This window comes from Marmota marmota, unplaced genomic scaffold, assembly GCF_001458135.2.
Source record: "Marmota marmota marmota unplaced genomic scaffold, marMar, whole genome shotgun sequence".
Lineage (NCBI taxonomy): Eukaryota > Metazoa > Chordata > Mammalia > Rodentia > Sciuridae > Marmota > Marmota marmota.
In genome coordinates, this window is record NW_026000136.1 from 813,073 (window position 1) to 884,860 (window position 71,788).

The 71,788-nt window shown below is 40.3% G+C and overlaps 3 protein-coding genes across 17 annotated transcripts in view; 1 reads left to right on the forward strand and 2 right to left on the reverse strand.

The window, feature by feature from the left end:
• Nucleotides 1–941: 941 nt before the first annotated feature.
• On the reverse strand, nucleotides 942–29,197 carry Zkscan5 (zinc finger with KRAB and SCAN domains 5). Of its 11 annotated transcripts, none has more exons than XM_015501942.2 (7): nucleotides 29,095–29,197; nucleotides 27,374–27,876; nucleotides 23,643–23,781; nucleotides 20,250–20,332; nucleotides 19,826–19,961; nucleotides 13,988–14,596; nucleotides 10,444–12,143 (listed from the first exon to the last, which is right to left on the reverse strand). In XM_015501942.2, the coding sequence occupies exons 2-7, from the start codon at nucleotides 27,785–27,787 to the stop codon at nucleotides 11,020–11,022; spliced, it is 2,505 nt and encodes an 834-aa protein (XP_015357428.1). In that variant the 5' UTR covers nucleotides 27,788–27,876; nucleotides 29,095–29,197; the 3' UTR covers nucleotides 10,444–11,019. The 11 variants fall into 11 exon arrangements, with proteins under 11 accessions (XP_048641156.1, XP_015357428.1, XP_015357429.1 ...); XM_015501943.2 differs by having other exon boundaries at nucleotides 27,374–27,873; nucleotides 29,095–29,185; XM_048785197.1 differs by lacking the exon at nucleotides 29,095–29,197 and adding an exon at nucleotides 28,790–28,808.
• Nucleotides 29,198–32,316: 3,119 nt separating this feature from the next.
• Nucleotides 32,317–54,284, forward strand: Znf394 (zinc finger protein 394). 2 transcript variants are annotated; one of them, XM_048785205.1, is made up of 4 exons: nucleotides 32,317–32,969; nucleotides 37,321–37,447; nucleotides 42,297–43,337; nucleotides 43,451–45,004. In XM_048785205.1, exons 1-4 carry the CDS (start codon nucleotides 32,469–32,471, stop codon nucleotides 43,636–43,638), a joined length of 1,857 nt encoding a protein of 618 aa, XP_048641162.1. In that variant the 5' UTR covers nucleotides 32,317–32,468; the 3' UTR covers nucleotides 43,639–45,004. The 2 variants fall into 2 exon arrangements, with proteins under 2 accessions (XP_048641162.1, XP_015357444.2); XM_015501958.2 differs by lacking the exon at nucleotides 43,451–45,004 and adding an exon at nucleotides 53,511–54,284 and having other exon boundaries at nucleotides 32,318–32,969.
• Nucleotides 54,285–64,214: 9,930 nt separating this feature from the next.
• LOC107155940 (zinc finger protein 501-like) overlaps nucleotides 64,215–71,788 on the reverse strand; it is a 16,335-nt gene continuing 8,761 nt past the window's right edge. For 3 of the 4 annotated variants that reach the window (XM_048785206.1, XM_015501959.2, XM_048785208.1), the window contains one exon: nucleotides 67,900–69,275. In XM_048785206.1, coding sequence (XP_048641163.1) covers nucleotides 68,062–69,275 — 1,214 coding nt within the window. In that variant the 3' untranslated portion in view covers nucleotides 67,900–68,061. Of the gene's footprint in view, nucleotides 64,336–67,899; nucleotides 69,276–71,788 lie in introns of those variants that run through there. The other variant, XM_048785207.1, reaches the window with a different exon arrangement.

A 71,788-nucleotide genomic window follows, 5' to 3' on the forward strand; every position in this document is an offset into this window, starting at 1 on the left:
ATCGGACACACCTGAGAATGGCAGAGTGATCAACAAGTGGCCAGGCATGGTGTACACACTGGAGTCCCAACTGAGAGGCTGAGGCAGGATGACTGCTTGAGCCCAATAGTTTGAGGCTGAGTTGGGCAACAGAGAGACCCTGCATCATTTCTTTTTTTGTACTGGGGATTGAACCCAGGGGTGCTTAACCACTATGCAACATTCCAGTCCTTGTTATTATTATTTTTTTTTTTCATAAAGGGTCTAACCAGGGGCTGGGGTTGTAGCTCAGTGGTAGAGCGCTCACCTCGCACGTTAGAGACACTGGGTTCGATCCTCAGCACCATATAAAAATAAATAAACAAAATAAAGATATTGTGTCCATGTATAACTAAAAAAAAAAAAAAAGAAAAAAAAGAAAAAGAAAGGGTCTAACCAAGTTGCTTAGGGCCTCACTAAGTTGCTGAAGCTGGCCCCAAACTTGCGATTGCTCCTGCCTCAGCCTCCTGAGTTGCTAGAATTACAGGCATATGCCACCATGTTCGGCTTTCAAGTTTTTAAAATAAAGCTGGGCATGATGGTGCATGCCTGTAATCCCAGCACTCAGGAGGCTGAAGCAGGAAGATCACAGGTTCAAAGCCAGTCTCAGCAATTTAGCAAGGCTGTTAGCAACTAATGAGACCCTGTCTCAAAACATGAAAAGGGCTGGGATGTGGCTCAGTGATTAAGTGCTCCTGGTTCAATCCCTCAAACCAATTTTATACCAATTTTACACTAATTTTTATATAGTTAAAGCAAATAGTTTGTGGACACTTTGGTGGAAGGAAAGTGCTAGAGGTTGGTGATGGTCTGGAAATTGTGTGGGTGGGCTCTGTGAAACAGAATCCAACTTGACCAAGATAGGAACAAAAGAAAGCAAGTAAAAGCCTTACATTTTAAAAAATATTTTTTAGTTAGACATAATACCTTTATTGCATTTATTTATATGTAGTGCTGAGGTTGGAACCCAGGGCCTCACACGTGCTAGGCGAATGCTCTTCCGCTGAGCCACAACCCCAGCCCCTAAAAGCCTTATCTTGATGGACTTGTCAGTTGATCTCTCTTTTTTCCTCTACAAATTTAAGATTTGTCTGTCTTGCTGGTTGATGATGGCCTTTGATCAAGTTCTTGGATAAATCTGCACAAGCACCACCCCTAAGGATCATAGCAGTGTTGTAGATCTTCTCAATTGAACTCCTGCCCTTTCTGGGTCAAATACTTGCCTGCCTTCACGTTTTCTCACCATAACATAACAAGTATGTGTCTCAGTAGCAGTTTTGCCAGGGATATACTGGGATGGCAATGGGCACTTTGGGGGAAAACTTTACATAGATGAGATTGTTTTTGAAAAGTGCTTTAAACAAAAGGAGAAGAAACCAAAATATTACCCTTTTGTCTATCTGAAAGAGATCATTTTGCTTAATATAGGAGACATGATCTCCTTGGTTTCTAGACTTCAGGATTTAATGAGTTCTGACTTCTTAATTGTATGGCTATTAAACCAAAGCTGGTTCTGAGGAGTTTTTTGTTGTTGTGTTTTTTGTTTTGTTTGGTTTGGTTTGGTTTGGTACTGGGAATAGGATCCAGGGGTACTTTAGAGATAGGGTCTCACTAGAAGCTTAAGGTCTTGCTAAGTGCTGAGGCTAGCTTTGAACTTGTGATCTTCCTGCCTCAACCATCTGATTTGCTGGGAATACAGGTGTGCACCAGTGTGCCCAGCTTAGTTATTTAGTCCCAGCTCTGATAATAGATGTAATAATCTCAGATTAGTTCTTTTGCTTTTATGGCCCTATTTTATAATTCCTGCTCCATCTTAGAGTGGGAAACTAAGAATTGTGAGATGTAAAGGCCTGTGTGTATGTGTGTAGTACGAGGGATTGAACCCAGGGTCTTATTCATGCTAGGCAAGCACCGTACCACTGAATTACATTCCCAACCCCTTAAAGCATTTTACAGTAAAACAAATACTCGTAATGCATAACACAGAACTTCCCTGATGAGTTACAAGAACACACAGAAGAACTGATGTCAAAGTTAGCTCACCACCTGCTAACTTCTTATCACTGCTACTTAGGTTTTGGGAATATAAAAACCAGGAAAATAGCCCTTCAGAGCTATTAAATCCCCTAATTAGAAGATTAATTCTCAAGATCAAAGATGATAAAGAGAAGTTGTTCCATGATTCTAGAGGCTTTGAACAATGCATCGATATCCCACTTTTTACAGCTATTCCTGCCCTGGGTTGCTCCAGGTGTTTGAAATGATTCTGGGGAGCTATCATAAATTTTATGAGAACATGCCCAGGCTTCCCATCCCTGGACTAGGAAGAACCAGCTAGGGTCCCAGAATAGAAGATAGTCTTTTGAGATCTCTCTCTCTCTCTCTCTCAGTGGGGGGCGTGGCAGTTCTGGGGATTGAACCCAGGGAGGCTTTACCACTGAGCTAGATACCCAGCCCTTTTTATTTTAAAAAAATATATTTCTAGGGCTGGGGTTGTGGTCAACAATAGAATGCTTGCCTAGCATGTGCAAGGCCTGGGTTCGATCCTTAGCACCACATAAAAATAAATAAATAAAGGTATTGTAAACAGGAGGGTGGACCAATGGTACAGAATAGAGGACACAGAGACTAATCCACAAAGCTACAACTATCTTATATTTGATAAAGGAGCTAAAAGCATGCAATGGAGGGAGGATAGCATCTTCAACAAATGGTGCTGGGAAAACTGGAAATCCATACGCAACAAAATGAAACTGAATCCCCTCCTCTCGCCATGCACAAAAGTTAACTCAAAGTGGATCAAGGANCTTAAAAGAGCGTACTACAGGGATACTGCTACATCGATGTTCATAGCAGCACAATTCACAATTGCTAGACTGTGGAACCAACCCAGATGCCCTTCAATAGATGAATGGATAAAAAAAATGTGGCATTTATACACCATGGAGTATTACGCAGCACTAAAAAATGACAAAATCATAGAATTTGCAGGGAAATGGATGGCACTAGAGCAGATTATGCTTAGTGAAGCTAGCCAATCCCTAAAAAACAAATACCAAATGTCTTCTTTGATATAATGAGAGCAACTAAGAACAGAGCAGGGAGGAAGAGCAGGAAGAAAAGATTAACATTAAACAGATACATGAGGTGGGATGGAAAAGGAGGGAGAAGGGGAGTTGCATGGTAATGGAGGGAGACCCTCATTGTTATACAAAATTACATATAAGAGGTTGTGAGGGGAATGGGAAAATAAACAAGGAGAGATATGAATTACAGTGGATGGGGTAGAGAGAGAAGATGGGAGGGGAGGGAGGGGGGATGGTAGAGGATAGGAAAGGTAGCAGAATACAACAGTTACTAATAGGGCATTATGTAAAAATGTGGATGTGTAACCGATGTGATTCTGCAATCTGTATTTGGGGTAAAATTGGGAGTTCATAACCAACTTGAATCTAATGTATGAAATATGATATGTCAAGAGCTTTATAATGTTTTGAACAACCAATAAAAAAATAAAAAAAAAAGGTATTGTGTCCAACTATAATTAAAATATAAATATTTTAAATAAATAAAATTTAAAAAATATTTCTAACTGTAGATGAACACAATACCTTTTATTTATTTAATTTGATGTGGTGCTGAGGATTAAATGAAGTGCTTCACATATGCTAGGCAAGTGCTCTACCACCATGTTACAACCCCATCCCTTTTTATTTTTTATTTAGAAGCAGGGTCTTGCTATGTTACTGAGACTGACTTTGAACTTACAATCTTCCTGCCTCAGCCTCCCTAGCCACTAGGGTTACAGGTGTGCACCACTACACCCAGCTCATCTCACTCTTAAAGGAAGAGTGATGGAAATATTCTCCATTTTGAGATGAAAACTTTTGCCAACTTAAAGGCTCCTGGGGAGGCTGAGAATGTGTAAAGAAATGACCCCAAGTCTCCACATTCCTCTCACCCTCCTCATCCAGATGTTGGAATGGGGAGGTGAGCTCTAGTATTTCGCTGCCAGAATGAAAGAACTAGAAAGCTGTAAAAACGTCAGCTGCATAGTGTAGAGCATTATCTAGGTTAGGATTTAGGAAACCTGAGGTTTGGGGCTTCATTTAGAAAATAACTAGTTATGATCGTCATATCTTTGTGCTTCCATTTCTTCATCTGTGAGACTGAGATAACGACTTAGGATAAAGAGAGATATACAATTAATCTTACCCCCTAGCTACTGAAATGCAGAAAGCACTTTACAAACCTTGAGCTTGAGCGACAAGCTCTCAGACCATGCCCTTGTGAAATGAGGGAAATACACAATCAACAGAAAAACTGGTGAAAAATTGTGTAGCTCTGCCCCACCTCCACTTCTTGTCCAGCCCTTAGCACTGGCCCTCTATAAATATTAACACCCCACACCAGAAGGTTGCTCTCTCTCCCCCTGGAGATGATCTGCCTTGCACCCATTCTCCCTTGAATGCGTATCTTCCTTCGTAAGTAAGCCTCCCTTTATGCCTTTAACTGGCATGTGCTGAAATTGTTTTCAATCACATTTATCAAGAACCCTGTTGGTCCTGAGTCCAGTTCCCCCTTCTCTCTGGGAGCTCTGCAGACCCTTCTCTGAGACATCTCTTCTTCTGCAACAAGATGGGTACTATACCTCCTGCTTTCCCAGCATAGCTTCTGAAGATCATAAGACAATGCTTCAGAAATGTAAAGCACTATATGAACATAGTGTATAAATTCTCGTATATTAGAGAAAAGATATTACATATGCTGCAGAGAAAGAAAGAATTCAGGCTTCAGAGATGAGCATCTCAGAGTTTCAATCCTAATTCCAACTCTTTTAACAAGGGCCACTCCTTTGAGAACTGACTTTGGCAATTACTTTTTCTTCTCTTCTTTGCCCAGCATTCTAAATCCTAAAGAAAAGCCACACCTAAATGCCGGGTTTCTGTTCTCTCAACTAAAAGACTCAGGGGTTGTGGTGAGCCGTTCTAATTAGACCGTGGCCGCCATTAGAAGATGGCGCCGGCTTCCACTGTGGCCTGTGATAAACAACTCCTAATATGGAGAATTGGCACGCAATCCCTTACCACCCTATGAGAAAGCTCCACGTGGCAGCTTTGCATTGGGGCTTGAGATGCTTTATTAAGGCTGGGAGGGGCATCCGGGAAAAAGAAGAACTATCAAGGGCCTGAATAAACTGCTGAAAGAAGATTCCTGAGTTGCGTCTTCCTTGCGGGCAAGGGGTCGCAACAAGGGGTTACTCCAGATGAACTGGGCTGACTGGACTGCGCAAAATAACCATACAAGGGACACAAATACCTTTTTCTTTGGGGTCGCTGTGACGGCTCCTCTGACCTTAAGGGTCCGCAGAAAGTGAGCGAGAGCACGCCCTGAGGAGAAGCTATTCAAATGAGGCAAGGGGTCAGGTTTCAGGGGGCTGAGTCTATCTTCATGATGTCCACTGTCAGCAGGTTGACGGACACCTGGGTAGGCCACACCCAAGGGCACAGTAAGAGAAGGGGACACACAAAGGCACTTCCATGGAAGATTCTATCCTAAACAGGGCAAGGGGTTATATTAAAAAGGAACAGGTGAGCGTAGCTTCACCCATGGGGCTGTAGCAAGACACACCCAGGCACAAGACACCAACCCTCGAACCCAAGAAGGGTGAGGAAAGCTCTGCCACATTTCTGTGACTGAGCGCCTCAGCACCCAGCCAGGGAGTGTGACCCAGTCACCTGCAAGGTTGGTCTCTCACACCTAAATGCTTGATATTAACTTCTAAATGATCCTTTAGATTTACAAGACCCAGATCATCTTGTGACATTCAGGTAACATCAGAATGTGTAATGCCCCTCTTTATTCTTTAAATCCGTGTATCAGTTGACACAAAGCATGAAATATGTAACTTGCAGAAAAGTAGAATACTTGTAAGTAGGGACTGATGAAGAATTTACCCTGAGTGAAAGGTACAGGTAACCAAATTTGAGAACTAGCACATGACATCTATTTCTAATTGTTTCCTCTGCAAGAAAAGGGCCCCAACCTCATTCTCCAGTCTGATCATATGCAGATGGCCCCAGTATCTTTGGAAAAACTTCAACAGAAAAATTTAGCAGAATTAGCTGGGTATAGTGGCTAGGGGTCATTTCCTAACACACATTCTCAGCCACTCTGAAGACTTTAAATTGCTAAAAAATTTCAACTCAAAACGGAGACTATTCCCGTCTCTTTCCTTAAAAGAGTAAGATGTCAAAAGACTGCCTTGTGGGACCCTGGCTGGTCCTAGTCAAGAATTTAGCAGAATTATCTGGGTCTAGTGGCAGCTACTCAGGAGATTGTGACAGGATGGTTGCCAAGTTCTAGGCCAGTCCGGGCAACAAGGGTCCTGTCAAAAACATAACATACACACACAACTTGCCACCTCTTTCTCATTGGGGTTTAATTCAAAGGATAGCACTGTTATAATGACCAGTGTGATATTCTACAGAATGTTCAGACAATTCAGGGCCCTTAGGACAATAATTAACATAACCTTGAGGTATGGAGGTAAATATATACTATCATCGATCTCACAGAAATGTCACTATTTCTGATCAGTTTTTCCTTGTGGATATTAAAAAATGCATTCACCAGATCAATAACCACATACTACATATCTGAAGGTGTTAATCAGTCCTAAGGACACCTCTCACATGGGACAACAGCTGTAATTGGGGTTAATACCTGGTCAAGTTTGTTGTAGTCTACTGTCATCTGCATGATCCATGAGCTTGGTTTTATAGGGACATGACTGGAAAATCAAATGGAAACACAAAAGGGACCACTTACTCCCTTCCATCTATTAAATATGTAAAGATAGCACTAGTCTGCCATTCCCAAGATGAAATACAATTTTTGCTTAACTAATTTGACTTGGTTGGGGTAGTTTCAAGGGCTTCTGCCACATCCCACCATATTCCTAGCCTTTTTCTTGTGAAGACTTTCAAGCATAAAGATGCTAACCAAGGGATTACTTTTCTACTACAATAGCTCTTAATCTACAGGTGTAGGTACCAAGATGAAGGCTCTACAATGTAAGCTTGTCCATTCTACTCACATACCAAGAAACCTAGAAAAACACCATCAAGTGTGCACCCAGGGGATCTAATGGGATATAAACCTGGGGTAGGACTCCATTTATTATCTGACCCTCTAAGAAAACAAAGGGGGAAACAGAAAGGGGAAATGATGGAGCTTCGGGTATTCTCCTAATTCCTCATGTTCAGTAAATGACCATGGGCCTTTTTAGGAGAAATAGGGAAATCACTCTGTACTTATTGCCATCATGTTGCAGGATCTTTCCTCAAGGCAACTAGATTCACCTCTTTTTTAGTGTGGAGGGTACTGGGTATTGAACCCAAGAGTGCTTTGCTACTGAATCACATTCCCAGTTCTTTTTATTTTATTGGTGAGAAATAATATTTAAAGCCATTGCGATTTTGCAGATTGTCAATCTTGACTTAACTAATTAATAATAAGGGTAGGGAAAAACCCAAAATTCTCATCAGATTTGACTTATAATAAATTAATTCAATATCTTGATGTTTTTCCTTCATTAATTAAAGACATTGAGCTGACATAAAAACATGCCCATTGATCAACGACCTTGCCCTGTATTCAAAGGTGATGTTATTGAATCACTGTTGGAAGAACATTTTTTAAGTTAATTTGTCCTTTTTGAGACAGGACTTGCTAAATTGCTAAGGATGGCCTCGAACTTGTGTTCCTCTTGCTTTAGCCTCTTGAATCACTGGGATTGCAGATATGCGCCACCATGCTCGGCAGGAATTAGACTCACTTTTAATCCGTGGGTTCTGCGAATTGGTTTAAACCTACAAACTGAGCCAGTTTTCAATGGAGTGGTTGGCTCCAGACTTCTGTTCATCCTTATCTCTTCTAACCATGTTAAGCAACATTCTTGTTTCATTAGCCATCTCCATGTAGCCCTAAAGTCAGCTTCCCATCTGTCCTTTCAGGCCTTGCTGCCCATTATAGTAATTACACCCACTCGGTTTCTAACAGTTACATACTGCCACCTGGCTTCTGCTATTCCAGGATCCATCATCCCCTTTGCTACTAAGGAGCTCAGCACTGTTAAGAGCATTTCTTACTATCAGGCCCAGCAAATGAGGACAACCACTACTAGGCTTCACTGACTGCCCTACCATGACTGTGGTCTTTATTACCTGTGTACAAGGAGTGCTCCCCAGACCCTCCCAAGAAACGTAGCTGATGGTGGTAGTCCCATCCTAGATCATCTATGAACTTTTAATCCTCTGTTCAGGGGTTATGGCACCTTTATTTCATTTAATGTGGGCCATTAGCCTTCGTAAGCTTTCAAGAATCATCTCAGCAGCGCATTAGACTCTTCTCCCTCTTGTCATATTGCTAAGTTCTGTCACACAGGGAGTATCTTCATGTTGTCAGGTGTTACCATTCCAACTTTGACCTCTCTGGTCAGCACTCTCGGGATCCTCTCTCTGGCATGGTCTCCTGGTCCTGCCAGCACATGCTAACCAGGACTTGCAGCTCCTTCGGTGTGGAATCTCTGTGCTCCTTTAGCAGGCCCAGCAATTAATGTCGGATTGTGGTGAGACTTATCTTCCTAACCTGTCTGGGAGACCAATAGGGAGGTTGGAGCGGATTGTGAAGGTCAGCATTGTCTTGTAGATCACCCACCTCATTTGCGGCATCTTGGTTTATCAAGCAGAGGGAAAGTTCTATATTAGTGAGCCACTTTTGCAGGGCGAATTCAAGGGACTCTACGGATTTAAATAAGTACAGCTACCCACAGAGTCCCATCTTTTCCACCCCCTCCCCACCAGAGCCCTGTCTTTGGTTAGACCTATCTCAGTTGTGAATTCAGGCTTTGTTGATGTCCTGTCATTCTTAATTAAGCCTTTTACCGGAACTTCTGTGATTATGTTTGCAGATGAGGATCTTTTTAAATCCAAGGAGGCCTCCAGTCACTCACACTTTGTAGTTTTTGCTTTTTGCAGTGCTAGGGATCAAACCCAGAGCCTCATGCATGCCTGGCAAAGGCTCTACCAAGGAGCCACATCCCCAGCCCCCATACACTTTGAATTGGTGGCTATTTAACCAACTGTCTTTTCTCTCAAGGAATCAGTGGCTTTCAGCAGAACCACCCAATTCTATAATCCTTTTTCCCCCCGTTCTTCCCAAACTTTATACAAGTTAGTTCATCCCTTTCCACCCAGTTCACAAGTGAACATCTCAGAGACTGAAGAGGTACCACATGCCAAGGACTAGCAACACTCCACCCTCTATCAGTAATAGCTCCACAAACCACTCCTCTTATTTGGTGGTGCTTGAGATCAAATACCCGCAGCCCTCTATAGGCCATTCTTAGCTTCTTCAGGTCCACTCATGGCCCCAAATGTCTTAGATCAAGTTCAAGTTCTCTACAGTACAGCCTGAGACAGGGCTTCAGAGTCAGTAACTAATGGAGGGCATGCTCCTCAAGAAAAGCCCTTGAAGGAGGAAAAGAGAAGACAGGAAAGGAAAAGAGCCAAGTATGGATGTGGCTTAAAGTTGACTCGGTCTGATCCTCAAAGAAGGTTATGGAGCATAAAGTACACCATTAAGTTTCCCCATTCAGACAAGGGAATCCACCTTTTGTACCCCAAATCAATCAATCAGTAGCTAGGGGTGTGGAGGGGAGAACTCCTGACTGAAGCAGCTCCCATCTTCTGAGGACAAATCCCCAGTATCTGGAGCAGATCTGTGAGCACTTAGCAGCTAAAAAACAGAGCAGCTGAGTGGTAGGTGACAGTGTAGCCAAGGGGTCTAGACAGGACACCACCATGTGCCACACATCCAATTAACAATACTTAGTGGGCACTTATTGTGCACCAGGCAAAATCAGCAGAAGCACTCTTGCCCTTTCTGGCAAACAGGTTCAAGTCAATGTTCTTATCCATGTCATAACAAGACATTCCCACACTGCAGAGCTAACCAACCACATTCCTTTCTGTTCCTTGTTACTATTTTTCAATTCCAGCTGCAATGTAAACTCATTCTACGTGCCATCACCCTATCTATAGGGGAGATCTATTCCCAGGGTAGCTGGGATTGACACACACATTGCTTGGGCCAAGGTTTTTAATTCAACTTGGATTTAGCTGTCCTTTTCTTGTGAGTAATATAATATAAACCAGTCTATAGTTCTGTCTTCTCAATCACCCAAAGGTTTCTCTCCCATACCATAATATGTTCTTGGCTAGCACTATCTCTCATAAACTTAAAATTTAACTCCTCTAGCTAATCTTTTTGTCAGTAGAATCAAAACTAATGTTAGTGTTTCATGGAGAAGTTGTAATAAGGTAGTAGGAACACATCCCATCCAGCCTCAGAACCCTAATCTGCCAAAACAGAGATACCTTTAATCAATATCTTTTCAAAGGGTTTAATACTCAAGATGAGAACAATGGAGTATTCTAGTGGTAGAATAATAATTTCTAGAAAAGGTTCATTGCTGAGGTACCAAACGGATATCATGCTAGAGAGTTCTTTCTTTCACTGCACTCTTCCCTGAATAACTATATGGTCAAACAAGGCCAAAACTACAAATAAAGCTTATTTCTACTGCATTCATGAGGCTTTTCCCAGTGTCAATATTCTGAGTCTCAAATAGACTGTCATCTAAAGGCTTATCCTTCATTGGGTGTCTTCAGAGATTCTTTTTGTCTACTTTCAAGCATGAGGATGCTAATCAAAGTGCTTCTCAATGGGAAGAACAAACAGGGATTTCTTTATTGTGATGCTCCCGGTTCCTAAAGCCAAGTTCTAACTGAAGGATTTAACACACCCATAGGTTTGATGGTTACGCTGGAAAAATGCTTGACATCATTACCACACTCATTATAGTAGTTAAGGTTTCTCTTCAGGAAGGCTGTTGGGCTAAACAGCAAAAGTTGGGCTGTTTTTCAACAGAAACACCTACACACTTAAGTTGTTTATGGAATCTGTCCTCTCATGGCTCCTCAGATGTTTAAAGAGGCTGCAACTCCAACTGAAACTCATTCCACATTCTTTACACTGAAAGGGTTTTTCACCAGTATGGATTCTCTGATGTTGATTAAGATGTGACTTCAAAGTGAAGACTCTTCCACATTCATTACACTGGTGGGATTTTGTGCTGGAGTAGATTTTTTGATGTTGTTTTGTGTGAGAACACTGGCCAACATTTTCTCTACATATATCACATTTATGGGTTTTCTCTGCAGTATGAATTCTGTAATGCTGAATAAGGTCTGAACTGTAATTAAAAGCTCTTCCACATATATCACACTTATAAGGCTGCTCTTGTAACTCAATCTTCTTATCTTCAATCACTGTCAAGTTCCAACTATATGCTTCCTCACAAATGCCATTTTTTTCATTTTTCTGACCCATGTGGAGAACTTGATGTTCAATTAGGCTAACATACTGGAAAAAGATCTCCCCACACTCATGACACTGATGAGATTTCTCCCTTGAGTGAAGTCGTAGATGTCCAGCAAGGTGTGACCGTCTCCCAAAGCCTTTCCCACATTCATTACACTTGAAGGGCCTCTCCCCGCTGTGCACACTCTGATGCTGAACAAGATGGGACCTCACTCTAAACGCTTTCCCACATAAATGACAAGTATAGGGTTTTTCACCAGTGTGAACTCGCTGATGTTGAGTAAGGTGCACACGCTGATTGTAACTTTTTCCACATTCGTCACACCTAAATGGTTTCTCCCCAGTGTGTATTCGTTGATGTTGAATGAGATGTGCACTCTGAATAAAGCTCTTCCCACATTCATTACATTTATGTGGTCTTTCTCCTGTAGAGGATTTTTTGTGGACATAGGAGATGTCACTACAATTCATCCTCTTTGAAGACGGTTGTCCTAAAATTTCTTTCATGGGAATTCCCTGCTTTCTATCTGCCTTGCCTTGGTGTTCATAGCCTTCTCCAAAACCTTGAACTTGAGAGGCATTCCTCTGGATTTTTCCTGATAGTTCTATATCTGCTTCTGAAAGTTCTATTTTCTTCTTAACATTCAATTTTGTATTCTTATTTCTTTTGTCATTACCTTAAAAAAAAAACGGAAACGTCATCAATTCTTTTACAAAACAAAAAATAACAGGAAAAAAGAGGATAATAAGATGAAATTATGATGTAATAGGTGTAACAAAGAGGGGTACATGTAGATACTTAATGCCAATAGGAATAAAAATAGAAAACTGCTCAATGTTGCGGTACATGCCTATAATCCCAGCAACTCAGGAGGCTGAAGCAGGGGTGTTGCAAGTTCAAGGCTAAACTGGGCAACTCAGTGAGACACTGTCTCAAAGGAAAAAATAAAAGGGCTCGGAATACAGCTCAGTGGTAGAGGATCCACTGGATTCAATGCCCAGTACCACACAGACAAAAAAAGAAAAGAAAAAGGAAAAAAAAAAAAACTCTTCTGCTTATTCATCTTGTTAAAAAAAATTTTAAGGCTGGGAATGGTGGCACATGCCTATAATCCCAGCAACCTGGGAGGTTAAGACAGTAGGATGACAAGTTAGAGGCCAGACCAGGCAACTTAGAGAGACCCTGTCTCAAAATTAAACAGGGGATACAGCTCAGTTATGGCATTCCTGGATTCAATCCCCAAACAAAAACAAACAAATAGGGCTGGGATTGTAGCTCAGCAGTAGAGCGCTCTCCTAGCACAGGCAGGACCCAGGTTCGAACCTCAGCACCACACAAAAATAAAGGAATTGTGTTGTGTCCATCTACACCTAAAAAATATATTTAAAAAAAAAAAAAAAAAGAAGCAATTTGGGGCCGGGCACTATGGCATACACCTATAATCCCAGAGGCTCAGGAGACTGAGACAGGAGGATTGTGAGTTCAACGCTAGGCTCAGCAAAAGTGAGGCAATAAGCAACTCAGTGAGACCCTGTCTCTAAATAAAATACAAAAAATAGGGCTGGGGATGTGGCTCAGTCATAGAGTGCTTGCTTAGCATGTATAAGGACCAAGATTCTCTCCCAGTACTGCTTAGGGGAAAAAAAAAAAGGAAGAAGCAATTTGGTGATATGTATACAAGGCAAGCGCTCTACCACTAAGCTACAACCCCAGCCTCCCAAATCAAGAGCCATAGAAATATATTTTGTCTTTTCATTACTAATTCTACGTCTATGATCTATAATAAGGAAATAATCCTAAATACAGGAAAATTCACAGATATAACACAGGACAAAGAAGAAGATATTAGAAGTTTAACTATTAAGGAACAGTTAGGTAAATTATAACATCAACAACAATGGCAGGTTGTCAAAAATAAACAGGAGGGCTAAGCAACACTGGAAACTGTATATGTCTAATAATTGTATCCTGTGAGTATACAACTATGTAAAATAGACTCATGAAAAATAGAGAAGGAAACACACTAAATAATAACAGTTCTCTTGATTAGGATGGTGGGATTATGCGGGTAATTTTTTTTCTACCTCCTACTTTCCTCCAAACTTCCTACACAACTGTTATTTTATCATTTTAAAATAAAATGAGTGAAATGACTAAACTGCAAGAAGGGGAAACCAACAAAGAATCATGTAAGAGAACCAAAATCCTCATTTACTACAATATAAAGTCCACAGATAATGTCTGTTCATGAGTCAAGCGATAGCGGTATTAGTATGCAAAATGGAATTATCAAAGAAACAGGTAAGACCTGGAGCAGATAAATGTAGGGAAAGGTGAGTTATTCAGTAGTGGGTTTTGCCTGTCAACTTGACAATTTAAGTTTAAATAAGAATAAAAAACTATTCATCTTTGCCCCTTCCTACTGCTCCCAGTATCACAACCTATCTGCCCTGTGGTACCAAGTTCATAAAACAATTTTTGCCTCCATTTATTCCCCAAGTACAAAATCCTCACACATACATCTTTGGGATTTCTCTCTGAAGTGGCGTTTCAGGTGTTCGATCAGGTGTGAATGGCGGCCGAAGTTCTTCCCGCATTCGTTACACCCATAGGGCCTCTCTCCACTGTGGACGCTGTGGTGCTGCACAAGATGGGAGCTCACCCGGAAAGCCTTGCCGCACACCTGACACTTATAGGGTTTCTCACCAGTGTGGACCCTCTGGTGCTGCGTGAGATGCACGCGCTGATTATAGCTTTTCCCACATTCACCACACTTAAATGGTTTTTCTCCAGTGTGGATTCGTCGATGCTGAATAAAGTTTGAAGCTTGAAGAAAAAATTTCCCACAATCGGTACATCTGTGGCCCCTCTCACCATTTGTGTTCTGCTTACGGTTAATGGCTGTGCTGACACCAAGATCTCTTTTCTGAGAAGGATTCTGTCTGGATTTCCCCACAGTGGGGTTTACCTGCCACCTCTGTACCATGCCTTTAAGGTCACTAACTTCGGCAAACTCTTGACTCTGGGGTGCATTCCTTTCAGGGCTTCCTGGTGCCATCCAATGGGTGTCTGCTTCATCAGAAATCTGCTTTACTATGAGCTCCATATCATTGTCCCTGGACTCATAATCTGAAATAAGACAAGGAAAATGGGGGAGATTAGCTATTCCTTGCATTAGAAGAAATGACTGAGGGATACTGGATAATTAAGTGAAACCCATACATCTAGAAATGCATGACTTTGTAAAATGACCTGCCAATACAAGGACGGAATAAAGAATAGCCAAGCAGAAAACTGAGACAGGGGAATAAACCGAAGAGTTGGCAAGAATGGTTCAAAGATGAGACTGGAGAGCAGTCGTTCTAGTCATTAATGAAGAGGAGAGCTTCTTGGTGTGATACACAGAGGAACTATTTGTGAACACCTGTGCACTACTAAGTAAAATAGTCTTAATAAAGATTTGACATTGGGTTATGCAGCTAACCCAGTCTTTACTTTCCTCTTCCTTTGAATTCACAGCTTGAAGAAGAAAGGTGAACTTTCTAGCTTTTCCAATTTCCAAAGGATTTCAGTGTGGTAGGAATTAGTCTAAAGAAAAAATGAAATTCTTTCTATAATTAAGTACCTACTGCTTTTAAGAGCTAGGTTAACATACAGTAGTCACTGATAAATATATCATGTTTAAATGACTACAGCCCGTTCCCTTGTGACATTGTATCAGCAACTGATATTTTACTCAAAAGACTGAAGATTAATATAGTTGGCAAAGACAAATCTTTAGTAAATAACAAAAATCAGGCAATATTATTTTTTAAATGCTAGGGAGATCATGGCCTATTGAGAATTTTCTAATAAAATTTCTTGTGAAAAGAGTTTTCAATATTACATAATTTAATGGTAATAAGAGGTAACATTTAGCTAGACACAGAGGCACACACGGTTTTGCAGCGACTTGAGAGGCTGAGGCAGGAGTTTCAAGCCAGCCTCAGCAACTCAGCAAGGCCTAATCAACTAGGCAAGACCCTGTCTTAAAAAATTTTTTAAAGGGCTGGAGATATAATTCAGTGATAAGGCACCCCTGGGTTCAATCCCCAGTACCCCCCCCAAAAAAGCTAACATTTAACTTATTGAGTGCTTGCTGTGAGCCAGGCACTATCCTGAGTGTTTTACAATTTATGGCATAGTTAATCCTCATAATGATATTTTGAGGTAGACACTATTACTATTTTTTTGATATAGTCAGGAGGTATAACTCTTGTACTATGAAGACATTTTAATTTACCATAGAGCTATTTTTATTTAATTTCTCTTCCTAAGGATATTTTAGCAGTGAAAACAAATATATAAACAAAAAACACTCTCATAAAACCAGACTTTTTGGGGGGGCAGTACTAGAGATTGAATTCAGGGTTCTTGCACATGCTAGGCAAGTGATCTACCAATGAACTATGTCCCAAGGCCCAAACTAGACTTTTCACATGTTTTTCTCTCCCCCGTTTAACTAATGAGATGATCCCAGGTACCATAATATTTTTTCTCTTTTATTCATATTACATATTTGTTTGGGGTTTTTTCTTTTTTTGGTTCCAAGGAATGAACCCAGGGGTGCTTAGCCATTGAGCCACATCCCCAGCCCATTTTATTTTTTGAGACACAGTCTCACTAAATTGCTCAGGGCCTCACTAAATTGCTGAGGCTGGTTTTGAACTTGCAATCTTTCAGCCTCAGCCTCCTGAGTTGCTGGGATTACAGGTGTGCACCACCACACCTGGCTCACATATTTTATTCTTATTAGAATTCTCATGTTCCAAAAATCAAATATATACATGGCTTTCTTTTTACAGGACTGAATTTGAAAAAAAAAAAAAAATCCACAGTGCATGTACCTCCTTGGGGCTATTAACAACGGTCCCTTTCCAGGGACAGGGTTGACACAGGTTGCTACACCACCTGGCTTATACACCAGCTTCTTGCCTCTTCCCCAGCCTCTTCTTAGTGTGCAGGACAAGCTTTCTGATGATTTCCCTGGCTTATCTGCATATGAAACATAGAACTTTCCTTGTTCAGTGCAATCCCAGGCTACTGAGTAATGCAGTTGGGGGCTGGAGGTATATGAACACATCCGATCAGACAGACCTGGTACTTTAAGAAATCATCATCTTCAACCCCACAGTGTCCTGTTTGGCATGTTGTTTTCTAAGGCTGGCTTCTCTCCTCACTCATTGTTCTTAGCAGCTATATCAAAACATTCCATCATAAACTTCCAGTTATATCACTGTGGTAAAAAAAAGGAAGCTGGGCCAGGTGCAGTGTGGCGCATGCCTATAATCCCAGTAGCTCGGGATTAAAGGGTGAGGCAGAAGGATTGCAAGTTCAAAGTCAGTTTGAGCGACTTAGTGAAAGTGTGTCTCAAAACAAATTATAAAACAGGTTGGGGATGTGGCTCAGCGGTCAAGCACCGCTAGGTTCAAAAAAGAGTAAACAATGAAAGCTGGGCATGGTGACATGTGCCTAGAATCCCAGTAACTCAGGAGAGGCTAAAATAGGACATGAGTTTGAAGTCAACCTGGGCAGCACTGTGAAACCCCATCTCAAACACACACACAAAAAACAAAACACGAATAGTGCACATGAGCCTACATACATATAGAATATGTCCAGATCTGGTAATAGTTTTGCCTCTGAAAGGAAAACTATTTTTCACTTTATATCCATTTTACTATTTGAATTTTTTACTATGGTGCAGTATGACCTTTTAAAATAAAAATCAACGTTCTCTACTGCATTGAAACCACTACTCTACCATCTACTTACAGCCTATGCTGTCATCTCTGAACAGGGATTTTTTCTCCTATTTCAGGGAAAGTCAAAGCTACCCAGCCAAGAACTCCTTTAAATGTCCTTTACCCACATCTCTGAACTTACTGGTAGTCTCTTCTTTCCTCCTCCCTCGTCTCATAATAGAGAGATCTCTCTCTCCCTAGCCAAAGCCACCCCGTGCTCCTTCCTATACCCCGGACTTCATGCCTTCTTAAGTCCTCCCTACAGCACATTTCTGCTCTCGCCCCTGTATTAAACAATGAGTTCTTTCTCAGGAGCATTGAAATATGCTTAAAACTTCTCCATACAAAATATCCATCCACTCAACCCATGTACTCTTTTAGTGATTAGGTCTTTTTCTCTTCCTCTTTAGAGACATTGTTCTTGAAGTATATATCGTAATAGCTCTTTCAAATCCTTCTCCGTTGCAGTCTTCACAGACACTGTCTTATATTCCCCAATCTACACCATGAAAACTACTGTTTCCAAGATACATTCATTTATTTTTAAAAATCTCATTTCCAAACACAATAAACATCTTTTAAAATTTGACTTTCTATGATGCTGTTAGAAAGCCACAGGCATGAAAATAACCAAATGTGGTCTTCTAAGAAAAGTTAAGGGGTTGGGGTTGTGACTCAGTGGTACAGTGCTCACCTAGCATGTGCGAGAGGCCCTGGGTTCGATCCTCAGCACCACATAAAAATAAAATAAAGTATTATGTCCAACTACAACTAAAAACTAAATTTTAAAAAATTTTAAAAAAGAAAGAAAAGTTAAGAAGACGGAAACTACTGAATCTATTTTTAATGTGGAGAAGAATACTGAAGCTGTAAATATGCTGTAATGAAGCCAATGACAAAAAGCAGATGGTAAGAAGTGAGAACTGCTTGGAGAATGATACAGGAAAGAAATACACTAAGCACCTCAAACTCTGGAACCCATGAAGTACTGATACAATAACTGAAAAACATAAAGCAATATGAATAGACTCAAATTAGAAAATTAGACAAGTGAGCTATCAGAAATTAAAAGAGAATTTAAAAAGGCATTAAATACAACATTTTTATTATATAAATTCATTGACATAAAAGACTACTACTAAGATCCCAACAGATTAATGAACAAAGGACACATAAAAATAAATCAAACAAAAAGAAATACAAACAAATATTAACAGCAATCAAAAAACTGTTAAAAAGAGGAGTCATTTTTATACCTTTTTGGTAAAAGCATGTGACTGAACTAAAAATCCTTAGACAATGTACACTGACATAATGTTTCTCAAAAGAAATCTGGCCTTGTATGTGTTTGATCTGAAGTTCACCAGCGTGCCTGATATAGAGTGGTTCTTCTAGAAGTATGAATTTAAAAAAAGTAAAAAAATCACAATCTCTAAAATGTTTGCAATAGTGTTTAGCTACAGTTTATCACTGCCCCAGACAGCTAACTGAATGTTAGCTTTCAGGATCAAAACCTAGTTACAAATAGGACCTTAGAAACCAATAAGAGATATGATAAAATGCAGCTCCCAAGGTAAATATCACAGAATAGGGGTTGGTGGTCTGAGGATGGTCATGGGGTGAACAACTAACCATCCACATATGAAAGGGAAGGAAACAGTGTTACTAAAGAATCATAATAACCATTATAAGTTAATCAACAAAGTATGAGAAATTTTCATAAATCAGAAATATTCTGTTAAGAACTACCCAATTTATCAAAGAATAAAACTACCAAAAATTTACTTAAATTTAAACCTATTAGTTTAAACTTTATCTTGTGTGTGTGTGTGTGTGTGTGTGTGTGTAGTGTACTGGGGATACAACCTAGGTAACTCCACTACTAAGCTACACCCCCAACCCTTTTTTAAAAAATTATTTTTGATTTTTTAAAACAAGAACTCATGAAGTTGCCAAGGCTGGCCTCAAACTTGCAGATTCTCGGGTCTCAGCCTCCATAGTCAGTATGGTTACAGAATGACAGGTGTGCACCAACATGCCCAGTAAGCTCTTTTTTATTTTAAAAAAGCAAAAAGGATTTGCTGGATGGTAAACACTATTCCCCTAAGTACTATCAGTTTCAATTGTACCCTTATGAAGGCAGAAATAACCAGAATAAACTGGATAAGAAAAAAGGAGGTTTACTCTCCGGGAGAAAGAAAAAGAAAACCAACAGCAACTAAAACATACAAACATACATATTTCTTTTTTTAATTGTTGTTGTTACTGGGGGTAGAACCCAAGGTCTCATGCATGCTAGGAAAGTGCTGTACCACTTAGCTACATCCCCAGCCCTTTTCCTTTTTCCTTTTTTTCTTTCTTTTTTTAAAATTTATCTTGAGGCAAGATCTCAATAAGTTGTCCAGGGTGGCCTCAAACTTGAGGTCCTCCTGCCTCAGCCTCCCAAGTAGCTGGGATTACAGGCTTATGCCACTACAACTGGCCACATATGCTTTTATAGGACGTGCTAGAAATATTCTTTAAAAGGCAACAAAATTAAAATTTCCTAATCCATGCAGGTGGAAATAAGTCTTACCCATAGAAGTAATACTCCCATAATTCTCCTTCCTGCCTTCCCTATAAAGAGACTTCTGGGACTGGTCCAAATGTCCCCATTCCTCCAGGATGAAGGACACAGCCACATCAGCCACGTCTTCAATTTTCACCAACTTCTGAAACAGGAGATCTCTGCTAAATTCCCAGTCCCTATGTTCAAATCTGGAGCGAGGGGAAAAACTGGGAGCATTAAGGAAAGAAGTCAGGGGAGGGATTCTGCTTCAGAAAGGATTGAAAAGTACTGGGAAGAAAGAAAAAGACAAAGGGAATGAAGATACTAACCCCAGATGGGTCTGGTTGCTGATTAAAGAAACAAATCTCCTGATAAAGATTTGGGAACAAGGCGGCTAGTCTTTAGAGACGAGATATGGGTCCTCACAGAGGGAGAGGGGGCTCCAGCTCACCTGGGACCCAGCTGAGAGAAGTGAGGCTGTCAGCTCCTGGCTGTCCTTCAGGGGAAGGGAAGGAACTTGGAGAACAGGAAGGGCTGAAGGAGGAAAAAAGGTGTAAGTGAGACTCTCTGTTTCGTTCTCAAAGCCATCATGTGCCTCCTTTGCTCATGAATCTACAATGACCCCTGCCACACCAGGCCAAATTCTTCTGCTTTGCTCTCAAGACCCTCTACATTCTGGTCCCATTCACATTTACCTTCTTTTTCCTCCTTTCCCCTCAAAACAGACTTCTTGCTCTGATCAGGGTAATCCCTGCTGGCCATTCCCCTGTAAAGGATGCTTTCCACTCTGCTTAGGTTGGCCCTATTTACCTCCAAGAATAATCAGAGTTCCACATCTTCCAAGCCCACAGCATTTCCTAGTGTCCAGGGCTTCACAGGAGACCCCAATACATGGCAAATTCTAACTCAAGAGTCCTGGGTGGGGCCTGAAATTTTGCATTTCTAACAAGCTCCCATGTGATGCCAATGCCACTGTTTCTTGGACTATACTTGGATTAGCAAGGCTTCAGTTCAGTCTCTCCCCTCAAGGAATATCCACAGATAGTTTATATTCAGTCAGGAAGTATGCATGAGGTCTATTCTGTGTTATAGAAATAAGTGGAAAAACAATTCTTGCCTTCGAAAACTTTTACCTTTGTGTGTGTGTGTGTGTGTGTGTGTGTGTGTGTGATATTGGAGATTGAACCCAAGGGCACTTTTACCACTGAGCTAAACATCCTTTCTACTTTTTATTTTGAGATGGGGTCTTGCTAAGGTACCTAGGGTAACCTGAAACCTGCGATCCTCCTGCCTCAGCCCCTCAAATTGCTGCAATTACATGGTGCACCTCTGTACAGGTCTGTATTTATTATTTTTAAGTCTTCTGAAGAACAAAAGGAAATTTATTTTCTTTAACTAGGATAAAACTCTTTAGAGATCCATTGGATACTCATACAAATCTAAGATACAGTTTAGAATCTGTGTGACCTTAGTTTTGTTATACCTTCAAATACTGTTCCATTTTATCAGCCTAAGAATTAACTCATTGTTACTGATCATTATTAATTATTCTCAACAATGCCACATAAGACTGAAATAATGAGAATGGAAAAAATAAAGAAAATATTTTGGATCACAATAGCAAAATAAATCATTCTTCATTTTTCTCAAAATATTACATGTTGCATCATTCTTCAAGAAGGTAGAAAAGAAGACTGTTGATATCCATAGTTTCATTTGACACAGTTGAAAATTCAGAATTTTTCATTTGCTGCCCATATCAACAAAGAGAAGAAATTTGCAGAAGACAGTCACTATTATTAGGCAATTCAGGGGCTGGTAAATTAATTAATTAATGAATTAAGGTCTAACAAAAAAATAAAAGTCTACCAACAACTTAAAAAAAATCAATGATAAATGTATTTCTAATTTCAAAAGGAACTATAGCATTTTCATCTAGCAAATCCTTCAAAAGGAAGGACACCACCATGTCTTTTTCTTTCTTTTTTTTCTTTTTTTGGAGTTGTAGATGGACAACATGCCTTTTTATTTTATTTGTTTATTTTTATGTGGTGCTAAAGATAGAACCCAGTGCCTCATAAGTGCTAGGCAAGTGCTCTGCCACTGAGCTACAGCCCCAGCCCCACCATGTGGTATTTTGCAACAAGATCTTGGACCATCCCATTTTGCTAAAAGGACAGTATTGTGTGATAGTATTCTTTCATCTTTTATAAGATTTTTATGTCAAAATGTACTTGATATTGATTCAATAAAATTTCTAAAAGATTATTTCTTGCTATCTTTTGCATTTTACATAAATTATTCATGAAATGACTTAAAATATAAAAACCAAAAAGGTACTGACCCCAAATAGGACCATTTTTCCTGAGACTCTGAAGGCTAAATGAAGTCCAAAAGGTGAAAAATACTTAGAACAGTTTCTACACAACGTACACACTACATAAGGAAGAGCTATTGCTGCTGCTGCTGCAGTTTAACCAGCATGGAATTAAAGCTGGAAGAGATTAGGGCAGTAAGGTATGTCAAAGGAAATACCTGACCACCTGTAGGAGCACAGAAGAAAGTCTAAGGTCAAACAGAGAAAACACAACCCCTTATTCACAACTCGGAAATCCAACTCTAAATACCAAAGGATTGTTTTGTTATGTTTCTCTGACAGGATCTTGCTATGTTGTCCAGGCTCATCTTGAATCATGAGTTCAAGGATCCTCCTGCTTCAGCCTCCCAAAGTAGCTGGGACTACAAACATGCTCCATCATGCCCACCTCCAAAGGAAAGTTTTTTCAATAAGGTAGGCATCAAATTAATTTGACAGCAAAACCTGACCTGATGTGAAGCTATTTCAAGTCTATTTAATCAACTTAATGTAAACATGCACACATTTCACTGCAAAAATATTAATCCTGCTGATAGTGTAACATATGATATAAATCATATTACCTTGCCAAATCTGAAAAATTCTGAATCCTAAAATATATTTCACAGCAAGGGTTTCTGATTAGGGAATATGGATTTGTGGACAAACATCATAATAAATATGACACTCAGGGCCTGGGGCTGTAGCTCAGTGGTAGGGCACTGCATCGCATGTGTGAGGCACTGGGTTTGATCCTTGGCACCACATAAAAATAAATAAATATTTTGTATCCATCCACAACTAAAAAATGTTTTAATTATAAAAAAAATGACACTCATCTGTTCATTTTTCTTCCTTGATATATCTAATGCAAGTAGATAAAATTGAGATGGGAGAGAGAAGGAGGGAAGAAGAAAACAAATGTTCTAAAGGTTTTTGAGAAAGCTGCTTCAAATAAGATTTCCAAGCAAATTTGCAGACAAAAATGAACATAACTGGGAACTGCAGAGCCTTTTCAAAAGCATATGACAACAAAATCTATGAAGCAGAGGTAAAAAACTGCAGCAAGATGATGGTACTTTTTTAACAGACTTAGTAGATCTTTGAACAGTACCTGTACTTACTTATCATCTGCATTATAATCATATGTGTTATAGCTTTTGCGATAACTCCTTTTTGGGGGATGTTGGGGGCGGGAGCTAGGAATTGAACTCAGAGTCTCACACATGCTAAGCACAGGCTCTACTACTGAGCCACACTCTCAAGCCCCATTATTGTTTCTGAACAGAAGTGCTACAGTCCTAGCTATCCTAGAAGCTGTGCTTTCTCAATACCAGCCCACCCCAGGTTTCCAGACCTTCCCAACCTCAGACCCTGCTGGTTGCAGAGAAGCTATCCAACCTCTAGTCTTTTACAATGCCACCTGCCCACGTGGCCAGGGTACCCAAGCTCCAGCCATGTCTGTTCCACTGAACTTCTGAGCCTCACCATTTTCCTCCAGAATATGAGGCTTCTGTGGCTCCTGTTCAGGCTGGGTGTCCATGGCCAGGAACTGGGAATCGAAGGACTCCTGCACTGCTCCAGGTGGGACCATCTTCTGAGGAAGCACTTCAGGACATGCAACAATCTAACAACCACAACCAATCAGCACAGTTACATAGAGGGCTATGAACAAACACAGTAAAATTCCATTGGATTTTCATTTGTTCCCTTACCAAGTATTTAATGTGTATCCACAATGAGTCGGACATTAATTATACAATGGTATAACAAACACAGTTTACTTCTACTTGTAGAAAACTTTCAAGGAATATGTCAACACACAAATAGTTAATGACCAGTTGTGTATATGTCACACAAGGGGAGAAACATGGTGCTATGAGACACAACAGATGAGATTGGGAGGCCAGGGAAGGTTTTTCTGAGGAAACATCTCAAGGATGAGAAGAAGGCATCCAGGGAAAAGCACAGAGAAATGACCCAGGCAGTCAGAAGACTAGCAAACACCTCAGGCAGAAAGAGGATCTTTGATACAATCCAGAAACCATTAGGAGTCCAGTGTGGGTAAAAAGTTAGTGAAGGGGAGAGATGAGAAAGGAAGTTGGAAAGATCATTATAGGACACAGGAAATCACACTTGGACAGACCAACACTAAGACTTAAAGCTAGTTCCTATCCAGTGTACTACAGGCCTCCACCTTTCTGCTCTTGGTCCTTGCTCAATCCTAGGGTACACACAATTACTCTGTCACAACCATTCTCTAGAATCTACCTGTTCTGAAAAATACCAGCTCAGTTCCAGTATACTGGAAGGTAACAGGATCTTGCACTAAAACAAAATTGTTATCTCCCTTTTCCCCTTCCTTAGGTTTCAGAGCACTTTAAATTTTAACCCTCCCAGCAAATATGTCATGGGTTTTACATTAAGAGGTAGCTGCAACATACCTATGGCAAATACCCACTCTGAAAGTTTGTGCATTCCTGTGAGTCCACTCAGAACAAAAGTTCAGATGGTTCCAAGTATGTCAATGGGCATCTGAGCTCCAAAGAACCAAAGTAGCCCTTGAGATCCACTGAGAACAGGAGAAAGGACCCAAAGGAGTAAGGATGGAGTAAGAAATAAAGCTGAGGAACAAAGCTGGGATACAACAAGGCAGGTAAAGGGAAAGGCAAAGTGAGCTCTGAAGGTCCTTGGGAAAATTTCATCTATGGACCTGAAAGTACTGACTACCACTAAGAACAGATTTTTCTCTGTGTCCCTTCCAAAGATAAGCTGCACATATCACAACGAGAGGGGTAAACATGCAATATGTGCTATAAATTCTCTATTTTTAAAAAATCCTTTTAAATTGTACCTTTCAATATCTATTTCTGCAAAACACACTAATGGAAGTTGTCCATTAGTGTTCCAAGTTAGGTTCAGAAAAGGAATAACTGAATGTCACCATGAACCTTTACTTCATGTCGAGACTAAGCAACAGAAAGATCTAAACGTTCCCATCTGAAGGTTAATCTTGCAGGACAGCTGCAGGGTCTGGCTGCAGGAAGGTCAGCAGCCATCCTTCTGCTGTTACCTGAATCACAGAGGGAGCTAAACTAATCCATAAGCCCAAAGATATTCTGGAACTCTTAAGTATCCCTTACCCAGAGGGTAGGAACAACGAACTAGTACCTTATGCTTAATTGCAGTGGCTCTAAGAAATGAAGGAAATTCTTTAGCTAGCTTTCAACTCTTATAAACATGACCCCAAGATTAAGATTTTTGTTTGTTTGCTATGGAAAACAAAAAACAAAAATTAAAGTTTAGATCATGAGGCTAACAGCAAGATAAAGGAATGGAGTTAGTTTATAAATTAGGAAAAGAAGATAAAATAATCAGTTCTCCTTGAATTAACCATGATGTAATGGAACACCAACAATAATACCAACAGGTTTTGGGGTTTGGTGGAAACTAAGTAAGTAATTCTTAAGTCCATAAGGGGAAAAGAAAACATTGAAAAAAAAAAAGTGGAGGGATAAGGGTAGTCCTATCAAAACTGAGCATTTTATACAGAAATCAAATAATTAAAATATCAAAACATGAACAGCCAAGATGATTTAAAAAACGATAGAAAGACCTGAAAAGGACCCCAAACACAAGCAGAAATTTGATATGTGATAAAGGTGGCATTTTAATTAGTTAAGAAAAAAAGGATTACTATAAGATGCAGTGATGCATGCCTATAATTCCTGGGAGACTGAAGATAGGAGGATCACGAGTTTGAGGCCAGTCTCAAAAACTTAGTGAGACCCTGTCTCAAAAAGTGAAAAGGACTGAGGATGTAGCTCAGTGGCACAGCGTCCCTGGTTCAATTTCCAGTACCAAAAAAAAAAAAAAAAAAAAGATTATAAGTTGGTGGGAAAAACTTATCTAGGAAAAAATTAAGCTGCAACCATGCCATACAACCTACACAAAAATAAATTCAAGATGAAATAATCATTTAAAAGCATAAAAAAATAGTGGAAAAGAAAATGTTTTCATAATATTGTAATGAAGAACATCTTTTTAAGTATGACATGAAACCCAGAAACCATAAAATAGACTTATTCTGATTGTATAAAAAATCTTAAATCTCCACAAGCAAAGACAAACAACAAAGTGGAAAGATAATATGTGGAAATCATATGATACACACAATGCTTATTATTTCTAACACGTAAGGAACATGTAAGAAACATAAACAGATAATTTGCAAAAACAAAAAGCAATTATGATGTATGATTAACCCTTAAAAATATGTACTGTGGTCAAACTGACAAGACAAATGCAAATTAAGATGGCACAGAAAGGAAATATTGCATTTTTCACACTGATAATAATCAAAAAGTTTGATAACACTGTGTTATCAGACTGTGGACAAAAAAAAAAAATTCATACATGGCTGGTGGGAATATAAATTGGTATAACCTTTATGAGGGGCAGTCTGCAACAGCTATCCAAATTTCAAACATACCACCAAGTCAAAAATTTGACTTCAAAGTATCCATCCTATAATTGACATATATAATATATATAATAAAATATATAGGGGATACTCATTTCAGAAAAGTTTGTCATAGTAAACATTAAAAAATAATCTAAAGGAACAACTTAAATGGAACAACTTAAACTCCTTGAACAGGAGTTAAATAAATTATGATACATCCATACAATGGAATATAAAAAGAGTAAGGCAGATGTATTTGCACAAATTAAGATATAGGAAAAAAGAAAGAGGAAGAAGTGTATAGACTTAACATTTGTGTGTGTTTTTAAAGCACATTATATACGTATATGCCAAAATATAAATGAATATGGTATATCTCTGTAAGGATATATAAGTTTCATGTAACAGTGGCTGCCTCTGGAGAGGAGAACTAGGCAGTTGGGAAATTAGGGGTGGGAAGAAAACTTACTTTTCATTATAACCTTATGTACCTTTTTGGATTTTGTATCATGTCACTCAAAAAATAAATACAATCTTAAAAATAAATAAAATCGCTGATTGTCTTCTACAGGTTAACACACTGGATATTGCTTCTCTTTGCTGGAGTGGCAGGAAATCTCCACAGTGTACCTAATCCCAGGAGAACAAAAGAATATGAATGAAGCACCACAGGGCTAAAAATCTCACCCCTGCTTAGCAGTTCCTTAACTCTTTCCTCTCCTTCCTCACTGCTCCTGCCTCTTCTTCCACTCACCTGTTGCCTGCGTTCCTCAAGCTCTCTCTGTATACTTTCTATCACAGCCACAGCCTCTTCGCCACTTTCAGGATGATGTTCTCTCACCCAGGCCTGGAACTCTTCTGGCAAGATGGTCAGGAACTGCTCCAGCACCAACAGCTCCAGGATCTGCTCCTTGGTGTGCAACTCGGGCCTCAGCCACTCACAGCAGAGTACCCGGAGTTGACTGAGAGCCTCACGTGGACCTGATGCCTCATGGTACTGGAAATGCCTGAACCGCTGGTAAAAAGTCTCAAATGGTGGCGGATTGTACTCCTGCATCCAGGTGCAGTCTTCTTCTTCCACCTTCACTATTAGAAGGTCTTCCTGTTCCTGTGAAGTCTCAGCTGGAGGATCTAAGTCTATAACTTCCCGGGATTCTGTCATTATCATTCCAACTCACAGGGAATTCTCTCGAGGCTGGCTGTGTTACTCTGACCCAATCTGTCTTCTGAAGAGCACTTTCAGTAGTGTGCAACCTACTGATATATATCGGGAATCATTATTAGCAAAGAGAGACGGCAAAGACGTTCTATACAAAAACTAAAGATGACACTCAACGAAGTAATTTACTTAAAAATATGGACTGCAAGGCAGCCGCCACTCCATCCATAAGAAGATTATCAAGAGATTACCTCCAAGATTTAAAAAAAAGTAATGAACACTCATAAAAATTTCACATCAGTCTCAATCTAAGACACAATTTTAGAGGCAAAAATACTTGACAGTTCCTATAAATAATGAGACAAAACTTACTATTACAGATGGAGCCCTTCCTTCTCTGTACCATAAATCAAACTTAAGTCAGAATAGGGGTGAAAAACATTAAAATGTTCATAACTGGCTCTGTCCATCAAGCCACAAGAGCTTGACAGACAACTTTAGACTTCATTGGTCCAGAAGAGATATGGTATAAGGTAAAGATCTGGACCCAAATTCCTCCGAAACCGCTCCTGACCTCACGACACAGACAGCCCGGTCAAGGTTAGGGACAGATCCCCCGTCCGAATACAAAAGCCCTACTCCCTCCCCTCAAGTCCCCAGTCCCAATTAGCTCTCCAGGAAGATCATACTCCCCGCAGCCAAGATTTGGAAGAACGGGAATCGTACAAAACAGGAGAACACTGATGCTGACACTTTCCAACACTTCCTCACCGGAAGTAAGCAAGTCCAAGCTTAAGCCATAAATCCCACCCACGAGAGCACTTCCGAGGCCTCTCTAGGAATCCCGGAGGTCCTCGCCTCGCAGCGGGTGGGGTGGGGGGGTGCCGCCCCTGGCCCCGCCCCAGAGGGAAAGATAACCAATCGACACCGAGATAGGGCGCGGCCGGACCCCCAGCCCACCGCCCACAACCCGGACGTCCCTAGGCCTCTGGGGTGCAAATACAAAGTTACCAGAGTCGGCCAGGAAACCCAATCACCCTCTTCCCCACCCCACAGCACAGCCAAGAAACAGCCGAGCTCCTCCCCCTTTCTTGGAGTGAGGACAAGAGGCGGGGCATCAAGGGTTAGGCAACAGTTGCCGGCGCGTGATTGGCCGCGGTCCTGGCGCCTCCCCACCCCCAACGCTCTGCGCCCCAATTCGAAGTAGGTCCGTATCTATCTTTCTGCGAGTCCGTAAGCCTCGGACATCTTATACTTTGAGCACTTTAGGTTTTATTCACCCAAATTCTCATCCCTCCCTTTCCAAACACACCCACCTCTTTACTGCCACAGTCGGCTCACTGGGCCGAAGTCTCCAACGTCACACCCGCAATTCGCCAGCGCGAGAGGCTCTTGGGACTACATCTCCCAGGAAGCCCCGCGCGGGCTACACCAGCTAACCAATAGGGCCACGACTCTACTTCTAGCCTCGTTCTCGCGGGCCTATCAGAAAGCGGCAGGGTGGGTGGCGTGTCCGCTGGCGCCCGTCTGGAAGACTAGTGGGGGCGCCGGGTGCCTATTGGCCTTAGGGGTGGGGAGAGCAAAACTTGCAAAGGCCGTTGTTTACTCAGGGGTTCCCTAGCTCAAGCTCAAGAGATTTAATAATCTCTCACTTTTAAGTTTGCCCGTTTTCAAAGCTGTCGGACAGACACGACAGATTCACTTATCGCCACTCTTTGGGGCTCAAACGGCTCTGGAACTGCAGCTTCTACCAACAGATGGAGAGGATATTTAGAAGTTAAAGGACACTTTCCAGACCACTCAAAATCTCATGCATGATAGGTTGCTTCCTATTTAAGACCAAGACCCTGGTGAAAGTCCGCAATGTATTTTGCGTGTAAGTTGACATTTAAAAATAAAAATAGAATCGACGAAGGAGTGTGGTGTAGGATTTTGCAGCTGGGGCTTAATTTTGGTGCTTTTATTCAGTTGACTTAATGTATGTAAAAGTTGTCTAAGATGGATATCCATTTTTTCCAAGAAACCTACCTCAATTTGAGTGGCTTCGAAATGTTCTCCCCTTTTTGCGGGGCGGGGGCAGGTACCGGGGATTGAACTCAGGAGCATTCCGCCACTGAGCCACATCCCCAGCCCTATTTTGTATTTTATTTATAGACAGGGTCTCATTGACTTGCTTAGCACCTCGCTTTTGGTGAGGTTGGCTTTGAACTTGTGATTCTTCTGTCTCAGCCACCGAGGGGCTGGGATTACAGGAGTGTGCCACTGCACTCTGCTGACCTTTACATTTTTAAAATGTCATTTATTTCTTAAAGTAGGGAATGGATTTGCATGAGCCAAAATTCAAGTCATTGTTTGTTTGTTTGTTTGTTTGTTTTTGTACCTGGGATTGAACCCAGGGGTCGCTTAACCAGTGAGCCACATCCGCAGCCCTTTTAATTTTTCATTTTGAGACAGTCTTTTGTATGATCCTCCAAAATCAAACATTATTTTGAATAATTATAATCCTGTTCCATACTTGTTTTATATATTGGAACAATAAGGCTTATAATCCTTAGAGGACTTTTCCAAAACCATATCTGGACCTTTTGGGCAAAGAAGATCCAAGTTGTCTCAGTTCTAGCCCAAGGTTTACTGTACTAAGTTACTCACAGTTGAAGAAAATAAATCTACAAGTTGCCCCTAAGGTAAAGATTTGGTGTAAAAAGTTCAAATCAATATAAATAGGAAAAAGGAAAAGTAAGGGTTAGGATTGTGGCTCAGTGATTGAGTGCTTGCTTAGTATGTGTGAGGTACTGGGTTTGATTCTCAGCACCACATATAAATAAAATAAAAGGTCCATCAACAACTAAAAGATATTTTAAAGAAAAGTAAAAATAATGGAAGAAAAGACTAGAGCATTAGGTATTGCTATCCTGTTCTAATACCAGTTCTGCCACTTAGTAACTGAAAACTTTGGGTAAATTATTTTTCTCTGGTTCTCAGTTAACTGCACTAACCCAGAGTGTCTCATTGTAAGGATTGAGATACAGCTCTTCAAACTTCTTAGCACATAATAAGCACTTGATAAGTGTTGGGGTTATCATGAATCATATAAATAGCAGTACACAAAGGCTCCATGACATAGAAATGAGGAAATCTGGGGAGTTTTCCAGTGATCATTCTCTGGGATAGGAGGGCAAATTGCTGACTGTTCTAAGTTCTTTCTTCTTTTACCCTAGATTGTCATCTCACATTTGCTCCTTTTGAACCTGGAACCTTCTCAGAAATTTAGATAACAGACCTATATAGGGCTTATTCTTATGGATTGAATTGTGTCCCCCAAAATTCACATGTTGGAGTCTTAACTCACAGTAACTAAGAAGGTGACCGTATTTGGAGATAGGGTCTTTACCAAGTTGAAAATGAGGTCATTAGGGTGGGTCCTAATTGGTTATAACTGTTGTCTTATAAAAGGGAAATTTGGAGACAGACCATGCCTGCAGGTAGAACGACATGTGAAGATGGAGTCAGAGTGGGATGATGCTTTTGCATTTAGCCAAAGAACAGGGAAGAGTGACACCAACCACTAGAAGCTGGGGTGAACTAAGAGCAGATTCTTCCTCTCAGCCCTTGGAAGGAAACACTCCGCCAACAACTTGATATCACACTTCTAGATTCCAGAACTGAGATGATAAATTTCTTAAACCACCCAGTTTGTAGGAATTGTTAAGACATCCCCATCACCCCCTATTCCATCCCCTGCTCTCACTTCATACAGCACCCTGAAGGAGGGAGGAGTTCTGTTACTCTGCTAGAGCTTCAAAGGTCTTAGATGCTCAGGAAATATTCACTGGGCATTTGGTGACTGAAGGGCCACAGTGTGCCCTGTACTTTTAGGAGGTGCAGTGACATGTACCAATAATAACAGGCCAGGTCAACTTGTCACTTTCCGGAGAGCAGAAGCACAGCAGTCAACTCGCCACCACCCACTGGTCCAGGGGATTGGACCCAGGGCCTTGCACATGCTAGGCAAACGCCCTGCCACTGAGCTACATTCTCAGTCCTTGGATAGGTTTCTTGAATAGATGAATGAATAAATGAACCAAATAGCTTGGGCGAAGAAATCGCTTTTGGGGGAGAAAAATTACAATAACTGAACATGTATCAGTGGAAAGTGCTCAGTTTTGGAGTTTGAAATGGGCATGTTGGTCTCATTTATCAGTCACAAGCCTATTGATTATCAGGCAAGACACGACTTCTTCCAGCCACAGTTTCCTCATCTTTGAGAGAATCAAAGGCCATAACATGTGACGTACACAGAAGCAGTTAAAGTTCTTTTTTGTTTTCTCCCAACTCTGACAGTTCCTTGCCCTATCAACTGCTCCTAAACCGGTTATTTTCTCCAGATGCAGAAATCAGCACAGGAGTCGCCGCCTCGGGATGGCGGGAGTGAGAAGGATGGTAAACCACCGAGATGCATCTCAGTCCTCCGGGCCGCCTGGAGAGGCCCCGGAAATGCTGGAGCGGGCACCGCAGGGATCGGTGACGCACTTCCTGCGTAGGCTGGTTTTTTTTTTTTTTTTTCCTATCAAAGGACCTAGGGGGTGCCGGGGTATCCCCGGTGCTAGGCGAGTGCCTAGTGGACAGCGGACTGCGTGGAGTCGGGTGTGTGGGACACGATTGCCGTGAGCCCTCGCTTTGAGGAGGGCCCATGAGTTCCTTGGGTTTGCTGTCTTCTCATCTGAAGGCAAGACTCTGGGAAAGTCAGCAAGTGCCGGAAAAAGATGGGTTCGAGCTTGTCTGCCCAAAGGCGCGGATGGCCGCGAGATCCAGGGTCGCCGCGCAGCCCCTACCTGAGGGGCTTTTCATAGTGAAGGTGGAGGAAGACTCCCTCGGAGGTCGGGAGTCCGACCCGCCCGGGGCCTGGCAGGACCCCGAAACTTTTCGACAGCAGTTTAGGCAGTTGCGTTACCAGGAGGTGGATGGACCCGAAGAGGCGCTGAGTCGGCTCAGGGAACTCTGTCGTCGGTGGCTTAGGCCTGAGATGCGCTCGAAGGAGCAGATCCTGGAACTGCTGGTGCTGGAGCAGTTCCTGACCATCCTACCCCACGAACTCCAGGCCTGGGTGCGGGACCACTGCCCAGAGAGTGGGGAAGAGGCTGCGGCTGTGGCGCGGGCTCTCCAGAGAGCGCTGGGCGGGACCTCACTCCCGGTGAGAAGGGGAAAGGCCTGTTCTGGATGGTGGGAGTGTGAGGGATGCTCCGAGTGGCCGACATTCTTTCTCCCTTGTTACATTTTGTGTGAACTTTGTTTTATTTCCATAGCAAGCAGGGCCTAGTAAGGACTTAGCATCAAGCAAATTACTGGTTATCTATTGCAAGACACCCTCTTCTTTTACTGGACTGGAAAAGAATGATGTCAGGATGGAAAGCGGGCTTATGTCCTTAAACAACTTAGAACAGCAATTTCTCAGCATCTTTAATGTGAACATCCCGTTTTGCTTTTTAACAGCTTAGTTATCCCCGCCTCCCACAGTGAAGTTGGTTGTACTTTTTTATTTTTCAATTTGCAGACATTACTTGATATCAGTTGGGGAGTCGGAAGCTGCAGCAGTGGTGGGCTTTTTTAAATTTTTTTTTTTTTTTTAGTTGTAGATGAACACAGTAACGTTTATTTATTTATTTATTTATTTATTTATAGTGCTGATGATCAAACCCATGCCTCACACATGCCAGCCAAATGTTCTACCACTGAGCTACACCCCAGCCCACTGGTGGGTTTTTAGCGAAAGTATATTTGATGTAATAATGATTTGTGGATTACTGTTGGATTTGGGGGGGGGGGGTAGCTGATTGAACCCAGAGATTCTTTACCACTAAGTTTATCCCTAGCCCTTTTTGTTTTTTTCACTTTAGTCTCATAAGTTGCTTAGGACCTTGCTGTGTTGTCTCAAACTTGAGCAATCCTCCTGCCTCAACCTCCCTTTGAGTAGCTGGGATTATAGGGTGCCACAGTCCTTGGCTACTGTTGGACTTAAAATAAGCCTTGTTGCATTAAGGGATTCACTGGACCTAATTCTGTACCTTTATGGTACTTGCCATTGAATTCCATTTTGCTGCTGCAGGAATAAAGCCAAAGCTAACTAGTTCTAGTCATCACAGACATACCGCAGCCTGGCACAATATCACTTGCCTGTGATTCCAGTGATTCTGGAGGCTGAGGCAGGAGAATCGTAAATTCCAGGCTCTCTTGGCAATTTAGAGAGACCCTGTCTAAAAATAAAAAGGACTGCGGACTGTACCTCAGTGGTAAAGCTCCCTTGGGTTCAATTCCCAGTACCAAAAAAGAAAGAAAGAAAGAAAGAAAAATGGAGCAGTTGAGAATCAAATTTTTTAAAATATTTTTTCAGTTGTAGATGTACACAATATCTTTATTTATTTTTTTTATGTGGTGCTGAGGATGCCTCATGCATGCAAGGCAAGTGCTCTACCACTGAGCTGCAACCCCGGCCCTAGAATCAAATATTTTTGTGATAAGGTGTCATACATTAGCAGATCTTTGTTCATTGCTCTATGTCAGTCTTTTATGAATGACCTTACATTCTTCTGCACATTACTCCATATTTCTTTTCCACTAAAAGCAAAAAATGAAAAAGGGTATTTTGTTGTATGAGTATTGACACCATTGAACAACAAACCAGAACACTCCAGCTTTGGGGTTTTTTAATTCAATATTATTAGTTGTAGATGGACAAAATACCTTTATTTTGTTTATCTAGCTTAGTTTAGTTTTTTTTTTTTTTTTTTTTAATGAGGTGCTTGGGATAGAATCCAGTGCCTCATACATGCTAGCCAACCGCTTTACCACAGAGCCACAACCTCAGCCCTCCAGCTTTAGCTTTAAAGGTAGGAAGAAATGAATGTCACTGAAATCAGCAGGAGATTGACTTTATTACACAGTACTGGGTTTCCCAATCCTTAGAATCTTAAGATTTCCAGTACTGTGTTTGCAAAGCATTCTCTGAAGTTTCCATCTATATCTCTTAGGTAGTTTTTAAACACTGCCCACTCTGAAAATAAGTGATCATCTGTGTCATGGCAGCTTGCTATTAGGTTTTATTTTGTTTGTAATTATCCACAAGAATGAAAGTAGTAGCCAAAAGTCATTAATATTTGGTTTTAGCATATGGCCTTTTTAAAAAAAAAATACTTTTTAGTTGTATAGATGGACACCATATCTTTATTTATTTTTGTGTGGTACTGAGGATCAAACCCAGTGCCTCACACGTGCCAGGCAAGTGCTCTACCACTGAGCTACAACTCCAGCCCCTAGCATATGGCCTTTTGCAGCAATTGAAGACAAATAAAATCTAGTAGCTAAAAAATACCATGGCGGTGTCATCCTCTCTCATTTCAGAGATAAATATGAGGCACAGACATTTAGGGTCAAACAACTGTGTAAAATAGGAAAAGTGTCCATCTGGGAAAGAGGAGATCCAGATTCCGTAACCATATCTATCTGCTTAAAATGTGAGGGGGGTTCATGCCACAACCTGCACGGCCAAACCTTAGAAACTGGCAAGGACCAGTTGAGTGTTAAGAAAAACACAATAACACTTATAGAAAGCAAGCTGGGACCAGGTGGGACACCATCCTCTGCTGGAGGAACAGTGACCCAGAGCTAGTACAGCATGTTTATTATGTAGGTTTTATCATCAAAAGGTTATTTATGAGCTGGGTGTGGTGGCACACACCCTTAATCTCAGTGGCTCTGGAGGATCACAAGTTCAAAGCCAGCCTCAGCAACGGCAAGGTGCTAAGCAACTCAGTGAAATCCTGTCTCTAAATAAAATACAAAAAATAGAGCTGGAGATGTGGTTCAGTGGTCAAGTGCCCCTCAGTTCAATCCCCAGTACACACACAAAAAAAGATGATTTATGGGAAAGTTTCTGCAAAGCCTGAAAGTCATGGCACTTACAAGGCATTGTGGTTATCTTATTATGTCCAGAATTATTTATCCCTGGCAGCTGGTGTCTGAGATCAGGGTCAAGACTGATATAGTTCTGTGCCTTTACACAGAGCTTCCTCAGGCAGGATGTTGCCATAACAACTGGGCAATCTTGACCTGCATGTTTGCACAGAAAATTCCCAGTACAAGTGCATCCACAGCCACAAGGCAGTCAGAGACCATGATCCAAGTCACCGTTCTCTACAGGTTTATTTAACAGTGTCTCCTGCCTTTGATTCCTGGTCCACAGCTATATACTTATGTACATCTTATTTACAATCCTAATTATTTTTGGTTTTTCAGATGTTAAAATACAACTGTGTGGTAGACTCTTCAGAAGAATACTAGAAAAAATAGTACTAATATTCTGAAAGGTACTCCATTACTGGTTTTGAAATATAATTTGGAGACTATAGACAAAAAAAGAAAAAAGATGGCCATTTCATATTTTAGCATGATAACAGGCAGAGTTTCTTAACTTCAGCACTATTGACATTTGTTGCAATACTTATTTGTTGTAGGAGCTTGAAACTCAAGAATTTTTAGATTTTAGCCAGGTGCAGTGGCACACACCTGTAATCCCAGTGACTCAGGAGGCTGAGGCAGGAGGATCCCAAGTTCAAAGCCAACCTCAGCAATTTAGCAAGGCCCTAAGCAACTTAGCAAGACTCTGCCTCAAAACAAAAAGTAAAAACGGCTAGAGATGTGGCTCAGTGGTTAAACACCCTGGGTTCAATTACTGGCACCAAAAAAAAAAAAGAAAAGAAAAAGTTTCAGATTTTGAATTTTTAGATTAGGACTGCTCAGCCAGTAAAATTTATGCAAATATTCTAAAATCTGAACTCTAAACTCTCACATTTTTGCTCCCAAGCATTTCAGATACAGGATACTTAACCTGTAAATACACATAGGCATGGGTCGACATATATGTACATACACACAGTACAGTGAGTGGAAGAGCCTTGGAGTTAATTTATGACCCACACTAGAACTGGAAAAACATCTCCCTCACCACTTTTAGGATCTTCCCTTTCTATATATTGTGGCATTCACCCACAGAAGTAGTCAGCTTACATTTAATAAGCCATCTCAAAAGAGTGTCTTGTTGCATAATTATCTTATTATAAAGTAGCCAAGGGCAGAGAACTGAAAGGACTTAGCACCCTCTGGCTGAGGTGTGTCTTTTGCTCATAAGGAAACAGCATCTCAGAGTGTCAGCACTGGAATGTGAAACTTTCTGGTTATATATTTCTCATCTATATCAAGTTTCCGTTTTGATAAACCACAATGATATAACATGCATTAAGTATTTGCTCCTGCCTACCCCAAATTAGTGTAGGCAGTACACAGAAAAGCTTTTTAGGATTACAAGACAATGTCAATCCCTTCAAATCTCCCCGCTCAGTACAAGACTCATTGGCCCAAACTGAATAGCTATGGTTGGTTCTCAGTGCTTCCTCTTCTCAGTACTCTCTGGAGTTTCACCTCATATTCAGACTAGTGACAGTGCTTCCCAGGGACAGCAGGTATTGAATAGGAATCTCATGTTGTTCCAGGGATTGGTGACACTCAAGGATGTGGCCGTGTCTCTACCCTGGGAGGAGTGGGAGCAGCTGGACACAGCTCAAAGGGACTTCTGCAGGGAGAATGTACAGAAGGATAATGGGAGCACAGTCCTGCCTAGTGAGTGCTATTACTCTGCTGATTTATAATGTATGTAATTTGTGAAGGGCTCAGTTCACTGCATTTCCCGAGCCATTCTACCATGTACAGATGTGAGCCAAGAGCTTTAGAGTTTCTTCTGTGACCCAAGCAGGACTTTTCTATTCTCTGTTGCTAAGAGACAGATTCAGCTTTTTGGGGTGGTGGGTACCGGGGATTGAATTCAGGGATACTCGACAACTGAGCCACATCCCCAGCCCTATTTTTGTATTTTATTTAGAGACAGGGTCTCACTGAGTTGCTTAGTGCCTTGCTTTTGCTGAGGCTGGCTTTGAACTTGATATTTTCCTGCCTCAGCTTCCCGAACCACTGGGATTACTGGCGTGTGCCACCATTCCCGGCTTGATTCAGCTTTTTATTTTAGTTATTTTTAATACTTTACACTTAGAGAAAATATAAAAAGATAATGAGCAACTGTTTATTTACCACCCAGGCTTATCAAATCTTAATATTTGGCCATATTGATTTTGTTTTCTATTCCCCCAAGAAATAAGAAGTCATAGCTAAAGTGAAGCCTCATGTACCCTCCTTGAAGCTATTCCCCATGCTCTTTCTCCAGAGGTAACCAATATCCTGATTGTGGTATTTATCCTTTCCACACATGTTTTATATTCTTTATATACATGCAGTCACAGATCAGATATAATTAAGCTTTCTTTTAACACCTTATTTGCTGTGTGAAAACTCCAAAATTAACCTTCCATTCTGCCAATGGGCATTTAGGTGTCTAGTTTTTCACCATTACAATGTGACACTGAACATTCTTGTTACATCCCTGTATTCATATATGGGTGATTCCAAAGAGAATATACAGTATGCAAAGATGTATGCCCCTCTTGCTGTCCACAGAGCTTATCACCAATTTATATGCCTATAAGCCACTTATGAGAATTTTTCATTCTCTGCATTCTTGTCAACATTTGGTGAAATTGGCTGGTGGCATGACATCTTCACACAGCAGCCTGATTGTTCCTTTTCAGATGTTGGGTCATGTCACTCAGGACCTACAGTGGCTTTCATTTCATGAGGGTGAGAGCCATTGATTGTCCTTTGATGCTGGGAACCTTCCTCCTCTAGCACCCATCTTTTGGTCTCCCCACTGTCTGCAATCCACTCTGCTCTGACCACACTGCCTGGCTGAACTTGAATGTACCAGACATCCTGCCTCCTGGTCTGTGTAATGATTGCACCAATTGACTTCATTGCCTTGAATGTCCCTCCTCTGGATTTTCAGTAAAGCACACGCTGACTCAGCTTCAGGAATTTGCTTAAATAACTCCTTTTCAATGAAGCCTGATCCTGACTGCCTTGTTTAATGCTGCACTTTGCCTATCAAGCCCTCTCTTCCCACACTGCTGATACTGCTGATCTCTCAGCCTTTGTTTTTGTTTTTTGTTGTTTTGGGTATCAGGGATTGAACCCAGAGGTGCTTGCTTAACCACTGCGCAACATCCCCAGCCCCTCCCCACAACACACACACACCACCGCCCCACCCCACCCCGTATTTTTTTTTCCTTGAGACAGTGTCTTGCTAAGTTTCTAAGGCTGCTCGCTTCGGCAGCACATATACTAAAAAAGTTTCTAAGGCTGGCTTTTTAAATGTGTGGGCCTTCTGCCTCAGCCTCCTGAGCTGCTGGGATTACAGGCATGTACCATTGTGCCTGATATTTTTTTATACTAATCCTTTGTCATCTTGGCTATATAAGGTGGCTTGTCTTTTTACTGTGGCATCTTTTATTATATAGAATTTTAAAATTTTAATATAGGGAAATCTTTCAATGTTTTATTCTGTGCTTTATGTTTATTGAGTCTTTTAGATAAATATCAGACCCTTCTGAATCCAAATTTTAGCTTCTCATAGGCAACTATTTTCAAATCTTTTAACTATTGCTGAGGGTGTACATTGATGGTAGAGTACTTGCCTAACATGCCCAAGGCCCTGCATCCAATCCCCAGTCTTGCAAAAATTAAAAAAAAAAAAATCTTTCAGCTAGCCACTCAGCTATTTATTTTTATATTTCTAAATAAGATGCTTGTACTACTAACCCCCCCTCCCACCAATTTCGATTATTGTCTCTTGGCTGCCTACTGGGGAAAATGAAGAATTTTGTTCCCCCTGCATATGTATATTTAGTGGTCCATAATTCTCTACAGTTAAATTAGCCTTTTATAGTTTATAATTATAGTTAAATTAGTATACCATACTTCAGTATTATCTATATTCACCTATGTGTCTTTTCTGTTGCAACTTTTTGTTTCCCTGGAGTTAATAATGCCTCATTTTGCATTTCCTAGTTTTCTTTTTTTTTAATTTTTTTTTATAGAGAGAGAGAAGAGAGAAAGAGAGAGAATTTTTTAATATTTATTTTTCAGTTTTTGGTGGACACAACATCTTTATTTTATTTTATGTGGTGCTGAGGATCGAACCCAGCGCCCCGTGCATGCCAGGTGAGCGCGAAACCACTTGAGCCACATCCCTAGCCCATCTTTTTTTTTTTTAATATTTATTGTTTAGTTGTTGTTGGACACAATATCTTTATTTTATTTATTTATTTTTATATGGTGCTGAGGATCAAACCCAGGGCCTCGCACATGCTAAGTGAGCGCTCTATCACTGAGCCACAATCACAGCCCCGCATTTGCCTAGTTTTCTATTGATCATTAGGTCATGGATGTGCTCCCAGTTTTATTTTTCCCCTTGCAGAGATCCTCCTCAAAGCTTCCTCTGCTCTGGTATGAACAGAATGCTTCTTTCCCAGGCCTGTTACACAGCTTTTGTCCTAGGATTCCCTTCATCATTTTCCTGGAAATTCCTTTTCTCTTTACTGGATTCTGTAATATTTTCTTCCTTGGTATATCCCCTTGATTTGGTAGAGAACATCTGCCAGAGAACATATACTTAGGAACTAAATCTTTGGAAACTTGGCATGTCTGCAGATATCTTTATCTCTCTCACACATTTGGATCAGAGTGTGATGCTTTGGTTGAACATGTTTCCCAAATATTACAGTTGGAAATTTAATCCACAAACTCAGCCTGGTAGTATTTTGAATTGGGACCTTTGGGAGGTGATTAGGAATAGATAAAAGTCAAGAGGGTGGGGCCCCCATTGGTGGGACTGGTGGCTTTATAAGCAGGGGAAGAGAGACCTGAGCTGACAACATGCTTGCTGTCTCGCCATGTGATCCCTCTGCCATGTAATGATGCAGTAAGAAGGGCCTTGCTGGATGCCTGCACAATACTCTTCAGTTCCCACCCTTAAGAACTTTGAGTTAAATGAGTCTTTGCTTTTTGTAAACTACCCATCTCAGGTAGATATATGGCTAGGTATTTCAGGTTAGAAATAATTTTGAAGACAGTTAATTTTCTATCTAGTTTGTCATGTTGCTTTTGAGAAATTCTGATGCCATTATACTATTTTATCTTTGATGTGTATTTTCTTCATGTTTTTCATCTTTTTGTATATTATGACATTTTGACATCTTAAAATCTTTCTGACTGAGAAAGAGATTGCCAAGGGCTAGCCATTCTGAAAGACAGCAAAGAATTCAGCCAGGAGCATGCCTTTGCTGTGCAAATTAACCAACCCCGAACTCCAACCCAGATCCCCCTCCGTCTGGTCCACACAGCCTAGACAGCAGTATTCCAATGCCTCAGTCATCCCAGAGTCTGGTACCAGGCAATAAAGGATCACCTTTATGGCTTGGAGCCCTGCTAAATTATTCAGAACAGCCAGCCCTCGCCAGTTCACCCTGCCTTTCTTACCTTTCTTGTCCAATAAGTCATGGCTTAGGTTCTCCCTTACTCCTATCTCTTCTGCCTCTGCCACTGCTGCCTTCCTATGTGGCTTACATGGCTTGGTGTGCCTCCTGTCCTTAGGACTGTGAGTATAATAAACTGTTTCCTAGAGCCTCTCCTCAGTCTTCTCTTGTGGCCACACCTGACAAGCATATAAAAGAACACAGCACAGTGTGTGATCTGTCTTGGGTGGAGACATTTAGGTGTTTTCCTTTGTATGCCTCAGTGTGAGATGTATTTTTTAAAATATTTTTAGTTGTAGATGGACACAATACCTTTATTTTATTTATTTTTATGTAGTGCTGAGGATCGAATCCAGTGCCTCACACATGCTAGGCAAGCGCTGTACCACTGAGCTACAACCCCAGCCCGAGATGTATTTTTTTAATTCATTGTTCTGAGTAGTTGGTGGGCCCTTATAACAGAAGCTCTGGGGCTTGGGTTGGGGCTGGGTGGTAGAGCACTTGCCTTGCACATGTGAGACCCTGGGTTCTATCCTCAGCACCACATAAAAAATAAATAAGTGAAATAAAGGTGTTGTGTCCAACTACAACTAAAAAATAAATATTTTAAAAAATAATATAGAAGCTCATGTCTTTGAATTGTGAGAAACATTATATGTCTTTTATCTATTTATTTTTATATCAACTTTTCCTTTTCTGAATTTATTTTTGTTGCCCCACCCCTGCCCCCAGTACTTCAGATTCAATCCTTTCTTGTCAGCCCTTCCAAATGTACCTTTCACAAATAATGACATATCACTGCAGTGGAGTGGGGCTAGGGAAGAAGAGCTGGGTTGGTTGACAAAGGCATGAGTATAAAAGGAAAGATATGGGGTTTGCACTGGCAAATATGAGCATATCAGACAGGTTAACTAAATAACTTCACCTAAGGAATTTAATGGAAAATACTTAAAAGGGGGCTGGGGTTGCTTTTTTGCTAGTACTTGCTTGTTTTGCTATATTGCACAGAGATGAAATGAATGGTAGCAGTTTGTACTTTAATGTTTCAGGTTTGGAAACTAAAGCTGAGAACAAAGAGTTGATTCCAAAAGAAGAAATTTTAGAAGAAGCAGAGCCACAGGTGTGGCTACAAGAAGTTTCTCAGGGGAAGGCCTCCCTGTTTTCTAAGTGTTACAATATGTGTAAGGACAGAGTAGAAAAGCACCCGAGAGACCCTGTGTCATTGAAACTCAAAAATTCTGAAGAACAAGGACTCAGATCAAGAACTAGCATCTCAGATCTCAACAGCAGTGGTTCCACAGAAGAGAGAGTCTCCAAAAATAATGAATTTGGGAATAGTGCTAAAAGTTCCAGCTTTGTCCTTGGTCAGCACATCCAGACATCACTGAGGCCAGTTGATGGTGAGGAACAAGGGAACAAGTGCAAAGAAAGTTTTGATCAGGTGAAACATCACATAGCGAAACCTCACAACTCTGTTGACAGTGAGACCCAGAGATGGCTCCATGAAGAAAGACCTTATAAATGTGATCGCTGCGAGAAGAGGTTCAAACAGCGCTCAGACCTCCTGAAACACCAGAGGATTCACACAGGTGAGAAACCCTATGAATGCCAAGAATGTGAGAAAAGCTTCAGACAGAGTGCTGCCCTGATTAAACACCAGAGGACACACACAGGCGAGAAGCCATATACATGCTTGAAGTGCGGGGAACACTTCAGACAGAGCTCGCATCTCAATCAGCATCAGAGAACCCATGATGGAGAGAAGTTTTGTAAATGTGAGGAATGTGGGGAGACCTGCCATGTTTCTAACCTTTTTAGACATCAGAGACTACATAAAGGGGAGAGACCCTATAAATGTGAAGAGTGTGAGAAGAGCTTCAAACAGCGCTCAGACCTCTTTAAACATCAGAGAATCCACACTGGGGAGAAACCTTATGGATGTTCTGACTGTGGGAAAAGCTTCAGTCAGAGTGCAACCCTCATTAAACACCAGAGAACTCATACTGGAGAAAAACCTTATAAATGTGTTGAATGTGGGGAAAGCTTTAGACAAAGTACACACCTTGTCCGACACCAAAGGATCCATCAAGGTAAAGTCCCATCACTTTGAAATGTTTTGCTCACTTGGATTTATTTTCGTGTCCAGAAACTATATTCTTTGGCATTTGGAGCATTCAGTCATTCATGAATCCTGTTTCTGCAGGCATCCCACACAGGGTACATTCAGTCCAGCTTGAGTCTCAAGAAATACTTATGATGGAGAACTTCTGTGAAGGAGGAATGAATATAAACCCTCCAAAAGATTTGTACTTTTTGACAAAATCTTTCCCGTTTCAATTACTTCTCTACTTCCCTAAGAATTTGGGCCCTTGGAATTGTCTTGCTCTTTAGATAGTGAAAGAATTTCAACTACTTCATAATTCTAAAAATACTTGGTAAATTTCAACACATACATGAGACACTAGTTTTTACATTTTAAGATTGTGTATAGCCCTCTTTCTTTCCCATTCTAGGAGTCTTGATTTCTTTTAAAACAAGAAAAAAAATCATTACAAACACACACACTTCTGGCACAGTATCCTTTTAACAGTTTATTGAATAGGGTTCATTATTTGATAATTTTTGGTTTCTGAAAAAGGTTATCAGTAAACCATCACTGAACTGTACATGTATGGGCTCTTGTAATACCAAAAAGCCTAAAGCATTTTTCCTGAGGAGGCTTCTTATAGTGTGGAACATAAAGAAGTGCTCCTGTGGTTTTCCTTGGGGTCTTCAAAAAGAGAGGGCCCTGAGGACAGAGCTGCTTATTTTGTTAATAGCAGTATTCATTGGCATTATGTAATACTCTGCATTTCTCCATCAATTTCCAAGCACCCCTCCAAGGAATTAAGAACTTACCTTGGGCTGGGGCTGTACCTCACTGGTAGAGCATTTGCCTAGCATGTGTGAGGCACTGGGTTCAGTTTTCAGCACTGCAAGTAAATAAACAAACAAACAAGTATCAATCAACAGTTAAAAAGAAAAAAAAAAGAAGAACCTACTTCATCCCATTTACAAAGGAAGAGAGAAAGGTAGGTTCACATCAACACTTGAGAACTCAGGAGGTCTCAAGGCTTGCCCAGTCAGTGCAAGGTTATATCTATAGCTGAGTATGTGTCCTCCATCCCATAATTGACTTACTCTGCCCTTTACTCCAGCTGGATCCTCTGCAGTGGTGGGCTGTGGACCCCAGGAGTAGCAGCAGAGGATCAGTGAGCGCATGCACCCCCACCGTGACAGAGAATATGAGCTGCAAGTTTTCAAACTTGATTGCTCCTTCACTTCCCAGCACTTTTTTTACCCCTGTATCCAGATGGAGGAAGGACATTGGGTTGGCTTTAACATACCTGTTAGGTTCAACTTGAGGCACACAAGTATTTGGTGAGAGAAAGGTAATAGCTAGGCATGGTGGCACACACCTGAAATCACAGCCACTCAAGAGGCTGAAGCAGGAGGATGACAAGTTCAAGGCCATCCTAGCAACATATCAAGACCCTGTCTTAAAAAGGCCTGGAAATGTAGATCAGTACTAGAGCATTTGCCCAGCTTATACAAATGTATCTAATCATCTTTCTAGCTCTGTGTACTCAAAACAAATACTGCATCAATTTTTTTTCAAATTCTTTGAGAACCTTGACTCTTAAATATATTTAAGAATATAAGCACCTTACTGGGTTTTTGGGAAAATAATAAAGGACAATTCCACATGATCAACCTATTATTGGCATTTGATGGTATTTGCCTGTGATTTTTTTTCTGTGTATTTTGGATGATAAAAACCATAGTGCATTTATATCCTTAACATTTTTTCTTAAGGATCTTGTCTTCAGGTTTTCATAATCTTTATGTTTAATGGCTATGTTATTTTCCAATTAGGGAATATAACAATTGAAATTTTATTAAATAGTTCAGGCATTTCTCAGTTTTTATTGTTGATATGCAAAGTGCATACCTTACTGAAAATAGATCAATGACTTGCCCAAAAGTTTACATCTTTCCTGGAAGTCACCTATTTATACTGTAAAATTTATGTTTGATTTTCTCTTAGTATTTTGGGGTTTTGTGTATGTTTGTTTTGGTACCAGTGATTGAACCCAGGGGCACTTAGCCACTGAGCCACATCCCCAGCCTTTTTCATATTTTTTATTTTGAGACAGGATCTCACTAAGTTGCTTAGAGCCTCAATAAGTTGCTGAGTCTGTTTTTGAACTTTCCATCCTCCTGCCTCAGCTCCCCAAGCTGCTGGAATTACAGGCGTGTACCACCAAGTATTTTTGTCTCATAATTGCCTGCCTTGTCATTCCCCCTTTATTTCCTCCAGCTGAGAAGCACTGGCGAGTGGAGAAGCCAACTTTGAGAAGAAAGCTATATTTGAGAATGGTAGGGAGCAAGGCCTTGGCCATTATGGGTATGGCCAAAGCTCACCTGGTAATTGACATGGTGCGAGCTGAGTACTAGTCAAGACCAGGTGACAACATGGGATATTTTAGTCAACCCTAATATATAAAAAGTCTGATGAAATGAAAGCATCTACCAAATTTTATCTTTATTTTTAACTGTTTAAGACAAATATCGCAAACACACACACACACACACACACACAAAACAAACAAAAAAAAACGCTTCACTGGTCTTTTCAAGAAAACATGCCTTTCTATTCAGTGGAATGGTCCATCATGGATGCCAGGCTTCTTTGCCCAGGGTTAGACACCTTCACTGACTGAGCTGACAGTTGCCCAGTCTCTCCAGGCCTGGAGGACAGTGGGTTCAGCTCAATACCCAAACAAGAATGCCACAGTTTGACCATTTCTTCCCTGTTCTCAGGGAGCTAGTTTTGAGCTCTAGTCATATTGACAAATGGTAAAAAAAACACAAACATATACTGTCATTCCCATCGCCAATTGGAACTCTTCCCCTACACCCACCTTCAGTTCTGGGGATTGAACCCAGGGATGCTCTACAAGTGACCTAAGCCACCCAGCCCCCCCCTTTTTTTTTTATTGAGACAGAGTCTCACTGAGTTGCCCAGGCTGACCTCAAACTTGTGATCCTCCTAAGTGACTATAATCACAGCTATTACCACACACTGCTGCCAACCTGAACTTTTAGTTGGCATCTGTCTAGCTTCTTGGGGCGGCGGGTGGTGGGGTGGTAAGGCTAACCCCACTCTAAGCCCTCTTGAGATGGAATTCTCTTCTCCCAAGCAAGTTAGTTCAGCAAGGCTTCCGACCATCCTTATCCCTCCCTCCTGTGTCCAGGGAATTCTGCTAAATGTTCTAATTTTATAGGGACCATTTACAAAGGTCCATGTAACTTAATTGTAAGAAATGGCACTAAAAAGCTCCCATTTTCCTACTGTTTGCCCACAAGAAGTCCTTGGGTCCTCTCTGCCACTGCTATCAAGTAAACCTTTCTGCAGCAGGAATAGTCTGTATCTGTGCTGTCCTTAAAATGTGGCTATTAAGAAGTCTAGTTTTAGTTTTATTTAATTTTAATGACTAAACAGCCTCGTATGGCTAATGGCTAGCATACGGAACAGTGCTGCTCTGCATATCCTTGTGACAGAGCTGGCACTAAGCCTGTCTCATGTTTTCCCAGGATCCTGTGTTATACCTCTCTGCTTAAAGTTGGTGGCTCGTGCACCTGATCAGAATGGACTTAGCAGCTTGGACCAGCCTGCTGTGTGCTCAGGCTTGGGAATGCTTTCATTAGGCCCCCATCTCCCAAGGTGGTGACAAAGGGAGCTTGTTTACTCCTCATTGGCTTACTACCTCCTCCTTCTGACATCTCAACTATTCTGCTTAGGGATGTACAATGTGGCAAATCTTTCCTCTTGCTGTTCATGCTGGCCAGCATAAATATACTGGTTAGGTATTTTTGAGCCAAATATACAGTCATAATTTTCCTCCCACAAAGAAGTAAGAGTTCCCAAGAATATGGGGTGCCACTTGCTTGTGAAAGTGTAGCAAAATTCCACCTGCATCCTCTTAGGGTCCCTGCTGGGCCCAAGAAGTAGTGACAGATTAACAGGATACAAATTCATTTACTACAAATTTTACATAGTACAAGAACTTTCATAAGTAAATGACCTAAAGAAGCAGTTACTTTTATACTCAATTAGAGTACTAAATTGTCAAGAGGCAAATAAGATATGGGGGGAGTGGTTACATATAGTTATTTTAGTAAGAGCTGCACAGAATTCTCAGTCTTGACTTTCCATCTTGATGACAAGATGTACAGAAAGGACAGCTTCTATATAGGAATTTAATCTCTTTTTAAAAAACAACATAAAGATGAGAGTGATCTTCTTGCATCTGCTGGTTTCAAAAGCCATTCGCTTAAATAGTTAAATATTCCAGAGTGGTATATTTTTAATGCTCATTCTCACTAGAACTTTTTAAAATTTTTTATTTTATATGCTAAATAAGAAGTTATGGGGGGCTGGGGTTGTGGCTCAGTGGTAGAGTGCTCGCCTAGCATGCACGAGGCACTGGGTTCAATCCTCAGCACCACATAAATGTAAAATAAAGATATTGTGTCCACCTAAAGCTAAAAAATAAATATTTAAAAAAAGAAGTTATGGAATTGGTAGAAGAAAATAAAATCAAGCAAAAACTAAAGATTGTGTACTATAAGAGGATCTAAACAGCAACAATTTTTAATATAGACCTAGGTCTGTTTAGGATATCAAAATAATAGGATATAAAATTAAAAATTTCAAAAGGATTTCTCTTATGGCTGAGCTCTAGGGAGAACTCTACAGTCAGCAACCTATTTATCTTGTCAGAATGTGCTGGGAGCAAATGTGGAAACAACAAATTTTGAGTATAGCAAATTACTTGTGGAGGAGGTGTTAAAACTGGTGAAGGCAGTACAAGATGGAAAGGGGACAGCAGATAATAAGGCAGCTACACAGGAGTAGCTGAGTGTACTTCCATGGGGAAACTTGAAACAAATCCTCCAGTGATATTCCACCCAAGGGAAGAGGATGAGCCTGATTTACATTTCCATCAGTGACTAGTTGAGGGTTGCATGCAGGATGCATTATGCCCTCCAAGCAAGAAGATGCAGACACTGCAGTGTCATATGAAGCACACAGAAGGGGTGAATCCAGAAGGGCAGGGATGGGACACCAAAAGCATCTGCTACAAACACCAACTTAGAACTCAATAGACTGAGCCTGGTGCAGTGGCACACGCCTGTAACCCCAGCAGCTCAGGAGGCTGATGTAGGAGGATTGGTAGTTCAAAGACAGCCTCAGCAACTTAGTGAGGCCTTAAGCAACTCAGGAAGACCCTATCTCTAAATAAAATATAAAAAGAGATGAGGATGTGGCTGAGTGGTTAAGCACCCTGGCTTCAATTAATAGTACCAAAAAAAAAAAAATTCAGTAGAATCTAGTAACATGCTAATTTTTTATGGTGTCATTTTTTTAATACTTTTATTTTTTTAATAGTGATTTTTTTTAATATTTATTTTTTAGTTTTCGGCGGACACATCTTTGTTTGTATGTGGTGCTNCCTCACTAAGTTTCTTAGGGCCTTGCTATGTTGCCATGGCTGGCTTTAAACCTGCAATTCTCCAGCCTCAGACTCCCTAGCTGCTGGGATTATAGGCATGCACCACTATGCCTGGCTGTAAATCATGGCTACAGCAGGAAAATAAGGTACACATAGGAAAACCACTTCAGTTCTGTTTATTACTTTTCATGAAACTTGTTATATATACTTGCAGTAGATGATAAGTTCTGGTCTTTAAATGACAGCTCTTCTGATACCATCATGTACATCCCTGTCCTTTGTGTGTACCCTGATGCTTAATAAAACTTATTCGCCAAATGAAAGATTTACCACACATGTCACATCTATAAGGTCTCTTTCCAGTGTGAATGATCTCATGTTGATTAAGATTTGTCTTGAAACTAAAAGTTTTTCCACATTCTGTACATTCAAAGAATGCCTCCTTGGTATGGATTCTCTGGTGCTGAAGGAGATCCACATTCACTACACTTACAGAGTTTTGTTTACTATGAATCTGTTGATGGCTCCTAAGGGTGGAAAACCGACCAAAGGCTTTTCCACATTCAAGGCTTTTATGTGGCTTTTCTCCACTATGGATTAACTGATGCCGAATAAGGATTGAATTCTAGCTAAAAGTTTTTTCACATTCTCCACATTTATAGGGTTTTTCTTTGGTATGAATCCTCATGTGTTCAACAAGATATGCAAGCTGACGGAAACACTTTCCAAGTCATGACAAGTTACGTGGGTTTTTTTGCAGGTGACTTTGTTTATGGTCAATAAGAGTTGACCGTTGTTTGAAGGTTTGCCCACATATGGAACATTCAAAGGGATTCTCTAAAAAGTGAATTCTTTGCTGTTTATCAAAATTTGCCTGATGCCTAATGTTTTTTCCACATCATTCATAAGGCTTTGCTCTTTTAAGAATATGCTCATACCTCAAAAATAATGACCTTGGGTTGAGTTTCCCACATCTGCCCTGTTTCTTCCATGTTCGAGCATTCTGATGTTGAATAAGATCCAGGTTTTCAAGAAAGTCTTAATATCCATTGCTACTACTGGGGAGTACAAGCTTGCTACTGTCCACAACTTCATTACATCTATATAACTTTTCTGAAAATTTCTTGGTTATTTCCTGCATTACCAGTGATGGCTCATACGACTCTAAATCTTCAGAAATTTTTTGCTGTGTAGTTGGCTTTTTCATCTTGTAACTGGCTCCAGGACCTAGCCAAATACAAGGAAAGACAAATGATGTTTTCTACCACTGAAGAGACAGAAGGAAAAGCAGCCAACTGTTTGGGATAATAGACAAGCAAATGATGCTGAGAAGTGCTCATTTGTTTACGTCATTCTACCCAAGAGGACAAAATTCTAAATTCCATAGGACTCTGCTGTTAGAAAGAGCTCTTGGTATCAGCAGACCCACTAAAACCACATAAGTATATGCCAAAGAATGTGTGAACAAAAAAGTCCATCATGAACTGGGGCTATAGCTCAGCTGATAAAATGCTTGCCTTGCATGCACAAAGCCCTGGGTTCAATCTCCGGTACCATCAAAAAGAAAAAAAAGTCCATCAAGATGACAGAAAGCAACGTTATGGGTACTCAGTAGTGTCTCATAAATGTAGTTTTGAGAGGCAGCACCTTATATTCTAGATAGGCATGCTTTTAATACTTCTGGATGGAACTCCATCTGGAGCCTCTTTGGTTGTCACAAAAGGGGTAGGTGCTATAATTAGCATGCAGTGGATAGAGACCAGGGACACTGCTTAACAAGCAGCCTTCCACAAAGAACTGACCAGCTAAAAATGGCAACAATGTTGAGAGTGAGAAAGCTTGAAGCAGAGGGCAGAAGCAGAAAGAGGAGATGTATCAAGAAATACTGAGGGAATAGGAAAACAATACTACAGCAAGAGAGCAGGAAACGGTATGGGGAATGGATCAGAGGGGTGGGATGAAGGTCTCTGGGAGGAGCATGAGAGCTGCCATTTAGCAAACACCAGGCAGCTGTTTCAGAGAAGCCATTCCATATTGCAGCAGAAAGAGGATGAGCTTCTCAGACTTGGAATTCAAATCTCAACTGTGAACCTTCTCACTATGTGAGAGACATCTTCTCTTTCCCATTTCTTTATCTGGAAGAGGCGGGTGATGATCATCCTACCACCTTCCCAGGGCAGTAGCAATGAGGAAGTGGGTATAATATATGCTGCACATTTGGCACACAGAAGCAGCTCTTTAGCATGCCTTCCCTTTCTCTTCACTACTTCTCTTGCCTCGGCATCCTCCTCACCCACCTGGGCAAGCACCACTAGAAGCTTTCCTGATCCCAGCACTCTGCAGATCCCAGATCCATGGCTCGTCCCAGTTTTCCAGCTGACAGATCACCTCAGGTTTGGGAAACCAAAATCCTACTCATGGAGAAGTAAATGGGAGGTGGCTGTTAATAAACTGCAGAGAGATGTCCCAGGGCTCAGTCTTGCCCCTCTGAGTCCACAATGACAAGCAGAAATAATAATAATAATTAAAAGTGCTAATGAGAACATAAATTGATGCAATCTTTGTGAAGACTGGCAATCTTTATTGAAAGCCTGAACAACATTCATGCCCTTAGATAGCAATAATTCACTCTTAGAAATACACCCTAAGGGGGGGCTGGGGATGTGACTCAAGCGGTAACGCACTTGCCTGGCATGCGCAGGGCACTGGGTTCGATCCTCAGCACCACATAAAAATAAAAAATGTTGTGTCCACCGAAAACTAAAAAATAAATATTAAAAAATTCTCTCTCTCTCTCTCTCTCTCTCTAAAAAGAAAGAAAGAAAAGAAATACACCCTAAAGAAATATTAGGGAAAAGATGAACATACCAGAGATGTTTGACATAGTGCTCCAGCAGTGTAAAACTGCAAATTAACTGTGTTTAATAGAGAGACTGAATATAAATAAAGTATAGCATGTTAATACAATGAATTCCTAAGTATTAGGCAGATATTAAAAATCCATGTGTTCCCTTACTAACCTAGGAAAATGTTTGCTGTGTGTGTGTGTATGTATGTGTGTGTATTTATTTATTTTGGTATTATTTCTTTATTAATCCCCCAGAGATTAAACCAGCATCCCCAAGATAAAAAACCCAAACAAGGCTATTTGAGCATTCTTTTTTTTCCCCCACTATAAAGCTTTCCTCTGCTGTCTTTGGGGCTCTGCCCACCTCAGTGCTAGTGGTTGACTTCCTTGTTGGAGGAAGCTCTGAATAAAGAGCCATTGCTTCCTCTCATTTGAGTGATATTTATTTACTTCCACATCACACAAACAATTTCAGGAGATCATTGAAGAGTCCAGGCTGCATATAAACAACGAGGCTATTATAGTATTCAATATTGTTTGCTCAATATTGAATCATAATTCAGTATTGTTACTCTCAGGGATACAGATAATTCTAATTTTTTGTGGTTTTTTTTTCTGTTTTCAGAATTCCTCAGTAAACTTAATGTTACTTTCATCAAATAAATACACTTAGATAAGAAATAGGTTTTATCATTTTTTTTTCTTTAGTCACTTGAACCATCAGTGGACTCTTCACCAAATCTAGCCATCTAGCTCTTTAGGCAGTAAGATCACATCTGGTAACATCATATTTGTATTTGTTTTTCTACATGTAGTTATGTATTGCCAACCACGTTCCCACTGCCAACTCTAGCCACTAAAACCACCTGTGCCAGCATACAAATGCTAAAATAAATTTAGTGAGGGGGGAAAAAACTTTCTATCCTTATCACAAAAGAAAAAGAGAAAGAAAATGAATTGGTCAATAAAATTCCCCCTTGTGCTGGGTGAGTTGGCATCCATGATTATCACTTTGTTACTTAAAGTCAATTTCAAGCGAAACTGGAAAAACATCAGAAATTGGGGAAGGGGAAGCCAACCATGGCGATATTGGGGATACCCACATTCCCGCTAGTGTAGTGATTTGCTAGAAGGAACTGAGGACTACACAACAGAAATAACAGACTAGCCTGCTCACCACAGGTGACGATATAAATTCATCTTCAAGCCGCTCATACAGCCCACGTACCCTAAAAGCGTTTTTGGAAGACCCCCACACAAACCCTCGCCCTTTCCCCATCCCCTTAAACAAAGTCATTTCAAAAACTGTCCTGATCTGTGGCTCCAAGACTGGGACAGAGGCCTCCTCCCTTGCATCATCTAAACTGCATTTGTTGAATAGCTACTGTGAAGACGGTGCTCAAGAAAAATCAAATAGACGCACGGTTTGCGTACAATCCTCGGCCAACCACCCAAACACCACGGAACCAAAACTTAGAATCACCCTGATTTCCCCAAGATGCTAGCACTACATGAACAAAACCCGCTTTTCTTGTCCGCATGAAAAGGCCAATCAACTTCAGAGGGTAGGCTTACGCACGTCTCTACCTGCCCTAAGCGGTGCAAGTTTGTAACAGCCACTTAACAACAAGATCACTGCACCTGCTCGTTGATGCTTCAGAAGCTGCAACCGCATACTGTTCCTTTGTGTGCACAATGTACTTTGAGCTGGTGTTAACTTTGGGCAGACTCTAAAATGCTACTGCATCATGATGTGAGCACCTTGGATTTAAAATCGCGTTTCGCTTTTCCCCATAAGAAAACCACTGTGTGCAAGAAGCAGTCATTCATCGGATTTTGTTCCTCCTTTTCTGCAGGAAAGCTGCTGAAAGCTAGCGCCACAGACCTCAGAGACCCTGCGCAAACGCCCTGGAGCTTTCCCTGATGGCCGGGGGTCTTCGCTCAGCGGCACCCATAGCTCTCCTCACACTAGTTTCTTTCAAACCTCCGCTCCTCCGACATTCCACCCCGCCGCCTTCTCCAGGAAGTCCTCCGCGCGGTGCACTGGGACCACCTGCTACGGCCATGAAACCTGGGCTCCGTCTCTTCGGGTTCCCAGGCTCGACCAGGAGTCCCCTCCCTTGGCGAGCCCCACCAGAGAAAAAGGTCCCCTGACCCGGCCTCAGGAACGTCCTGGGCGCTTTCGCCCACCCACGCGCACGGGCCGGGCTCCGAGTCCCTACCAGCGTCCATTCTAGGACTGCGGTTTGCAGCTCGCTGGTCGGGACAGGAGCGCGGCGGCCTTGCGTTTGCCAGGACCAATCAACAGCAGAAGAAGCCCCAATTCTGTCATGTGACCGCAAGGCCCCGCCCCACTTCATCTGACTCTCACCGGCGTCCCGCAGCGGGTTTTCGGCTTCTTTGATCCCGCAGGGTGGCTGGGTCCTACGTGCTGCTGGGTATCTTTTTGGTCTGGGGAACCCAGGGACGTTTTACGACGGAGCTGAATCCCTAGTTCTTTTTATTCTGGAAACAGAATCTTCCTAAGTTACCGAGGGTCTCGCTAAATTTCTGAGACTGGCTCGAACTTGGGATCCTCCTGCCTCAGCCTTTGGAGTACCTGGGATTACAAGAATAAAGGGTGCAAACCACGCCTGGCCGAAAACTTCATTTTTCAGAATTGCCAAACTGCTAAATTTTAGGATTGGCCACATAAATTTGCATGAGACATCGAGCATCAAGCATATTTGAGCTTAGAAGTTGGGTTTAAGAAAAAAATAAAAGAAGTTGAGTGTAAGATCATAGCTGTTGAAGTTCAGGCACGTCATTATCCGGGGCTACTTGTTGACTTCGGGCTGCAGCCCAGTGAGCAGCGGCTTCAGCTTTCACCAAATTTAGGTAGAAGCTGAAATCCAGCTCCTCTAGATCTTATAGGATCTCCTTAAACTTTTCTGAATCCTGAGTCAGGTTCATTTGCAGCTTTATAGCGAAGCATGGCGTTCATTTTTTTAGGTTACCTGTGTCATCAATGTAGGAATTTGGAAGTGGTGAGAATACAATGTGGGTCTAGCAAGAGATAGATGCGAGATTCACTTTGTCCTTGTTCTTCTCCACTCCACATCCATCTTCTCTTATCAACTGTCAGCCTAGCTGACTTAAGGCCTAGCACCAAAGCAATGTCAACAGATTTATATTGCTTATCTAGTTTCCAGTTATAAATTCCTTAGTGGTTTTTCTTCTCTGATCTTATTCTAACTAATGTACTTAATGTTCACATAAGTTTCCAAGTTGTTAACCGAATCACTCTTAATGATGCACGCCTGTAATCATTAATGAGTTTTTTATTGTTGCCATAACAAATTATTGTTGCCTATAATCCTAGCGGTTGGGGATACTGAGGCAGGAAGATCACAAGTACAAAGCCAGCCTCAGCAATTTAGCAAGGCCCTAAGCAACTCAGCAAGACCCTGTCTCTAAATAAAATTTTTTAAAGGCTGGGGATGTGGCTCAGTGATTAAGCACCCCTGCGTTCAATCCCTGGGACCAAAAAAGAAAAAGTGTATTAAAGATAGTTCAGCATTAATTTATATGGGTTTTGATAAGGTAGCATTTACAAAAACTAATATCCACAATTTTTGGTTTAAGACAGGCTCTTGCTAAGTTGCTGAGGCTGGCTGCAAACTCACAGTCTTCCTGCCTTAACCTCTTAAATTGCTGGGATTACAGGTGTGGGCCACTGCACCCTATTTGATAGCTCTCAACAGGAGGATACATCCATATAACTCACACTCATATCAAGATATATTTTCCTCATTCCAGAAAACACCTCAGTGTCCCTTCCCATTCAATTCCTACTAATGTAGACAATAATAATTCTAATTTTTCACTATGATTCATGTATGTGTTTTCTATTGTTGCCATAACAAATTATCACAAATTTAGCAGCTAAAAACACCACAAATTTATTCTCTCTTTTGTAGGACAGACGTTCAAGTGGACTCATTTAGCATTCTGCTTACAAGGCTGAAATCAATTTTTCTTCTAGATGCTTTGGTGCTTTATAGTTCACTTTTTACATTTAAGACTCATCCATCTCTAATTAATTTTGCCTATAAGTTAGTATGAAATAGAGGAAAAAATTCATTTTTAAGCACCTTCTGATGTTTTTATACCTTTGTTAAAAATCAATTAACCACATAAATGTGTGGGTCTATTTCAGGATTGTGTCCTGTTTCATTGATTATTTATTTAGACTGAACTAATACTGCACTCTTAATTATCATAACTATATACTAATTTTTATAATCAGGTAGAGTTAAGTCCTCCAATGTTGCTCTTCTTTTTGAAGATTATTTAGGCTTATTTGGAACTATTGCATTTCTGTATGTTTCAGAATCATCTTGTCAACCTGCTTAAATTATTATTGGGATTATTTTGACACTATAGATTCATTTGCCGGGAGAGACTTCTTGACAAATGTTGAGGCTTCCAATCCATAAATATAGTATGTTTCTATTTAGGACATTTCAGTGTTCTCTAAGAAACACTTAGGGGCTGGGATTGTGGCTCAGTGGCAAAGAGCTTACCTTGCACTATTGGGCACTCAGTTCAATCCTCAACACCACATAAAAATAAATAAATAAATAAAGCTATTGTGTTTATCTACAACTAACAAAATATTTTTTCAAAAAACAAATAGTAATGTTTATATATTTTTTTATTTGTAGATGGACACAATACCTTTGTTTTATTTATTTATTTGTATATGGTGCTGAGGATGGAATCCGGTACCTCACATGTGCCAGGCAAGTGCTCTACAACTGAGCTACAACCTCAGCCCAGTAATTTTTAGTGTAGAGTTCTTGCATATACTTGATAAACTTATTCCAAAGTATTATTCATTGTAAGTGGGTTTTTTTAAATTTTTCATTTCCAGGTGTTTGATCTGGTTAATAGAAGTGGAATTGGTCCTCTGATCTCCATAGATATACAGATTAATTCAAATACTTAGTAGATTTCTTAAGATTTTCCAGGTAACCATATTCTCCGCAAATGGAGACAGTTTTATTTCTGCCTCTTAGATTTTTGCCATTTTCTTGTTTTCTGTCTTTATTTCCCAGTCTGCCAATATAATGATGAATGAAAATAGTGAAAGTGGAGATCTTTGTGCCTAATCTTATAGGAAAATCAGTTACTATTTCATCTTTAAGTATTATGTTATGTGAAGTGTGCACAGCTGTCTTTATTCAGATTGTGGAAGGTTTCTTTTATTCCTGAATTTTGCTGAGCATTTTAATGCTGAATAGTTTTAAGTGCTTTTATGCATCTATTAATGGTTTTTTTCCTCCTGTATCTTTTTTTTCCCTCTTTTTGTAGTGCTGGGGATTGAACCCAGTGCCTTGTGCATTTGAGGCAAGCACTCTACCAACAGAGCTATATCCCCAGCCCCCTCCTGCATCCTTTTAATGTGGTTAGTTATATCAATTGATACTCAACAGTTAAGCCATCCTTGCATTTTTGGTATGCTCTCATTTTATAATGATGTATTTTCCCTTTTATATATTTCTGGGATTCATTTTCCCAATTTTTCATAAGGATTTTTTTTCTCTTTTTTTTCTTTTCATACTTGCTAAGTTGTTAAGGCTGAACTTGAACTTGTGATTCTCTTGCCTCAGCCTCTAAATTACTGGGATTACAGGTGTGTGCTACCATGCCTGGCTTGCATCTACCTTTTGGAGGCATAGGGTTTAATATTCTTTTTAAGAAATGGGAGAAAAGAGCAAATGCTTTTATCAGGTTTTGCTAGGAGAGTGAATCTGGTCTCACAAAACACATTCTTTCCTGAAAGACTATTAAAAATTGGCATTCTTTTTTATTTATTTATTTATTAGTTATAGGTGGACACAATGTCTTTATTTTATTTTATGTGGTGGGTGCTGAGGATTGAACCCAGTGCCTCACACATGCTAGGCGCATGCTCTACCTCTGAGCCACAACCCACCCTAAAATTGGCATTGTTTATTAACTAATGTTATCAAATCTACTGACATAAAGATGTTCATAATATTCCCATGTTGCAGTTGAATTCTTAGAAAAAGTAGTAACTTTTTTTTTTTTTTGCAGTACTGGTATTAAACCAGGAGCACTCTACCACTGAGTTATAACCCTTGCCCCTTTTTTATAATTTTATTTTGACACAGGGTCTAAATTGCCCATACTTCCCTTGAATCTGCAAACCTCTAGCCTTATCTCTTTCTCTTTCCTAGTCTCAGTCCCTGGGAGTACAGGCATGCATCACTGCCTGGGCTTGTTTTTAATTTTGACAGTTTGGGGTTGTTTTTTGTTGTTGTTGTTTTCCTTCAGAAACCATGCCAATGTTCATCAATATTAATAATATAATTAATAATATATAATAATAATATAATTAATAATAATAATCAATATTAATATTTTCAAAGAGGCATCTTTTGGCTTTTATTAACTTTTTCTATTTATTTGTGCTTTTAATTTATTCCCTCTATTATTTCCTTCCATTCATTTTGGCTTGGATTGGTATCTTTTTCTATCTCCATATGGTAGAAACTTAGATCATGGATTTTACACTCCTCTTCTTTTCTAACATCATCATTTAAAGCTTTACATTCCCTTCTAAGCACTGCCTCACTGCATCTTGCATACAATTAGAAAATGTTCTGAACTGGATGTATTTTTCACATCATCCAATCAAAACTATTTTCAAGGGCTAGGATTGTGGCTCAGTGGTAGAGTGCTCACCAAGCACATGCGGGGCCCTGGGTTCAATCCTCAGCATCACATAAAAATAAATAAATAAATAGTGTCCAACTCAAACTAAAAAAAATTTTTTGATATTTTCAAATTTTCCTTTTACATTTTTTATTCAACCCATGGATTGATTATAGATTAATTAATTACATTTAATTTTCAAATATTTGGGAGTTTCCTATCTTTGTTTTTTAATTTTAAAAATTTTGTGGGACTGGGGATTGAACCCAGGGTCACTTTACCACTAAGCCACATCACCAGATTTTTTTTATTATTTTGAACCAGGGTCTCACTAAGTTGCTGTGGTTGGCCTTGAACTTGTGTTCCTCCTGCTTCAGCCTCGTGAGAAGCTGGGATTACAGACATGAGCCAACATATCCAGCTTCTTGTCATATTTTATTGACCTCTACTGGAAGTCAATTGTAGTGGAGAATATTCTCAGATATTTTATCTTTCAGTTCTTACATTTTCATGTGGTTCCTGTCTGTGCGTGCACAGTGTGTGTGTTACTGGAGATTGAATACAGGATCACTCTACCACTGAGCCACACCTCCAGTTCTCTTAATTTTTTATTTCATGACAGGATCTCACTAACTTGACCAGGCTGACCTTGAACTTGCAATCCTCCTGCCTCAACCTCCCAATTACCTGGGATTATAGGTGTGGGTCACCAGCTTCTTTTGCTATAGTAATTTTTTTGGCTGAGATTACTCTTCTGGCCATTCATTATGAGAATATTTTCCTTCAAATCTTTGGACATCTTATTTTTTATAATAGTTGTTTGAAAGTTTTTATCTGCTTGTTCCAACATTTTAAAGTCAGTTTAATTGATGGATTTTTTCCCTTTGAAATAGGTCATATTTTCCTGTTTCTTTGTATATTTAGATTTTTTATTGTATGCTGGGCATTATTAATTTCACATTGTAGAGACTCTGGATTGAGTTATAATCTGGAGAGTACTGATTTGTGTTCTAGCAGAAAATTAATTTGGCTATATTCACACTAATTCTATTTCTCCTGTGGCAGGAGAAATATTCATTCAGTTCTTTTACATCCAACGGCCGTTTTCCTGACATTCTCTGGAGTCTCCCCAACCCCAGCTTGCATAGTCCAGTGACCAATATACATCAGGACAGATTTCATATGCAGTTTAGAGACTTTCCCCCTCTGAATCTCCCTCTTCCCAGGATGACCCTCATTGGTTTTCTAGCTGTTCTGCCAGGTTTCAGTTCTGTCCTCTTACCCTTCTGGTCAATGAGACTTCAGTTTTCTGCTACCTCATGTCACAGATACTGGGAGGTTTCGTTTTACGCAAAAATTCATAAGCACAAAATTCCACTTAGTGCATTTCTCATCTTTCAATTATTGACTTCCTTCTAGTTTGGGCTTTCTTTTGTTTATTCTGGGATGCCTTTAAGTGGTTGTGCCCACCTCAAGAGATTATCCAGGTTGCGTAGTAATTGCTATGGATGTTAGTCTGAATGAGCTATTCCGTTACTACTGGAAGCTTGAACTCTCCTAGGAGCTCTGTTGAAAAATATCTCTTACCCTACTATCATGTTATTCTTCATGTGAACATAAAAGTCTTGGATGGTAACTAGGCTACCCTCTTGGATTCCATTCCTCAATATCTCCCTTCCCCGTCTCTGTCTTATACTTGACTTCTTGATCAATGTATTATCTTTTCTTAGACCACAAATGCTAGAATCTCTATCAGTAGCCTCTTTATTAATTGAATTTGAGTCTGCATTATACAGTAAGGCTATGGGGGAAATTACATTTGGATAGAAACCACATCCACAGGCTACTCTCAAATCTCTCCAGTCTTATACCCTCCCATTACAAACCAATTCTTACCACCAGTTATTGGAACCATTTGGTGCTGGAGGGTAGTTTACCAAAAAATAAAAATAAAAAAATAAAGAAAGAAAAAAAGAAAAAATCATTATAAACACTCTAGAGCAAAATTTTAGTTTATATACTTTAAGGAAACAGGAGGATGGAACCATTATAGATGTCAGGGGAATTCATGTTCTACATTAGCCAAGAGAACAAGATAATGTCACAAAAGTTGGGTGTGTGTCTGCAAAGCATGCTTTCTTTATATGGAAACCTATACTTCCAATTCTTTCAAACTCATACTTTCCAGTTACAAATTGTAGAATATATCTCAGACCTTGAGTTTACTCCTTACTGAGAGATGATGAATGAGTCTCAGTAAATTCAGCCTCTACAATATGGGGAAAGTTCCTATGCTTAGATGAAGAATAGGACATAATCCCTGGAACACCGTGGGCATTAAAAATTGCATGCAGATAATCTGGACATGCACAAATTCTGGCCTAGTCTAATCCTGATAAAACCTAGAACAGGAAACATAAAATCAGAGACTTCATCTCCTTTCCTGAGCATGAACAATGCTAACCTAAAGTTTTGTTTTGCTGCTGTGGCCTGAACCCATGGCTTCACACACGCCAGGCAAGTGCTGTACTGAGCCACACACCCAAGCCAATATCTCCTGTGGATTTTCTGCCTCCCATCCAGAAGGCAGCATATATCAGCTGATCTCTGACAACCAGAACATACTTCTAGAGCACCTGGGCTAAGATTTATAAACATAAGATTCTTAATCTTTGCCCAATCAGCAGAAGTAACCATTTATGATCAGACAGGACAGAGATGTCCCTAAAGAAATAATAATTGGTATTAGAAGCAAAATATCAATGTAGTGAGCTGAGGTTATAGCTCAGTGGTGGAGCACTTGCCTAGCATGTGTGAGGCACCATATAAAAATAAATTAAATAAAGGCATTGTGTCCATCTACAATTAAAAAACCTTTTTTAATCAATATAGTTATTAATGATTAACTAGCCTATGCTATCATGTAGCTGATCAGAGCTACAAGTAGAACTTTTCTGTATTCATAGAGGCATCTTGAAAGAAGTAGGTGATTATAAATTGATATATAATGAAAGTCAGTCTAGAATTTGACACAGACACAGGTGAGACAAAAAGTATTCAGTTATCCACCAAAACCAATAACATGACTTAGTTTCAATCAATCCCACAAACACAAATGGTAAAGAACTAGATTTCTAATACAGATTAAATAATTTTTATTAGTTAAGGTATTAATGTTTTAATATACCACATTTATTATACTTATAATATTTAATAATCATATTAATTTTTAAATTTATAACACTACATCTGGAATATTTCAATCAATTTAAAGGAACATTGAAAAATTCCTCAGTACTGAGTTAAATAATAATAACCAAGAGAAGAATTAAAGCATCTGATCAAAATAGCAACAGATATCATTAATCTATTAATCTAATTTTTATGAATTATACCTTGCTAATTGGCTTTTACAAAGGACTACACAAATGATGGTTATGGAACTGGAGACATTTCCTCTGAGGAGATATTTAGGGGAATCAGCATATCAGTCCTTAAATGTTTAATGATTTCTCATGTGGGCTGGACATGGTGGCACACACCTGAAACTACAGAGACTCTGGAGAATAAGGCAGGAGGACTGCAAATTCCAAACCAGCCTGGGCAATTTAGTGAGACCTTGTCTCGAAATTTAAAAAGAGCTGGGAAGTTGCTCAGCGGTAGAGCACCTCTGCCTTCAATCCCAGTACCAGGGGAAGAAGAGGGATGCCGGCACAGTGTGCATGCCTAAAAACCCAGCAACTTGGGAGCCTGAGGCAGAAGGATTGCAATTTTGAGGCCAACCTCAGCAACTCAGCAAGGCTTTCAGTAACTTAGCAAGACCCTATCTCAGAATAAAAAAGGGCTGGGTACGTAGCTCAGCGCTAAAGTGCCCCTGGTTCAATCCCTAGTCACCCACTATCAAAATAAAAAAAGATTTTTTTCACGTGGAAGGATGATTTGTCGTTTGGCATCAGAGGGCAGAGCCAAGAACAGTAAGTGGACATTATAGAGAAAACTGTACATACAGTATTAGGGAGAATTTTCTGTTAGAATTGTCCAGAAATCTAAGAGTCTTCTTGGTCGAGCAGATAAAGGCATAAGCCAGAAGAATAGCAATACCTCTAGAACTATTTGGCTAGACGAGGAGATCAAGTGGAGGCTGTTTTGTTCTTTGTTGCTAAGGTATTCTATAAATGGATAGTAGATAGGAGATATATATATATCTCCTCCAAAATCTCTTATTGGGTTCTACAATTTATGTGACCTACTGTCATACCTCCTACTGAACCCCTCTCCTAGTAGCCAAAAGTGGTTCCTTTCCCAGGAAGAAATAAAGGCAAATCCCTGACATATGTCCCTCCCCTAAAGCCCTCTGGAGGCTATCCACACATTTGGGTTATATGGTTACATTTAGTCCCCATCGTTGCTCAAATCCAAATATTTCACCCTATTCTTGATTCCGTGACCTTGAAAAAGTTCCTCTTTCTTAGTGTTAATTTTTTAAAAATGTTTGTTTTTTACTTTTATTTGTTTATATGGTGCTGAGAATTGAACCCAGTGCTTCACACATGCTAGGCAAATGCTCTACAACTGAGCCACAACCCCATCCCCATGTTTTGTTTTGTTTTTTGTTTGGTTCTTTGACTAGTCATATTTTTAGGTTTGAAGGCAAAATCATGGCTCACTAGTAACAATGATCCCTTCAGTTGGTCAAAGGATAAATATTTACTCTCCTGGTAATTACAAAGGTTCCAAAAGCAGACACAGTGATAGATCAAAGTTACAAATCTCTCTAGAGCTATACTACCTTAATCTGGATAGATGTGCTCAGCTAACACTATATATCCTCCCTGCCACACACAGAAAATCATCATCACTACAACAGTACAATGATCCCGATGTTCTGTGGAACAAACAGCTGGAAAGAAAATATAAGAAATCTACATGAGTTGTCTCTTTCTTCATTTCTATACTATTTTTATAAGTCTTAGCCATTCTATGAACAATCAACTTTTGTATATGTCCATACAAAACAAGTTTTGCATGTCAGCCTCAATTTCTTCATCTGTAAAATAAAGGTGATAAAGGTATCTAATTTGTAAATTTTTTTGGTACCAGGGATTGAACCCAGGGGTACTTTCAACACTGAACCACATTCCCAGCTGTTTTGACATTTTATTTATAGCCAGGGTCTCACTGAATTGCTTAGGGTCTTGCTAAGTTGCTGAGACTGGACTTGAACTCAAGATCCTCATGCCTCGGCCTCCCAAGCTACTGGGATTACAGGTGTATGGCACTGCACCCAGAAAACTTGTATATTTTTGTGAGAATAAATGAGTTTACATACGTGAAGTGGTACAATGGTATTGGGTACACAGTAAGCTGTTGATATATTCTGGCTGTCATTATTACCCTGTGTTTCAGACCAGCCTCTCAGTGGCTGACATTGCAACCCTCGCGCCCTCATCTCTTAATGCAAAGTGCCTAGGGATACCTAGGAGCTCCCTGATACTATGGACCAACGCTACCAGATCCCCTGTATATTGTATTAACATTTCTGTTTGTATTCTTCTAATTTCCTAGTATGCTATCAAAGGCCAAATCTGCCTCAATCTGGCATTTATCTTCTGTTGTTGCCCTTATATTCCAAGCAGAGATTTCTTCTAAGACTATGAGGTCCACATTCCATTGACATAGACACTGACATTCCATTTGCTTTGCCTCTAGATAAACTACGCTTGGTTTTTCAATTTCTATTTCTGGTGTTTATATTTGCTCAGGTTGTTTTCTTAGCCTTGACCAATTGATACTTAAATTCTGTCACCTATAATATAATATAATATAATATAATATAATATAATATAATATAATAATTTTCATGGTCCTGATCAGAAGTTATCAATATCTTTGCCAGCTAGGGGCTTCCATGGCATGGAGGTAGCTCTGGGCATAATCGGGGAAGCCAGATAATCCATCCTGCAAAGGGAATGAGAAGAGTCAAGCCTGGGAGCCAATCTTATCTTGTCATTTACTAGCTATGCAATCTTATGTGAACTGTAGAACCCTTGGAGCTGTAACTTCCCCTTTTAGAGAATGTGAACATTCTTGGCATATGAAGACATTTTAAATGAGTATAGAAAGGCAGCTGACAAGTCAGGCATAGTGGCAAACACCCATACTCCCAGCAGCTCACAAGGCTGAAGGAAGAAGATCATGAGTTAAAGGCCAAACTGGGCAATTTAATGAAACCCTATCTCAAAATAAAAATCAAAACGGGCTGGGAATGTGGTTCAGTGATGGAGCACCCCTGGGTTCTCCAGTACCACGAAAAGAAAAAAGAGAGACAGACAGGTGTGCTGGTGTACACCTGTAATTCCAGCAACTCAGGAGGCTGGGACAGGAGGATTGCAAGCCTGAGGCCAGCCTCAGCAATTCAGTGAGACCTTGTCTCAAAATAAAAAAGGCTAAAGATGTAGCTCAGTGGTGGAGTGGCTCTGGGTTTAGTCTGAAGTACTAAAGAATAAATTTTTTTAAAAAAGGCAACTGACATTTCCAGGCAATGCACAACATCTGCTAAACAATTTTGCTTCCCTTTTTGCACTTCTCTCAGAAGCTGAGAATCCCACCAGTCCATTCTGGAGTCGATCTCAGTTTAGTCCAGGCCTCATGATAGGAACCCCAAGCTCTTTGCAATTTTGAGCCATATTACCATGTACATTAAAGAACCTAAGATACTGTTAAAACAAACTAACAAGACGGGTACAGTGGCACATGCCTATAATCCCAGCAACTCAGAAGGCTAAAGCAGAAGATCATGAGTTCAAAGACTGCCTCAGCAACTTAGCTAGGCCCTGAGCAACTTAGTGGGACCCTGTCTCTAAGTAAAATGTAAAAAAGGCTGGGGATGTGGCTCAGTGGTTGAGCACCCTTGTGTTCAGTCTCCAGTACCCAAAATAAAACAAAACATACACTGTTTTCCCACTTAGCCATAAAACTTAAAAGGGGCCTGCATAGTTATTTTGACAATCAGTTAGCAAAGAGAGTAGAGGAGCTAAGGTGGTATCATTCTACTCCAATGGATGAAGGAAACCTTCCCAGAAGATGGCTGTATAAAGAAAAGCAACATATGACTACATGACCTATGTGATTCTGCATCATGTACAACCAGAAGAATGAGAAATTATGCTCCATATACATATGATGCATCAAAATGCATTCTACTGTCATGAATAACTAATTAGAACAAATTTTAAAAAAGGAAAGCAAGCTGAATCTTTGAGGATCTAAGGGAAAATAAACATGATGAAATAATCTAGGACAGATAAAAATCACCCCAAGGGCTTCAGTGGAAGAATACTAAGGTTACCCTCCACACCTACCTTGAGGCTTCTACCAAATTAGAACTTTTTCAATTGAGATAATTCTTTAATACTCACGTCACTATCTACACTGTACTGGATTTCATCATTCTCCTTCAAAACACACACTTCCATCTATTACCTAAATTGACAGTATTATGATGCTAACTATATAAGTTATAGAACCATCATGGTTTACTAAGGTCTATGGACTCCAGGGTCTGCTCTTATACTGTTATGGCTTGATTTTTTTTTTTTTTTTTTTNGCCACGAAAAAAAAAAAAAAAAAAAAAAAAAAAATTACTCCACTCCCCCGTGTCTAGCAGAGCAGCTGCGTGAGTAAATCAATTTGAAGTAAGATTTTGCTCATTCCTGTAAGATTATAAAAATAGATGTTGACCTTTTTCATTTTTTTCTTCTCATTTTTTTCGTACTGGGGATTGAACTCAGGGGTACTCAACCACTGAGCCACATCCCAGGCCCTATTTTGTATTTTATTTAGAGAGAAGTTCTCACTCAGTTGTTTAGGGTCTCCCTAAGTTGCTAAGGCTGGCTTTGAACTTGCAATCCTCCCTAGCCACAGGGATTACAGGCATGCACCATCATGTCTAGCTCCATTGTTTTCTTGATTTGCCCTTCCTACCACATGCCTTCCTTGAAATCCTATATTCATTTGTGTACACAACTAAATTTTATTATAATTTCATGGAATGCTACAACAAAAACTATGTAGCTGGAATCAAATTTTTAACTCCAAAAGTCCCTTCCAGTCACTTTGTCTTCTTTACTGATTTCTAGTTTGTAGGTCTCCCTCTAAGCTGTTCTTCATGGTTAACATTTGCCACCACTAGATCATGTGTAGCAAGCCCAATTTGATACACAGATGTGGTTGAGGGCTATAAACAGGTTTGAAGGAGCATATTGGCGATAGTCAGTCCGGGGCAGAAACAAAGTTAGTTTCAAGTAGGTCAGTCCGTGTAAAGTCAGAACAAAAAAGATCCAAGTAACGGGATCAAAAAACCAGGTCAGAGATGTTATGTAATAATCAAAAACAGAAACAAGGAGGCAAAAGAATCTTAAGAGCTTATGTTGAGTGTTATCTGTTCAGCTGCAGCTAATCCTTGTGCACAGTCTAAATCAATGGTTCTTAATTTTGGCTATTTACTGGAATTACCTGAGGAGTTTAAAAATTCCTGGTGCCCAGGTTGTACTACCATATCAGGTTTCATTTGCATCTCTGGAGCTGGAAATCAGGTATCTTTTAAAACTTCTCATGCAATTTCACTTTTCCAAATTTTTGTAAGGATTTTTCCATCTGCTTTTTTTGGAGGTGGGGGGTACCAGGAATTGAACTCAGGAGTGCTCAACCACTGAGCCACATCCCCAGCATTTACTTTTTTTTTTGGTACTGGGGCACTCTACAACTAAGCTACTTCCCAACCCTTTTTTATTTTGACACACAGCCTTGCTAAGTTGCTGAGGCTGGCCTTGAACTCATGGTCTTCCTTCCTGAGGTGTCAGCCTCCCAAATGGCTAGGTTAACAGATGCCTGGCATGCCCCACAATTTTAATGGGAAGTATCTTCAGCTTTTCACAACTTCATGTGTCCCCTGCCTCAGCAAAACCAACAATCTTCCAACTGAACCAAAAACACCTTGGCCTTGTTGCCACCTAATCACTGTCCTCTTTCTAGGTAATGGCATTCATCTCATGCTCAGATGTTCCATTTTCTAATGGCTGTGTGTGTATGTGTGTGTGTGTGGTGCCAGGGATTGAACCCAGGACCTTGTACATGCAAGGCAAGCACTCTACCAACTGAGCTATATCCCCAGCTCCTCTAATAGTGTTCTTTAAAAAGATCATAGATATTCATATTTACTGCTTCTTAGTCTTTTCCATACATAGCAACATTTCAAGGAAGAGGGCTAGTGACTATGCAACACAGCCCTTGTTTGTTTTCTTTGATTTTTTTTTTTTTTTTTTTTGTGGTGCTGGNCAATTTTGATCTTCCTCTTGCTTTTACTCAAAAGTATGGTGCCAGAACATGAGCAACTGTTATTAGTGGTAAAAGTGCCAGTTATTTTTATTTTTTTTTTGGTATTTTGTTCGTTTGTGGTACTGAGGATTGAACCCAACAGCACTCTACCACTAATCTACAACTCTATCCCTTTTTAAAATTTTGACTCAGGGTCTCTTGCTAAATTTCTGAGGCTCACCCCAAATTCGTGATCCTCCTGCCTCAGCCTCCAGAGAAGCCTCATTATGTTTTTTAATATGCCCTAGAATATTTTAAACAAATCTATACAATCAGGAGAAAATGAATGTTTTGTGAATTTAGTACATTCTATCCATCATGAATTTTTTTATGTTGATGGAAGGCTGAACGGACACTGAAGGTTTTCTCACATTTCTTACATTTGTAGGACTTTTCTCCTGTGTGAATTTTCTGGTGTTGAATAAGAGATGAACTCTGGCTGAAGGCTTTCTCACAATTGTTGCATTTATATGGTTTCTCTCCAGTGTGTGTTCTCAGGTGCTTTGTAAGGGATGAGCTCTGGCTGAAGGCTTTCTCACATTCTTGACATTTGTAAGGTCTCTCTCCAGTATGAATTCTCTGATGTCTCACAAGAGCTGACCGGTCACTGAAAGCTTTCCCACACTCGATACATTTGTAAGGTTTCTCCCCAGTGTGTGTTCCTTGGTGTTGAATGAGAGCTGAGCAATAACTAAATGCTTTTCCACATTCACTACATTCATATGGCTTTTCCCCTGTATGAGTTCTCTGATGTTGAATAAGACCTGACCGGTCACTGAAGGCTTTCCCACACTCTTTACAGTCATAGGGTTTTTCTCCAGTATGAACCCTTTGATGTTTAATGAGGGAAGAGGTGTCATTGAAAGCTTTTCCACATTCCTTACACTTGTAGGGTTTCTCGCCAGTGTGTATTCTGTGGTGCTGAATGAGGTATGTGCTTTGGTTGAAGGCCTTCCCACACTCATTGCACTCATAGGGCTTTTCTCCAGTGTGAATGATGTGATGTTGAATAAGGGCAGACCGGTGACTGAAGGCTTTCCCACATTCACTGCACTCATAAGGCTTCTCTCCAGTGTGAGTCCTCTGGTGCTGAATAAGTGATGAGCTCCGGCTAAAGGCCTTTCCACACTCACTACACTCATAGGGCTTCTCTCCAGTATGAATCCTCTGATGTAAGACAAAGGCTGAGCAGTAGCTGAAGCACTTCCCACATACATTGCATTCCCATCGCTTTTTCGCCCGGTAAACTTTCTGATGTTTAATTGGGTTGGAGCTCTCCCCAATTTCATGATAATGCTCTGTAGTTTTTCTCTTACGTTTGATTATGACTGGCCTTAAATCTTTCTTCAGATTTCCTGGATGCCTTTCTAATGAGTGTTCACATTCCCAGGCTTCTAACAATGTGGAGCCCCAGGAATCATCCTTTTCAAGTCTTTCTATTACCAGTTCCCTTTCAGGTGATTCCTCTTCATAAACTTCCTGCTTTGAAAAAAACTCTTTAGTTTCAGGCATAGATTCAGAATCTGAAATAAATAAAAATAAAAAATGTGTGTGATTTCTGTGTTGAGGAAACAAAAACTGCTAAGGCAAAATTAAAACGATGCTTATTAAAAACATATATGTATATCAGGTACATGTATAAATGTGTAGCAAGGAATCCCACTACCATGTATAATTATAATGCACCAATAAAAATATGGGGGAAAAACATATTTGAATGACTAATAAAAGGCATTATACTAATAAAAGGTCAGACGATGAGGATGCTATATCTAACAGAATAGAAAACTATACATAGAAACTAGGGAAGAGGATGAACAGAGGAATGAGAATAGATGCTAACATAAAAGAACTGAGGAAGGATGGAAAGATTACAACACAGGTTGAGACTTGAAGGTTTTTAAAAATAAATCACTCAAAATGATACTACCTGAAGACCAGCACATGTGGCTTTTTATATAGCTCTCTTCAGCCCTCCCCACCTGGTGTGTGTGTGTGTGTGTGTGTGTGTGTGTGTGTGTTGGTATTTTGCTTTGTTATCAGGCTGGTCTTGAACTCTTGGGCTCAACTAATCCTCCAGTCTCAGCCTCCTCAGTAGCTAGGACTACAGACATGTGCCACTGTGGCTCTCAAGTCCTTTTATTTTTTTTAATATTTATTTTTTAGTTGCAGTTGGACACAATATCTCTATTTTGTTTATTTATTTTTATGAGGTGCTGAGGATCGAACCTAGTGCCTCACACATGCTATATGAGCACTCTACCGCTGAGCCACAACCCCAGCCCTCTCAAGTCCCTTTATAAAGACACGGAATTTTTGTTTGTTTTCTATCTGTTGTAAATATCATTTTGAGTCTCCTTCTCCTCCCTCCCTTCCTTCCTTCCTTCCTTTTCTTCCTTTTGTCACAGTCAAACTTCTCAAGCAGATTCTGCACCTTCTTTTCATCACAAGCTTGCTGTGCTTGCTGCATTCTGGCTTCTCTCCCGACCACTCAGTTGAAACTTCTCTCACTGAAGTCACTAACCATTTCTACGGTACATAAATCCAGAGGATCCTTTTCAGTCCTGTGTAGTGTGGTATCTAGGCAGCACATGACACTGGGGCCAAGCCCTCCTCTCCTGACTCTCTCTCCTGACATTCTTGATTCTATGCTGCTACAGTCTGGATCTAGAATATCCCTCAGAGGCCAAAGGGTTAAAGGCTTGGTTCTCCATCTTGGCACTATTACGGGGATGGAAACTCTAAGAGGTAGGCTTACTGTTAGGTTTTAGGTCACTGTGTATGTACCTTCAAAGGTGCTGTGGGACCCTAGCCTCTTTCTCTCTCAACTTTTGCATCCCAGTCATGAGGTGAACAGTTCTGCTCAGCCACATGCTATCTGTCACGAGGCACTATGTAGCCACAAGCCCAAAAGCTATGGGGCCAACTGACCATGGACTGTAACCTCCAAAACTGTGAATCAAAATAAATCTTTTTTCTTTATAAATTTATTATCTCAGGTATGTGTTACAGTAATGGAATTCTGACTAACAAAACATAAATGCTCTCCAGGGTTTTCTCCTAAACTTTTTTTTTTTTTTTTCAGTACTGGACATTAAACAACCCAAGGCAGCTTTATCCATGAGCCACATCCCTAGCTCTTTTTCTTTTTGATTTTGAGACAGGGTCTCACTAAATTGCTGTGGCTGGTATTGAACTTGAGATTCTCTTACCTCGGCCTCCTGCAGTCACTGCATCCAGCCTTCCTAATCTCTGCTACTTCTTTGGAACTTTTCCTGGTGTTTCTTCTTCTTAAATGTTAATAATTCTTAGCAATCAGTCTCAGTTCCCTTCTTCTTGCCCCTCTTCCTACTTTCTCTACTTTAAAGACCTATCCACACCATGGTTTTAATAACCTGCTATAGACCAATGATTCCAAATCCATTTTTCCAGAATTAATTACCACATTAATTCTCTCTCTCCCACATCCATATATTCAACTATCTATATTATGTATGCATTTGAAAATCTCAAGTTTAATGTTACCTGTACCACAAACTTAAAATTACTTATACCTTGATTCATCTCCTCTCTCAACTTTATACACTTATAAATATATACATTCCACTATATATTTCCCCATCTAAGAAAATAACAATGCCATCATTCTTGTTAACAAAAAGATTTTAATATAAGAATATAAACTTTGTCACCAAAAGGCAAGTTGTGTTAGGGAAGAAATAACACCTCTCTTGTTCACTGATATTACCCAGGGCCTATCACAGTGCTGGTAGAAAGAAAGCATGTATTAATAGGTCGTATGAAGTGGACACAAATAATATAAGTAATGAAGCAACTCTGGAGGGCAATTCTTAAGATTCTTTTATCCCATTATGAAAACATACCTGATTTTGAGGCAAATATATTCTTAATGTTGTCATAAGTTTCAGAAATTGAGAATATCAGAATAAATGAAATTCAACATATAATATGAACTTAAATTTAGATTAAACACTCTCATGGTATTTGTTATGGTTTGGATGTGAGGTGTCCCCCA

What these genes read in the sequence shown, in the direction of transcription:
- Zkscan5 (XM_015501942.2), bottom strand. Translation starts at nt 27,787, where the DNA reads ATGATAATGACAGAATCCCGGGAAGTTATAGACTTAGATCCTCCAGCT. An exon ending in TTGAGGAACGCAGGCAACAG is followed by an intron (nt 23,782 to 27,373) that starts GTGAGTGGAAGA and finishes TGTGGTTGTTAG; the next exon opens with ATTGTTGCATGTCCTGAAGT. An exon ending in TTCTCTCAGCTGGGTCCCAG is followed by an intron (nt 19,962 to 20,249) that starts GTGAGCTGGAGC and finishes CTCCTGTTTCAG; the next exon opens with AAGTTGGTGAAAATTGAAGA.
- Znf394 (XM_048785205.1), top strand. Translation starts at nt 32,469, where the DNA reads ATGAGTTCCTTGGGTTTGCTGTCTTCTCATCTGAAGGCAAGACTCTGG. An exon ending in TGGGCGGGACCTCACTCCCG is followed by an intron (nt 32,970 to 37,320) that starts GTGAGAAGGGGA and finishes ATGTTGTTCCAG; the next exon opens with GGATTGGTGACACTCAAGGA. An exon ending in ACACCAAAGGATCCATCAAG is followed by an intron (nt 43,338 to 43,450) that starts GTAAAGTCCCAT and finishes CTGTTTCTGCAG; the next exon opens with GCATCCCACACAGGGTACAT.